Source organism: Cervus canadensis, chromosome 6 (genome assembly GCF_019320065.1).
Source record: "Cervus canadensis isolate Bull #8, Minnesota chromosome 6, ASM1932006v1, whole genome shotgun sequence".
In the NCBI taxonomy this organism is placed as follows: Eukaryota; Metazoa; Chordata; class Mammalia; order Artiodactyla; family Cervidae; genus Cervus; species Cervus canadensis.
Genome location: NC_057391.1, coordinates 39,320,104 through 39,381,051, shown reverse-complemented (window position 1 = coordinate 39,381,051; position 60,948 = coordinate 39,320,104). Strand labels below are relative to the sequence as shown.

Sequence of the window (60,948 nt, the reverse complement as noted above, 5' to 3'; positions counted from 1 at the left end):
AGCCCGGCCGGAGTCACGGAAGGTGGAGGGCAGCGATGAGAGCGTAAAGTGGGTTCCATGAAGCACTTGAGATAGGGAAGCACGTTCCCAACCAAACAACGGGGCACTCGCTGGTCAGTATCCTAATAACAGAGCAGTGTAGGGTCGTTTACTCCTGCAACTTAGAGGGTGCAGGGAAGCAGCCTGCATGGCCCGCGGAAGCGCGGATCTTTCCACGCACCGAGAGGAGTAGCGGCCTCTGGCGCTATTTAAAAAAGCGTGTTATTATAAGAACTGGCGTGTCTGGGGCGGGGCCAGGACGGGGCACGCCCGGGAAGGGGCGGAGCCGGGGCCGTGGCGCCAAAACGCGAACATGGCGCCTGAGCGGTTAAGGAGCCGGGCGGTCTCCGCCTTCAAGCTTCGCGGATTGCTGCTCCGGGGGTGAGTGGGCCGGAAAGCTGGCGGGGTAGGAAGGGAGAGCCAGGGCCAGGCCGCCGTGCGGGGCCGCGGGATGAGCCGTATGCCGAGAGGGACCCAGGCCTCTGGCCTTAAAATCACAGAGACCCTGAAAGAGTTCTAAGAAGCGAAGAGGATCTGGCGGTGCCTTAGATTCCCCGACGCGGACTCGTCAAGTTTCTCCCGGAAGGGATGAGGCTCTCCTGCACTTGCCGAACAGCCGGAGAAGCGGCGATAGGTTCCGCAGCATCCGTATATTAGCACGGTGCTTGGGCGCTCTCTCCTCGCTTAGTCTTTTCCTCTGCGGCTTGGGAATCCCAGCATCGCTGCTCACGTGGTTACGGAGACAGCGAATGAGAGCCCTGGGAAAGCCCATTGCTTGCCAGTAGCTGTCAGATTAGTACAAATTGTGGGCCCTGCCAGCCCTCCCAATTTTAGGTCAGGTCCTATTCTTGAGAGAGAATTCCTGACGGGTTAAGAAGTGGGTAGGTTTGAAGCATGTCGTCTTTTTTATTTATTTTTTAAAGATTTCCTTTAGAACTTCTCTTGCCATATCCGTGTTTTCTACGATTTGTAGAATGATCCTATACAAGATTTTTCTCATTAAATCTGCCTTTTTTTAAAAAAAAAGAAAGAATACGGTATTTACGTATGTAAATACCTGCTGGACGGGATACACGTCTCTACCAGGTTTTGATTGGTCTTGTGTGTGTAGAGGTTTTTGGTTTGTTTTTGTGAAGATGAGTTTTATGGGACTTTTACCATGTTTTGGGGTTAGTGGTGACAGGGGCAAGAGTGGATATTCTGTAGGAGAAAATAATAAATTCTGATTATTTGATTATCTGTTGATCCCCGACATTTAAAAAATACAAGCAATAAATCAGTATTTTTCTTTTCACTTAGGATTTGACTTAACACCGAGATGTCATTCATTAATTAAGTCAGAAATACACTGAAATATATTAGCTGTAAAATACTTACGGAGCAAGGGAATAGGAGAGTACAACACTGAGGAGGTTGGAGGGCAGATAGTGTATTAATTGTTTATTGCTGCATAACTCATTACCCCCAATTTAGACGTTTAAAACAGCAGGCACTTAAATTCTCACATTTTCCATGGGTCAGGAATTCAGGTAGGCTTAGTTGGGTCCTTAGCTTCACCGTCTCTCAGCAGGCTGCAGTCAAGATGCAGTCATCTCAGGTCAGTTGGGCAGGGTTTGCTTCCGAGTTCATTCAGTGATTGGCAGGATTCAGTTCATCCTGGATTGTCCGACTGATGGCTTCAGTCCTTCCTGGCTATTGGGCGTCCCCAACATGGCAGCTTACTTTATCACAACTAGCAACAGAGTCTGCTAGTAAATGAAAGTCACCGTTTTTTGTAACTTAAGGCAAGAAAGTGACATCTTGTCACTTAAAAATGTTTGTTTTTAAAAGTACAATACATTCAAATATTTGATCACTTGTGCCATATTCTATAATTAGAAGCAAGTCATTAGGTCCAACCTACACTCAAGGGGAGGTGATTAAACAAGGATGTGATTACCAGGAGGGGTGGATTATTAGGGGTCATCTTAGAAGTCTGTCTAGCATGGATATTAAATAATGCACAATTATCTACTTTCAATTGTGAAAAGGATCCGAGGAAAGAAGTGCTATGATAGTGTATAACCAGGTATATAAACAGTTCTAGAGTCAAGAAAGTCTTCATTAAAGAATGATTTGGAAAAAAAAAAAGAATGATTTGGGGAAAAAAAAAAAAAGAATGGTTTGAACTGAGTATGAGCAGGACTTGAGTAGGTAAAGAGGAGGGGAGAAGTGACCATATAAAGATCTTGAAGCCGGAGAGCATCAGGAAGTCCAGAGACACTGGATAAGACCAGTGAGATTTGACAGGGACCAGATCCAGTATGACTTTGGTCTATCCTAGTAGCTTTCCCAAGATTCACCCAATATGTGTGTGATTTTAGGGAATCAATCATGTTCTATAATAAACTAAAGGGATGTGACACCCACACATGAAACAATAAGCAACCTAAGATATATGACTGTAACAATTAATATTGATATAAAGTGTAAAGTTGTGGTCCACAAATACAGAATGGCATGGAATTAGCTAATTGTTTAAGGAGACAGTATTCACTCTGAGAATTATTGTTATTTAAATCAAGAATTCATGTGATTTATTAAAAATCTGTTTTATTGATTATGGGGGGGATTCATGTGATTTTAGTGAATGTTATTCCCTCTACGACAATATTCAAATGTCAAAGTTTTTTCTAGCCCGTTTTTTTTTCTTATTTTACAATTGAAAACGATGATGAAATTATTGGAACTTAAGCAAATGCATTATCAAGTTAATAAATATTTATTTGTCTGTTATATTCAGAACATTGAAGCAGACTGAGTTTATTAATGTCAAGTAATACATAGTACAAAGCTACTTGATGTAGCAGATGTAAGGGACCTATAAGTGAGATTAACAATTTCAGAAGGAAAGGGAGATTGCAGCTGGTAGAGCTGGTTTAGGAAGTCTTCCTAGAAGAAGGATATGATTTGGGATTTTAAGAATGGTTCTGTTGGCAGTGGGTAGGAGAAAGAGCTTTGTTCAGAAAGCACAGGAAAGGGGAGTGTTGCTTGCCGGGAGGAGTGAGTGAGTAGGTCTTAATTTCAATGCTGGATTGATGAACGTTTGCCAGATTTTGGCATAAAACATGTAGTCTTAATTACCAGTCTTTCTTTTCAGTGAAGCTGTTAAGTGCCTCACAGAAGCTCTTCAGTCTATCAATGAAATAGAGCTTGAAGATGCACTGGAAAGGATCGTCGATGCAGTTGAAAAGCAACCCTGTAAGTAACATTCTCTGTAACTTATATTGTTCATATAGTTCTACATCCTCAGTTATCTTAAAAAGTTTCAGGAGCAGTTGAGGACTCAGTATTGAATGTCCTGGTGGCATGAGACATACCCCTGGTAGCACTTGCTGCTAAACGGGAACCTCTAATTCTGTTGGAACCTTGGGGCCTTCCCAGAGACTCGTCTACAGTTCTTCCCTTTTATGAATTTCCCTCTGATTCCTTTATGGTCACTGTCTTTTCTCTGTATGCCTATTTCTTTGTGTTACTTCAGTTCAGGTGAGTTGCTCAGTCGTGTCTGACTCTTCACGGTGTCATGGACCACAGCACTCCAGGCCTCCGTGTCCCTCCCTCTCATCTCCATTGAGTCGGCGATGCCATCCAACCATCTCATCCTCTGTTGTCCCCTTCTCCTGCCTTCAATCTTTCCCAGCATCAGGGTCTTTTCAAATGTGTAGTTCTTTGCGTTAGGTGGCCAAAATATTGGAATGTCAGCTTCAACATCAGTCTTTCCAATGAACACTCAGGACTGATCTTCTTTAGGATGGACTGGTTGGATCTCCTTGCAGTCCAAGGGACTCTCAAGAGCCTTCTCCAACACCACAGTTCAAAAGCATCAATTCTTCGGCACTCAGATTACTTTATAGTCCAACTCTCACATCCATACATGACTACTGGAAAAACCATAGCCTTGACTAGACAGACCTTTGTTGGCAAAGTCATGTCTCTGCTTTTTAATATGCTGTCTAGGTTGGTCATAACTTTCCTTCCATGGTGGCCTTCCTTCCATCCTAAAATGGCTTACGCCTCTTTTAATTTCATGGCTGCAATCACCATCCGCAGTGATTTTGGAGCCCAACAAATAAAGTCAGTCACTGTTTCTACTGTTTATCCATCTATTTGTGATGCAGTGATGGGACCAGATGCCATGATCTTAGTGTTCTGAATGTTGAGCTTTTTTTTTTTTGAATGTTGAGCTTTAAGCCAACTTTTTCACTCTCCTCTTTCACTTTCATCAAGAGGCTCTTTAGTTCTTCTTCACTTCCTGCCATTAGAGTGTTGTCATCGGCATATCTGAGGTTACTGATATTTCTCCTGGCAATCTTGATTCCAGCTTGTGCTTCATCCAGCCCAGCGTTTCTCATGATGTGCTCTGCATATAAGTTAAATAAGCCGGGTGACAGTATACAGCCTTGACGTACTCCTTTTCCTATTTGGAACCAGTCTGTTGTTCCATGTCCAGTTCTAACTGTTGCTTCCTGACCTGCATATAGATTTTCAAGTTAGTTATTTTTAAATGTTTGAGGGGAAAAAAGAGTGAGTGAGAATAACTTTCCCTTCCTGCCTCAGCCTTTCTTGAGGGATCTTTTTGTTAAATATTCAATCTTTTGCCATAAGCGTGGACCTACAAAAGAGAAATGTTCTTCTCCTAAAAAAAAATGTCCAGTTTCTAGAGCACTGAAGGAGGGAGGTGGGTGTGGCTTGCTCTCATAGGTTGTACAGATGCCGGTTTCTTCAGTTAAACGGGTGGAAACTTTCTATGATAGAGGAGAAATTGCTATTATATCTCATTTTTACTTCTAAGGGGGGAATTTTAAATATATCTTTTAAAATTTTCTTTATAGTTGAAAATTTAGAGATGGTTAATTTTAGAAAATTAATATACATTAATGGCACATGATGGCATTTTGCTTGAGAACATACCACAGTGGTTAAGGGCACCCAATCTGGAAACAGGTTCTGGTTTGTGTTGCTCTCTACTCCTTCCAGTTATGTTCATCAGCAGGTTATTTGACCTCTTGGAGTTGCGCTTTCCTCATCTGTAAGACATGGCTTGAACATCAGTCTTATAGGACATCTATCCAGTAATGCTTGTGAAGTACTGAGCATAGTGTACTTGTTTACTAAGGGTTTGATAAATGGTGGCAGTTATTGTTATTACTGTTACTCTCATGCCTGTTGAAACATAGCAGTTGTGGGGATTTCTCTGGTGGTCCAGTGATTAAGAATCTGCCTTCTAGTGCAGGGGATGTGGTTTCTGTCCCTGATAGGGGAACTAAGATCCTGCACGCCATGGGGCAACTGGAGAAGCCTGCACACCGCAATGAAGACCAATCACAGCCACAAAAAAAAAAAAAAAGGAAGAAACATAGCAGTCGTGATGAAAAGTTATACTACTGTAACCATATTAACCTAGGAGCTTACAGAAACATTTGTATACCTGACTGTATATTGCTAAACAATACTTAGAAAACTGAGGCATTTGACTGTGTGTCAAGTGTATTTGAGAGAAGAAAATTAAGATATTTGAGATAAGACTTTTGTTAGTTACTGTTCTAACCTAACATGTTTTTTCCTCCTAAAACCTATGTAAATGAGAATCCTGGGGTTACTGTTTACAGATTATTTTAAGGAAAAACAGCCATGTATGGAGAGAACTAAATTGTATGCCTGTTTTTAAAATTTGACTTTGAACTTCTCTTTTCAGTGTCATCAAACATGATTGAACGATCGGTAGTGGAAGCAGCAGTCCAGGAATGCAGTCAGTCAGTAGATGAAACTATGTATGTGGACAAATTTCAATTTTTCCCTGTACAGAAGTGTTATTGAGTGCTTATTTTAAATTATTTTCTTGGGAAAATAACCAGTGGTCACCATTTCTACAGTGGTTCTTTCCTTGAGTTTCTTTTTGGTGATAGCTTACATTATAAGCTATCTTTGGGCTTCCTTGGTGGCTCAGATGGTAAAGAATCCACCTGCAATGCGGGAGACCTGGATTTGATCCCTGGGTTGGGAAGATCGCCTGGAGAAGGGAATGGCTACCCACTCAAGTAGTCTGGCCTGGAGAATTCCATGGACAGAGGAGCCTAGCAGGCTATAGTCCATGGGGTCGTAGAGTCATATGACTGAGTAACTTTCACTTCACTACATTATAAACCTCAATATTACATGACTCATCTTTACTATTTTTATCTCAGGATTTGAGATTTTGATGTGTTTGTACCATGACAGACTTTTGCCACTTACCCAACTGATTTGATTTAATATTTTATATGCTACAGGTGAATTGAATTGATTATTCAGAGGTATAATTTACTTTTTATCTTAGGAAAGGGCTGAATCCTGAAGTTCAGGGACTTAACTTGGGTAACATGCTGAATGGCCCCGGAGGGTGGAACCTCAGCTTTATGACTTGTTACCCTGTCTCATGCTGTTAGAGCTTAACAATTTATATGGCAGTAATTTTTCTGGGTTTTATTCCCAAGTGAACCTCTTTCCTTTCCTCCTTTGAATGTAATACTTCTTTCCAAATTCACAGGGTTTAACTGAAATGAAAACATCTGGGAAAAATGAAGAGAAACAGTTTTAACATTTTTTTTTCCTATTGGGGCAATGGAGATAATTGAAAGGAGTCATTACTCCTTTTGGTCAATAGTTTTAATCTTTTTTTTTTTTTTTTGGCTATATGATAGGTTTTTGTTGGTTATCTATTTAAAATATAGCAGTGTGTACATGTCTATCCCCAAATAGTAATCTTTTTTCTATTAGAACTTATTAGAGCTGCAAAAAATAGAGAAGTTAAGGTATTTAAAATGTATCCTTGCCAACTCATTGCTTAAGATACTAGAGTACTTGCTCCTAAATCCTTCATTAGAAATTCAAAACAATTGTATCAAAGTATAAGGATTATAATCCTAAAATAGGCGTTAAAGTTACCCATTGTTTCTGTCAAGCGGTTCCTATGTGCTGTGCTCTGTCGCTCAGTTGTGTCTGACTCTTTGCAACTCCATGGACTGCGGCCCTTCAGGCTCCTCTGTCCATGGGGATTCTCCAAACAAGAATACTGGAGTGGGCTGCCATGCTACTGTCAGCCAATATAGAGGTCGAGTGGGGACTGAATTATAAATGATCTTTGCAACTCCAGTTGTCAGAAAGTCATTATATTATAGCAGAAGGGACAGGCTTTCATTATTATAGATGCATAAGGAGCGTTAAATAACTTGCTGAGACTGATCCACTAGAAAACCATGGAGCTGTACCTAGAATCAAGGCTTGCTTCAAGTTCACTGGTTTTCTGCTTCTCTATACTAGGTGCTACCAACAGGCGAGCATGAAGTTTTTTTGACCATTTTCATTTTGGGAAATAGATATAATTTTAGGGAGGTTGTTTTTTTTTTTTTTTTTTTTTTTTTAGATTGGAATATTTATGCAGCAGTGCTGAGAATAGTGCTATTTAACCTCATTCAAACATGGTTATATTAGAAGTGTCTGAAGGTAAATTATTTTGTAAATTGTCCTTCTCTAACACTGTAAGTGTCAATGATATAGTCAGAATTTGGGGGGCGGTTCATTTTTGTTTACATCTTTTCCTGGGTCACTTTTGCATGATATTTTGGATTAAAAAATAGTTGGAAATGAATTACACCCTTTAATAATATTGTAGCCTATAAAAGCAGTATATATTAGGAGAGATTGCTTTAAGATGTCACTATTTTATTATAAATGTTCTTTCCCAACAGATGACATTATTAATTAGAAGTTGATTAAATTTTTTGTTTGTTTGAGAGTATTGGCAGTGCTTTCTTTTCTCTGAGAGGAAAACATACAGGCTAAAAACCCCATATTATTTTTGACACTACAAGAAATTGTGTACATGATCTGTGGAAAGTAAATGTGTATGACATAAGATTATAATGCAAGTTTTCATGTTCACTTGGAATACTTATTTTTTAGTAAATCAGGTTTGTTCTTATGGGTTGTTTTTCAGAGATCATATCTTCAATATCATAGGAGCATTTGATATCCCACGCTTTGTGTACAGTTCAGAAAGAAAAAAATTTCTTCCGTAAGTATGCCATCCGTTGATGTGAAGCTAATTTCAAATGTATATTTTTTTTTCAGAAGGTATATAGCTTTCATTTCTGATCTGTCTTTGTGTGTTATGGTAGTCATAAATAGACATATTCTTTTTTTTTTAGTTTATTAATGACCAACCACCCTGCACCAAATTTATTTGGGACAGCAAGAGATAAAGCAGAGCTGTTTCGTGAACGATACACAATTTTGCACCAGGTAAGTTGGAGGGGGAGAAAGAGACTGTTTCAATGTAGGTTAGACTCTGGAATAATCAAAGGATGGACTTTTGTGCACTAAAGTTTGTCCTTCAGTAGACTGCTATTGGGCTCTCTCTGTTTGAGACCGTATAGAGGATACAGATATGAAAAAAACACTTTAACCATCATGATGGTGGTAAAAATAGTAGCTAACATTTTTCACATGCTTTTGATATGCCAGGCATTGTTTATTACTTTACAGACATTGCTTATCATTTGATCATCATAATATCAACATTCAGTATGTATAAATGCTATTATTCCCATTTTATGGATGGGGAAACTGAGACATAAAGAAGTTTAGTCACTAGCCCAGAGGTTATATCTAGTAAGTAGAATGAGGATTTGAATCTAGTCAGTCTGACTTGAGCCTAGCATTCGCCTCCTACACTATAGTCTATGAAGTTGAAGACATGTGCACAAATAAAGAGTAGAATTTTATACATGCTTTAGAAGAAATACAAAAAGAATGCATTCCATAGAAAAATCAGAGACGGCTTCAGGGAAACGATGGCATTTGACAGGGACCTTGATTGCTCTGATCTTGTGGAAATGGGGGAAAGGTGGCGAACAGTGTGAACAAAAGCAAAAGGTAAAGTGGACTCTGTGCAGGAAATGATGAGTTCTCAGTCCTTCGTGTGGAGGGGAAGGCTCGTGAAGAGGAGTAGCATGGGATAAGTCTGTAAAATCAAGTGGCAGCTAAATCACGGATGGGCCGTCTCAGATTCCTCCTGTGTCCCGAAGCCCTCCGCGATCTCCAGTTGAATGCAGTCTCTCTCTGCTTTCAGCCACTGACAACTCAATGTGTCTCCCGTGTCAATTACTGGAGTGGGTCCTGCTGGGCATTCGGGGTGCGTAGCCCTGGTGTCAGACTGCACACTCCTTGTTTATTTCCTCCGCCACATTTGGCATAGTGCTTTTCACAGAGAAGATGCTCAGTAAATACCACTTTCTTTTTTCTTTCTTTTTAAAAATTATGTGTTAAAGCCTACGATATTATTTGGGGGTGTCACTAAACCCTCCCGAGCCTCATTAAAAGGGTTGAATCTGGTGGTCCAGTGGCTAAGACTCCACACTCCCAATGCAGGGGGCAGGTTTGATCCCTGATCAGGGAACTAGATCCTACATGCCTCAACTAAGAGTTCGCATGCTGCAGCTGAAGATCCTGCATGCCTCAGTGAAGATCCAAGGTCCCCTGTGCAACAGCTAAGATGCAGCACAGCTAAATAAATAAATACATACATTTTTTAAAAGGGTTGAATTTTAGTCCATGCATATTTTTATTGCAGTTTCTTCCTGAACACAAATCTGCTTTTACCATTCTGCTTCAAAATTGTTGTTTTCAATTGTGTGTAAGACTAACTTCTTGGTTTGGCATGCAGAGTCTATATTGTTAGGGCTTTTTTATTAGAGGTAATGGAAACTCAAACTGGCAAAAACAGACAAAGGAATTTCTTGGCTTGTGGAGAAGGTCCAGCTGTGTCAAGCACGACTGGAGTCAGTGCTCACACAATGTCTTGAGGCATCTAGCTCTTCCCATCTCCCAGCAACTTTACAAAATTCATCTTACTTTCAAACATATTCTCCCTATGAAGTGACACAGGTAGCCAATAGTAGCCTTAGTAACTCTTAGAGAGTTCTTCTTTTTCAAAAGTTCTAGTAACTGTCACTTATTGGCGTGGCTTTAGGCACTTATTCAACCCTGAACCAATCAGTGGCCAAGGGGATGGAGTACTTTGATTTGCTAGGTCTTGGTGGTATGTCAGTGGAGGGGGAAGGGCACCTGCCCTACCTAAACTTTGGGTACCACAGTGTGGAGGGGGGCATAGTTTCCCAAATATAGACTCCCACCAACCTCTCGCATTTTCTGACTTGTGCACCTTGTGATCCAGCTGTACTAAACTTCACATCACTTCCCTAACACTTCTTGACTCAGAACTCCTTCTGTGACACATCCCTTCCTCTGCCTAAAATATCTTGTCTCAGTCTCCTTCTGTTTCCTACTAGCAGAGTCTTTTTTATCATTTAGAATCTCATTAAATGGCCCCTTCTTCTCAGGGTCCTTGGTTGTACTGTGACCTATTGACACTTCTTTCTCACTCCCCCTGCCTCTGAGGATGACAGCTTTAGTTTGTCATTTCATATCAGCCCAGGGCGCATTACTGCCAGGTACACAATAGACCTTTTTTAAAAAGCCTTAAAAGTTTTTTTTAAATTGCATTTCTAGATATTTGTACTTTAAAGTATGTGAGTTTTCAAATTTGTTGAGAATAAATAATAGTAATGTTAATTTAAGAACAATGGTTTGTCAGGGTGCTATTTTAATGAACAGCGCTCTGTTTTATTAAAGGTTTGCCTCAGTAATTCATGTGAATTTTTCTTTTTCCTAGAGAACCCACAGACATGAATTATTTACTCCTCCAGTGATAGGTTCTCACCCTGATGAAAGTGGAAGCAAATTCCAGGTTAGAACGTTATCCTTATTATTTAGGGGTGTAAGTGTACAAGCTTAGTATTTGTTGCTTAATTCTAATTTATTGAATTTTAAATGCAAATGAACCACTGATAACTGTTTCGCTAACTGACCTGCGTGTGCCCCCTCTTGGCAAAGTCCATGCCTTGTGTCCTGGGTGCTACAAATCTCTAACAGAATCATCTACTTCCTTCTTTGGGGCAGGCCCTGAGATGCTGGTAACCCCCAGATAGTCTCTCACCACCAGGACAGAACCCTAGTCCTCCTGGTCCATTTGCTGACTTTCTGACCAACCCTCACCATTACCCATCTTGCCCTCACTCCCACTCTGAAATCCTGCTCTTTGCCCAGTCCAGCCATCTAGTGACCACCACACACTTGTTCAGCCGAGACATGTTACATCAGTTGGAGTGAAAACTGTGCTGAAGGCGCTAAAGAAACCACATGTACAGAATGCATGAGAGGGCACAGACAGGCCACGGCGTCGTCTAGGGAGAGGGAGAACGTGTGTTCCTTCTGCTGTTCTATTTCAGGAAGCGGTTACCAGACAGCACCGTCACTTTTGTTGCAGCCACATACCTGGTTACTGTCAGTGCGTCGGTGGCTTTGTTCCCTGCTTCAGCACACGGAACCCTGTGGGGGACAGTCCTTAGCGCCTTCGGGCTAGGCCCCACCGTTTCTATGAGTTTCCACATAACTTCTGAAGAGCCCAGGCTCTGCTCAGGTTCATTCACTTCTCTACCATGTTAGATCAGAATTCATAATGATGGGCAGTCTGATAGATACTAAAATAATAATACTAGATGATGCTTAAATTAATGTTTGATGGTAGCACCATGAGGAGAAAACATTTATAGTGTTTGATAGTTCTGCTATCAGAAAAAAATAAGTTGTGGAAATTGACATTATTGATTATTTCTCTACCAATGATTATCTATGCATTTTCTCAAATATATTAGGTTTCCTATAGCAACTCAGATACCTACAGCCCAGAAGCATTATTTCACCTTTCCTCTTTGCCAAAGTAATGTTAAGACTTAGCTAAATAATTTATTGTTCTTGTTATCTTTCCAGGCTGTTTAACTTTGTATCCCTGTTGGCATGTTATTTAAATCCCCATTTATTGTCCCTGTATGGTATTCTACCTTTGCAAACTACAAATATTGTATCCTCACTTTGTTATAGCTTTGTACTCCTGTGTTGCTTTATTTACTGATTGTGAATTGAAATATTTTTCCCAGTCTGTAAGTTGTCTTTTTATTCTCTCAACAGTCTTTTTGAAATACTTGTTATTAATTATGTTGAAGTCTAGCTTATAAGTTTTTTTTTTCATGGCTCATATTTTTAGTATTGTTTCTAAGAAATCTTTACCTAATCAAGTTTTTAGGATACATGTCTTTTCTTCAGATTTATTCCCAAGTATTTCATTTTTTAAAAACTGTTTAAAATGAACATTGTATTCTTGTGTCACTTGAGGTTCATGGTTTTAAAGAGAACTTCAATATCATATGTTAATGTGATTATTATGGGATGTTGTGATTATGTCCTTTAAGTTGTTTGGTATATTGTTGTATATATACTATAGATATTTCTATCCATTAAGAAGAATTAAGTGTATCTAAATATAGTTAAATGCAACAATGTCTAAGATGTATTAAACTTAAAAAGTTAAGTTGAAGAATAATACAAATAATATTTCATCTTTGCAAATAAAACAAACTGTATGGGTATGTGTTTATAAATTATGTATGTGTGTATTAATATATTGTTAGGATTATATGTATAGAAAAGGATCAGAAAGGATTTCTTTAAAATAGTGCCCCAATTACTACTACGTTTAACTTTCTGGTAAAAATATAATGATCAAATTGAGACTATAAGTAATAATGACAGACTTTCAAAATACTAAATAAAGTAAGAGTAGAATATAACTTTTTAAATAGCCCACTAATTTACAGGTGCTGAAGAGACTGACAAAATTCATATTCTTCTATATTTAAAGATAAATATACTTATCATTATTCAAAATAATATGGTATGAAACTTCAGTCATTGGTAAGGGCCTGTGTTGACATGGTGTTTTTTTAGGCATAATTCTTCCAAGACATCATCAGTTGCTATTTTAGCTTTTTGTAGGATAAAATTATATTTTCTAAGTTTTGATTTTCTACTGTAAAATAGATGTAAATACTGCAATGTGCACTCAAAATTTACTTATTTTTATAAAAAAAAGATTAGTCTCTTAAAGGAACATATTTTCAGTCCTTAAGAGTTTATTTTGTTTATTTTAGCTGAAGACAATAGAAACCCTATTGGGCAGTACAAGCAAAATCGGAGATGTGATTGTTCTTGGGATGATAACCCAGTTAAAAGAGGTAAGTGAAACTTGATAAGTATCCATCCTTTATTTTCAGCCTTCAGACTGATGAAATGTCAGTTAAATTCAGCATTTTTACAGAGGGCACTGGAACCTATTCTTCTTTGAAAGCAGCTACTTCAGTTACTAAGTAACTTTTTCATTTGCATTTGGTTTCCTGAGTAGACATCAGAAAAGAGTGTCTTAGACAAGCCACCAGTTTGCATAGCCTGAAATTAGTTCCCCAGTAATCTCTGGTTGACTTCTCAGTTTCTAAGCATTCAAAGCTGCAGACCACATCCTGCTCCCTGGGAGATGCTGTTGGCTATCTTAGGTGAAGGCACCTGGTGAGGTCCCTCTTGTGGCAGCCAGCAAATGTCCCTGCTGCCATCTCTTGATCAGCAGTAGTCATTGTTTGATACCTCTGAGGACTCTGAGTCTCAATTAAGTGATGGAAAAGCCTAGACTTGGAATTACTGATTTTTTAAAAAATCCATGGTACTCTCTACTATATTCTGTTGTCAAAATTGTCAGTATCTTAATTATTTTACCATAGTATTCATTTTTACATAAATGTGGACATATTTCTTTTAATTTTTTTTAGGGAAAATTTTTTCTGGAAGACCCTACAGGAACAATACAACTGGATCTCAGTAAAGCTATATCCCTCACTTTTATTTTTTTAAAATCTGTGTTAAATGAATTGGGGAAATTGACTATGTATCATTTTCAAATTTACCTATTTGGATACTTAGTGTAACTTCCAAAATGTATATTGACTTTATCACTACCTCAACCATAGAAATAGAATTATTTTCCTTAACTACTGTATACCAGTTCCATAGTGGTTTATATACAGAATCATGCTTTGTCTTAGCAGAGGGTAAGTTAGTATTTTTTTTTCCCTGTCCTAATCATTCTACAGTAAAACCCTTTCTACATTGGTTAAAATACATTAACAGTGTAACTCAGGGGAATATTGATTATCAGAGCATACTTTTGACATTATGTAACTCTCAGACTTCTAGTGGGCACAGGGTTTCCTTCTGGGATGATGAAAATATTCTGAAATTAGTACTGATGGTTGTACAACTTGTGAATAGACTAAAAGCTACTGAGGTATGCACTTTTAATTTATTTTTATTGATTTACTTATTTTTGGCTGCGCTGGGTCTTTGTTGCTATGCGTGGGCTTTCTCTAGTTGTGGCAAGTGGGGGATACTCTTTAGTTGTGAGTCATGGGCTTCTCATTGCGGTGGCTTCTCCTGTTGCAGAGCATGGGCTCTAGGGTGTGCGGGCTTCAGTAGTTGTGGCTCCCCGCTCTAGAGAGCAGGCTCAAGTAGTTATGGCAAAGGAGCTTAGTTGCCCTGCAGCATGTGGGAATCTTGACAGACCAGGGATCAAACCTGTGTTCCCTGCATTTCAAGGCGGCTTCTTAACCACTGGGCCACCAGGGAAGTCCTGAGGTATACACTTTTAAAGGGTTGTATGACGTGTGAGTTATATTCTCAGTGAAGTTAAAAGAAAAAAAGATTGCACGTAGAGTCATAAAATGAGACATTTTTATGCAGATGTAGAGAATGGCCTTGTGGATACAGGGGGGAAAGGGGAGGGTGGGACCGCTTGGGAGAGCAGAATTGACATAGATACATTACCATGTGTAAAACAGATAGCTGTGAGAAGCTCCTATGTAGCACAGGGAGCTCAGCTTGAAGCTCTGTGATGTCCTAGAGGAGGGGGAGGGAGGCTTGAGAGAGAGTGGATATATGGATACATTTAGCTGATTTACTCTGTTGTACACTTTGTTATATAATTATACTCCAATAAAAAATAGATGTTAAAAAAAAAAGCATTTTTATCTGTGTACCTTATCTATCTGTACTCTAACATGTACTGTGAAATAAGAAAGGGAAAAATTTTACTTCTAAATCTATTACAGTTTCATGACTTTTTTTTTTTTTTAATAGATCTGGGACTATCAGGAATTCTCTGGTGGTCCAGTGGTTAGCACTCGGCATGTTCACTTCCATGGCCCCAGGTTCCATCCTTGGTCAGGGAACTAAGATCTTGCAAGTCACATGGTGTGGCCAAAAATAAAAAACAAAAAAAGAACTGAGACTGTCTCTGAACCTGAAACTGTTCTGTAGTTCAGTGGGACTGGTGAATTCTGTAGTTAGTTGACCGGGGATTAAACGATGGCCTAGCATTACTGCTTTACGTGCCACAGTTTTGTCCTTTCAAACAAGAAAATTGGACAAATAAAAGTGATGTGTTACTTATCTGTTTTTCAGGTTGGTTTGAAGATCAGGTGTTTCATGTCAATGCCTTTGGATTTCCACCCACTGAACCCTCTAGTACTACTAGGTATAAAAATGTTTCACTTAAACTCTATAAAAATTTTAGAATACTGGCAGTAATAAATGTAAGATAGTATATCACGTGTCAATTATTACAAGTCCTCAGACTTTGTGTTAGAAGGTGAAGAGCAGTGGAAAATGAGAGTTAAAAGACTGGACTTTATATGAAACTGAAAACTAGTGGGTTGACTCCAGACTGGTTGCAATAGCATCTTTGTATTTGGCTCTCACTGGGAAAGATTTCCAATCCATTGGTCTTATTTATCTATAGGACTGAGACAAGAGATAGGAAAACAGAAGAATATAATTCCCATGTTAATATAAAGTTCTTATTTTTGTATTTTACTGAGTAAAAGCTATAAGAGGCAGATTATATAGTTATTTAATATGTGCAAAATCATTATAATATTAGAGGGGTTCCAAAAGGACCTTCTCTGAGAGGAGTGAATTCCCTGTCACTCAAGGAATTTGACAGAGGCTGAATAATGGTGTGAAAGTTGTAGCCGGTGGCCTGTGGGTTGAATGTAGTCTATAGACATTTCTTGTTTCCCCTTGGAGGTATTTAAGCATATTTTGAATTAGTGTTCAATATTTGACAATTAGGAGATTTCTGAGTTATCTTGAACAGTCAGCTCTGGCAGTGCTTTGCACCTGAATTCTCGCCTGGAACATCTTCAGTGATGGCTCACTGTGGGCGGGATAAATGTATGCACCCTCATTCACACCTAGTCAGCTTCAGCTGGCTGCTGCTTTGATATTTAATATTAGCTTCCTGGAGCCTCTAGGCATCTGGGGTAATTAAAGTAGTTGCATTCTAATCCTGAGATTCCATGATGATGGTGATGATTTCAAGAAGTCTGATGATTAAGATTTTAGGTCCAGTCTGCTGTTATAAATCAGGTGCCAAGGCCACGTTTGCTGGCGGGGAGTCACTGGCAGGCAGCTTTTGCTGTGCGTCTTCTTCTTGGTGAAGTAAATCCAGGGTAAAGTGCTGGTCATGCCACAGAGAATACAAGCCCGCATCAAGCCAGTTTACTTTTGAGTGAGTGCTTTTAGTGCTAATTTGTGGCTAGGCTTACATCATGGTAGGGTTTCTTGGGGCTATATTGAAAGCATAATTGCTGTTGTCTTGGTGTTATAGTTTCATACAGGCCTCAAAATTACTCTTCTGAATGAGAGGTATAATCAAGGAAGCTGGCCTTGAGTGTTACCATTCGTTTCAGTTTAGCCAAGCATTCATCTTTGTAATGTCTCAAATAATCTTCTATTTAAATTGTCCCACTTTCTCTAAATTAAAGTACAGATTTGCTGAGATTCCATTGCCATGTTGCTCTCTTTCACTGGTACAAGACATGTGACTTATGTTTTCTGAGCCTGATGCATTGTTAAAGTTCCTAGAATTCCTAGATCATTTCTTGGGAAAACAGCCTTCCTCTTGCTCCTGTCTTTGTACCTTACATTCCATGAACCAAGGATGGAGGATGTTACTGAGGCTTTTTTAAGCTTTAATTTCTCAAGAATCAGCCTAATAGGCATTTCTGTTTGTAATGTTCTGGTTTATGTTTGGATATATAACTGAAATCATCTGTATCATCTTATTTCATTCCTCTGATAGCTGCAAGATTAAAACCTAACACTGTCACCTGTTATTGGGATGGCCTCAGGCACGTCACTTAACGCTTCTAAATCTGAACCTTGCTTTCTTTTTGTAAGATAAAGAAAAATAGATCGCTTCTCGGCCTTTTGGCTAAGATCAAGTGTAGAAAAATAGAATCTACCAAGATGAGGTTTTTTTTTTTTAATGATTTAATATTACAATCTGTCTGATACCAGTTACCATTCGTTTCAGTTTAGCCAAGAGAAAGTTCAGTTTCCTTAAGAGAAAGGTTCAGTATTCCCTAAGGCAGTGTTTGCAGTGACTTTATAGGATATAATTACAGTGACTTAATAAGAATATACAGGTTCTATATCTATTCACTTTTTTTGGATGCTGAAAATGAATACATACTGTACAATGCTTTGTAACCTGCTTCATCATTTAATAATATTCAGTCAACATTTTCCATTACCATGAAATTTATTACATGGTTTGTGACATTCAGCAATGTACTTTAAGCACATACTATATTGCCAGACTCTGTGCTAGGTGTTGGATTAGGGAGATAGACATTACACATCACCCAAGTAATTTGCTGATTACAAATTTGATGAGTTCTGTGAAAGAGAAGTGCAGGGTCCTCCAAGTGTGTGTAGTGGGGAAGTCTGACCTCTGTTGGGATCCTCAAGGGGCAGTTCTCTGGGACAGTATTCAACATTTAAACTGAGGACTGTAGAACGGCAGCCGGTGAAGGGTAGGTGGCAAGAGCAGTGGAGGCTGGGAGTGCAGAAGATCACTCCAATTTCCGTTTGGCGCAAGCTTTAGTGTTCCTTCCAGATTTTCACAATTCTGGGATATAGATAAGTCTTTGTAGACATCCTTAAATTCTTAGAACAGATATCTAGAAGTGAAATTGCCTGGTCAAATGGCTAGCACTTTTTTTTGAGACCTGTATTAGTTATTATTCAAATTGAGTACCTATGTCTCCTACTTTCAACTATATAAGGAAATTATGATTTATTTTAATATTTGCTTTAGAAAGTTTTAAAAGGTCCAGATATAGTTTACTTATCTTACTTTGTTTACTGCCTCAGTGTTGCTTCCTTTCTCATTTTAGAATGTTTAAATAAACTTGTTTGCTTTTTAAGTGATACAGATAATACATTTTCATGGTACAATTTACATTGATGGGGAAATAACCTCATTAGATAGACAGAAGCTTAATTTGTAGAATTAGCAGAAAAATATCTTCAATAGAATATAGGATAGAAGGTAATAATTGTGTTATAATTACCTAGGGCATACTATGGAAATATTAATTTTTTCGGAGGGCCTTCTAATACATCTGTGAAGACTTCTGCAAAACTAAAACAACTAGAGGATGAGAATAAAGATGCCATGTTTGTGTTTATATCTGATGTTTGGTTGGACCAAGTAGAAGTATTGGAAAAACTTCACATCATGTTTTCTGGTAGGTGTCATTTTTTTCTATTCTTTTTTATGAGAGCTCATGTCTTAAAACGAAATTCTTTTTAAAAAAATGTATCTTTTTGAGTAGTCTGTTTTTGTTAAAAAAAGTTGATTCAGCCCTGAAATATTTTAAATGAGTTCATCTTAAAGAGTTACATTTTTACATTTGAAAAATAACTGTATGTGTGTGTTCATGATAAATATGAATTAGTCCTAAAACAGTACAAGAGTGGATAACAGCTTAGGCTTTGGAGTTTGACAGAACTGGGTTTAAACTGCAGCCTAATACTTTGGGCAGGTTACTTAATCTCTTTCTCAGTTTAGAGAGATGTTGTGAGGACTAATCAAGCCTTTGCAGGGCCTGGCACAAAATAAGTGCTCAATAAATGGGCACTATTATTACTATTTTTTATAATAAGTTGTTACTAAAATAAGGTATTGCTTTTAGACAGTAAGGTTTTATTATTAAAAACTCATGGCTAAAAAAAAAAGCTCATGGCTAAAAGATTTTAATATGCTTTCTAGACCAGAAAAGTGATGTTCATTTATTCTTTTTAGGTTACTCACCAGCACCTCCAACCTGCTTTATTCTGTGTGGTAATTTTTCATCTGCACCATATGGAAAAAATCAAGTTCAAGCTTTGAAAGGTATTGAGGATCTATTTAATAAGTGTTCCTACATTTATATAAACTAAGTTGATAAGAAATAATCTATATTAATTTAAATTTATTCATAATATGTAGAGTTCTATCTGATCAAATAAAATTTGATTTATGTATATCATATGCCAATTAAATTCAATATCCCTTTAAAATTTTAGATTCCCTAAAAACTTTGGCAGATATAATATGTGAATATCCAAATATTCATCAAAGGTAATGATTTCTGTTGCTATATTTTTTCATTTAAAGGGTTATTTGAGAAACAAAAATAAATCCTAATTTAAGAAGTGAGTGGAAGAAAAAGTTGAGAAAATTAGTATAGCTGGGAGATAAAATTATCCTTCTGTCACAATACTATATTGGAAAGTATTAAATGGAAGAGTAATAATTTCAACCATAATCCAAATTTCTTGGTGACATTATTACTCTAAGGGTCTAGAACTATACTCTTCAATATGATAGTCGCTGGCAGCATGGATCTCTTTAAATTTAAAGCTATATCATTTAAAGGAATTCCCTGGTGGTCCAATGGTTCGGACTCTGTGCTTTCACTGAGGAGGGGTCCAGGTTCGATCCCTGGTCAGGGAACTAAAAGAACCCTATAAACCTGGCAGTGCAGCCTAAAATTAAAAAACTAAAAAAAAAAATTCAGTCACACTAGCCACAGTTCAGGTACTCAGTAATTAGGCAGTACAGATATAGAACATGTCCATCATTGCAAAAAAGATCTATTGAATGATATTGGTCTAGAGAATTTTATTAGTTCATTTATTAAAATGTATGAAATTTAATTTAAAAATTTTATAATTTAATTAAAGGTGATAACTTGGTTTTAGACTATTGGGTAGTGGTATGATAATATTTTTAGAATGATTTATGTTGAATTTTGCTACAGTAGTCGTTTTGTGTTTGTACCTGGCCCAGAGGATCCTGGATTTGGTTCCATCTTACCAAGGTAAGTTTTATTCAGATATTTGCAACAGAAAGAAAACTCTGTAAACTAAAAAATATATACTGTATCACCTTAATTGTATTTATAGGCCACCATTTGCTGAAAGCATCACTAATGAATTCAGGCAAAGAGTACCATTTTCAGTTTTTACTACTAATCCTTGCAGGTAAATATTAATATTTTATATCATGTTTTTTCTTACCTTTCATTTAAAAATTAACCTATTTCTTAAAATTTGTCTAGATTTTGATTGTCATGGAGTAAAAAGAGAATTTCTCTTTATTTTAGGTTTCTCAAAACTTTAACAATACTTTAATATATTGTTTATATTGTATATATTATATATATACACTATATATATATTGTGTATGTTGTATATATTATATTAATATATTGTATATATTAATATAATACTTTCAATATATTTAAATAATTCACTAACATTGAATTTAGAAACTTAATGGATGGAGATTTTAAAATAGATATTCCGATTATACATCCTTTAAGAAAAGTTACAATGGAAGGATGGAAGGATTACGCATTTACTGTATGTGCCACGGTGACCATAGGTTCTTATGGAGGGAATGCTTTCAGTCTTTGTTTCCCTCTCTTTTCTACCTACATTCACTCCTTCAGTGACTTTATCCAGTCCATGAGCTTTAAATATCCTCTATGTATTGACAAGTCCCACGTTGATATCTCCACCTCAAACTTTCTCCCTGACTCCAGACGCACAATTCAGTTGCCTACACATCATCTCCCCATGGATGTCTAATAAACAACTTCAAACCGAACTGCTAATCTTCTTCCCCCATCAGCCCCACCCTGTCCTGTAGCTTTCCTCATTGTAGTTCATGACACCTTTATCCTTCCATTCATTCAGGCTAACCTTTGGGGTTTCTCCTCACATGCAGGCTTTTAGAAAGTCCTTCAAAAATCTGAAGGAGGACTTTAAACATTTATATCCAGAATCTGGCCATCTCTCTATACCTCCCCCTCTATGACCCTCTACCATCTTCTCTAGCCTTGGCTACTGTAATAGCCTCCTCACTGGTCTCTAGCTTCTACTCCTGCTCCTCCGTAGTCGGCCCTCAACCATGTCAGCGTGATCCTTTAAACCAGAAGGTGGATCTGCCCTTACAGATTCAGAAAGATGGACCCATCGTTTATTTGGTAACAGCCCATATCCTATGCAATGGTGGTCATGGCCCTGCGAGACCTGGCCCCGTTTCCTCTGTGATTTCTTCTCCTCCTCTTTCAGTCCAGCCACTCCAGCCCCCTTTTGTTCTTCAGATGTGCCAGGCATGGTTCATCCTAGGGCCTCTGCCTGCCTGTTCCCTCCGCCTGCCTGTTCCCTCCGCCTGCCTCTGCATGTCTGCATGACTCTCACTTCCTTCAACTCTGTGCTCAGATCAAACTTCATTATGAGTCCCACCTGTTCCGGTCCTCCTATTAAATACTCCAGCCTTTGACCTTCCCTTCCTGCACATGATCCCTGTTAGTCTTTTTCTTTTTGCCATACACTTAATCATCTCTCAACATACTATTAGTTTTCATATCTGTTGTTTATCGTCTCTGAACGCCCACCCCCAGTAGAATGAACTGCATTGGGGTTGGGGTCTTTTTGTACTGTCCACTCATCCCTAGAGTACTGCTAGACACATATTGAGAGCTCAGTAAATTACTGTCAAATGCATGGATGAATAGATTATGGTTGAATTTGAAGTGGGAATGTATTATAAAATATCTTGCCTTTAAAATTACATTATATTTTTTTCGGAGGAAGTCACATTCAACTACCATTTTCATTTCAGAATTCAGTATTGTACACAAGAAATTATTGTCTTTCGTGAAGACTTAGTGAATAAAATGTGCAGAAACTGCGTCCGTTTTCCCAGTAGCAATTTGGATATTCCTAATCATGTAAGTTAAACATCTTCTTTATTAAGATATCTTACATGTGACTTTATATAAAATTTTAAGTCACTTAATCAGTTGCCCTTTTGTTTTTTGTTTATAGTTCAAAATAATTTCAACACACTTTTGTCAGTAAGGTAATTTTGGTTCCCTAAATCAGTGTTTCTCAGTTTTCTTATTGAGGTATCCCCTAATAGACAGAAGAAAGCCCAGAACAAGCAGGAAATTTCTTTGGAGCTTCCCATTTTGCCTTTAGAACTCACAAATCTTACATTGTACTTTTACATATATTTAAAGAAAATGTGTTTTTAATCATGTTTATTAAATATTTCCTATGATATGCCCACATTAGGAAGATGTGGTGTTTATCGAGATTCCCTGACATACAGCTTTCAATCACTGGTTACATGTATCCTCATTTGGAAGTATGGAAAGAGATCATACACAGCATTTTCAGTATGTATTTTATAACCTTTAATGTGTATGTAGGTCAAGTATATATTCTTGGCATTACCCAAGCTGTGGAATTATTTTTAAATGAACAAAATTAGGAAATGAGTTTATTGTACAGCTAAAAATATAACTGCTCCAAAATGACTCTTTGGGGAAGTAGCTTTTATAGTATTAAATGAAAACTCATTAATTTCTCCTAAAATACAGGATAATTTCATATCAGTGTTCCCAAAGCTCTGGGATTCAGTTTTCCCAAATGTTTCTCAAATTTTCTGTCTCTTTGGTAATCGGTATTTAATTTGAAATCCTCTGTTGCTCTTTTAGCTTTTACAAATGCATTGAAGTTTGTTTTGTGTTGTTCTTTTGTAGTTTGTAAAGACTGTCTTATCCCAAGGACACCTGACTCCTCTCCCTCTTTATGTCTGCCCAGTGTATTGGGCGTATGACTATGCTCTGAGGGTGTACCCTGTGCCTGACCTGCTTGTCATCGCAGACAAATATGATCCTTTTACTTTGACCAATACCGAATGCCTCTGCATAAACCCTGTAAGAATGTAGTTAACATTATGTATCATAATTTGTCAAGATTACAGTGTTACTTCTTTATGTTTAGTCAGTTACTGTTGGAGTAAAAACATACGATCAATGAAATAACGGAATTAATTTGGTATAAAGAGAAAGTTCTTAAATTTTCAAAAGAACATGTGACTATAAAGTAATGTGACTTAGTCTTAAAAAAAAAAAAAGGCACCATTATAAATCCAAATAAGTATTTTCCCCTTCAAAGTAACTTGCCTTGGGATTCCTTTCTGGAAATTACTTTCAGAGCATGTATCCTGCTCTCTGTACACATATTAATGGTACTTGTTCATTGAGGGTGATTTTTTTTTTTTTTTTTTAGAAATTGTCCAGGTCTCCAAAATCTAAGCCTGATGAATGTTGAGATTCTTACTGGGACACACTTTAATATTTCATTTTTATGCAGAACCTTGAAATGCTTCAGAATCCTGAAGTTGCTTCTGAATTTCTGTAAAAATATAATTGACTTTTCTAACTTGGGGCTTAAATGCTGCATAAATGTTGCTATTTATATCAAGTATCTTCACTGGTGATTTTTAATATGTATGTTTCCTTGATTCTTACAAATTTTAGACTTTAATTTTTTGGTTCTTTTTTTTTAAATCTAGGTCACTTTTAGAAACATCATCCTTACTGCTTTTCTTACACATTTATTGTGTCCAGCTTCCTCAACCACAGAACTATCGACATTTTGAACCAAATAATTCTGTTTTGGGGCACTGTCCTGTTCATTTCAGGGTGTTTAGTAGCATCCCTGACTTCTACCCATTAGATGCCAGTAGCAGCCCCCAGGTTTAACAGTCGACAGTGTCCTCAGGTATTTGCCAAATGTCTCTAGGGGACAGAACTGACCCTGGTTGGGAACTACTGCTATAAGGATGCACACAATTGACTTGGTTTCATTGTTTTTGTAATGTGTGGCCTAATTTTTACAGAATCTTTATTCATGTTTCAATATTCTTGTCATAATGAGGCTATTTCCTTATTTAAACTGAACTCTTTGGGTGTTCACATAGTTAATGCTGTATTTGAAAACACTTTTATTTCTGAGTTTTTTTCTTCTTTTTCATCTTGTAAATGAGTAAACCACCATTTCCTACACCATCATTTTATCTTTTTTTTACCTTATTTATACCTTTGTGGACAAGTTCAAAACTTTTTTTCTTTAACTTTCTTTAAATAATTTTGTTTATTTTTGGCTGCACTGGTTCTTTGGTGCTGCATGGGGGCTGTCTCTAGTTTGGTGAGTGGGGGCTATGCTGTAGTTGCAGTGCATGGACTTCTCATTGCAGGGGCTCCTCTTGCTGCCGAGCGCGGGCTCCAGGGTGAGCGGGCTTCAGCAGCTGCGGCGACTAGGCTCTCGAGCACAGGCTCAGTAGTTGTGGTGCATGGGCTTAGTCCCCTGCAGCATGTGGGATCTTTCAGGAGCAAGGACCGAACCCACGTCTCCTGCATTAGCAGGCGGATTCTTAACCACTGGACCACAGAGAAGTCCCCAAAACATGGTTTTGACATTGTTCCATCCTTTCTTGATACTTACTCACATTAATGAAGATCTGCAATAGGCCACGCATTGAGCTAGTGCCAGGGACATAAAGACTGAAAAGATAAGAGTCTGCTTTATTTAGTTTAGTAATGGACAGTTGTATATGTGACCCTGCTCTGTTGCTTTGAGGGGACCATGGCGGGGCATCAATCCCAGATTTTCACTGGGGAGAGGGGCAGGAAAGATTTCTTGAACATGATGTTTGAGTGTCTTATATGCTTACTAAGCATCATTCAGTACTGCTTATTTCTTATACTAAGTAGACCCACTCCTAAGCATTTCTGGCCACATTTTTTAGCATGACTGTTCTGGTCAACTTTACTTTTTCCTTCTAGTGGAGATACTTTATAGTAATATTTTTGCTCTATAAAGAGCATGCAGAAATTTGTCTCATTACTTTATAGTCACATCTTGTACCTTCATCTTTAAGCCACGAGCAAGGAATTTGATTTTAAAAATAGGGGTTCTTTTTTTTCAAAAGTTGAGTATTCACTGATGGGCATTTTTCTCTCCAAAGGGCTCTTTTCCAAGAAGTGGATTTTCATTCAAAGTTTTTTATCCTTCCAATAAGATAGTAGAAGATAGGTAAGTGTGCCTTCATAAACAGCTGTCTCTTGGCATAATACTGCTAAAAATCAGATGTTCTGAAGGTGTGCTGAGGTTTTTAAAAATGACTATAGTAGCTCATTGGCAATGTTCTAGGCTGAACTTACTGTGTTCACGCTGTGTGACACAGAATTGTATGTACTTGATGGCACATTTGTATGAAACAGACCAAGAACTGTTTTCTGCGGGAAATCTCAGATTGGCTGTGGGGCTGGGCTAGTTCTTTTACAGGCTGATTTGTGATGAGGTTATTATTCTGAAAGGGCAGGCTTGCCTTCCACATGTGAAAGTCCCTCAATCATGTCTGACTCTTTGAGACCCCATGGACTATACAGTCCATGGAATTCTCCAGGCCAGAATACTGGGCGGGGGGGGGGCGGGGGGGGGGGCGCGGGGCGAGGTGGGTAGCCTTTCCCTTCTTCAGGGGATCTTCCAAACCCAGGGGTCAATCCCAGGTCTCCCGTATTGCAGGCGGATTCTTTACCAGCTGAGCCACTCAAATCCCAGGTAATCTGCCTTAAATTGGCAGGAAAGAATTGTTGGTGTCGGGAGATCCTGAGGAAAAAAGAATAATTACCCAGTGGGTAGTAGTTTTCAGGGGGTGTCCTATAGACCACATGCATGAGAATCCTCTGAGGTCCATGTTAAAAGTGTTACATTACAAGATCCCACCTCAGCGTTATTAAATGTCTCTCCAGTTGTAGTACCCAGAAATGTGCATCTTTAACAGTTTCCCTTAGATGCAGGCATCCTAACATGTGATTTCTCCATTAATTGTATTTTGTTTCCCACCAGTTAAGAACAGTAACCAAGTACCTCCAGGTTCTCCTTAGAGAATATAATCTTGACACTCAACCTTTTTTTACTTTTTGTAATTAACAAATTTATTTAAATAAAAGCACAAATACATGATAAAAATTTCAAACAATGCTTAAAAGTATAAAATAGAGAAAGAAAACATACCTCTACTTCGTAATCCTGAAATCATGATTAATAGTTTCTTATATATATTTCTTGAAAAAAATTGTTTGCATTATTTTTGCTGCTCAGTATTCATGGAGGTTAAAGTCTGTTCATTTTGGGACATACTAAATTTTATTATTGGATTCACTTATTTGACATGTATTTTATTCTTACTGTATTCCAGCACTGCTTAGTTTTCAGAGTATAACCAGGCAGATACTCATAAAAGTAACTGATATTCTAGCCTCTGTTCCATAAACTGAACATGTGTTTGACTTTAGTTAACAATGAATCCTTAAGGAAATTTTTTTTTAATCTGGAATGCCTTTAGGTAAGGGCAAACACTCTTACCCTGTCTTAACCACTTCCTGTTATTGACAGTGATTTTGTGACCCCAGGATTAAGCTACCTCTGAAGCATATTTTGTCTATCTTTCAAAACAATCTTTGGCTGCACCGTGCCAGATTTCAGGATCTTAGTTCCCAAACCAGAGATCAAACCCATGACCTCGTCAGTGAACGTGCAGAGTCCTAACCACTGGACCACCAGGGAATTCCGTTTTGTCCACCTTTAGATTGACTTTTACTGAACTGAGTTTTGTTGTAAATTAACAGACATATGAAACTTATTCTGCTATGAAAACCAATAGTGAGCACTTTCAACAGGTCTCAGAACAAAAGAAATCTGTGCCTGTCCCAAGCAACTGTTCATTTTCATCTTGGGAAAACTGTAAATCTGATAGACTCCCTTTGCTTTAGCTGCCAGGAGCACAGACAAATGTGCAGCCCACCTCTACAGCAGTGGGAATTACTAGCATAAATGTTGGCTGTGGCTCTGGCCTCATCTTTTTTGATCTGTATTTTTCTCTTACCTGAGTTTCCTTCTTTCCTTAACTTTTATCCTTTTATTATATCTATCTTAGCAAACCATTTAATATTCTAGAGATAGAAAAACCACAATAGGATTTAACTGATCTATTAATTATGATGGCACAGGACACTTCAGTTAAATTTCTTATAATGTTTCCTGAATGACATGCAGAATTGTTTAGTGTTTTAAGTACAGACTTCTATGACAGTTCTTAACATGCTGAATGAGAAGTCACTTATGTGCCTGTTCCTCTTAAAGTTTCTAACACAGGCCTTGACTTGCAATTGATACTGACTATTGTTGACATAGTTGGTCCATTTATCATCTGTGGAGTCAGATACTAAAACCCTTGACCTAATTTCCAAACTATAATTTAGTAGTGATAATTTGAGGAGTTTTTTCAGTGCTAGATCAAACAAGTTGATGTATGCTTTTTCCTTTTTTTTGAGAGAAAAAATTTTTATGATACAGTGAAATAATTTTGTGAAATAACTAATTTAGTGAAATAACTTATATTTATACATAATACTTAGTTTCTCCTAAAAATAATTTTTTCTTAGAATATTTGTGAAATCATATTTTAGAGTTAACAGAAATGTAGCCAAAGTGGACTGAGGTTAACCCTGTTTCAACATGCGCTTTCAAATGTAGTAGTTTTATTTAAAAACATAATGTTAGTGATGTACAAGAGAAACACCCACTCTCACACAATAGTTGGTCAGAATAAAAATGGAAAAAAAAAACAAACCAAAAACCTCTACAGAGGGCAACTGAACAAGATTTCTTAAGACCTCAACTGCATATACCATCTATTTCATTTCTAGGAATTTATCCTACAGGTATACTTGGGTTTATGCATAAAACTGGGTACAGCTGTTTTTACTGTAGTTTTTATAACAGCTAAGCAAGTAGTTTTTTCTTTTTTTTCCTTAATTCTTAATTCTGAGCTCAGATCAAGTGTAGAAACCTTCATAGTTATATAAAGTTCTGCAGTAAAAACTTTTCATCATTGCTCAGAACTGATCAGCCTTTCATACATGTACACCCACAACCAACTCTCACTTACCCACCAGTAAGCCCCTTAATTATCCAGTCACCTTTACACACACACCCCCAAACACACACACACACACACACACCCCTTATTTTAAATTATTTTGCTTCTCAGAACTACAGAGATCATGCATCAGGTACACCGGGTGGTCTTCTGATGCTCAGATTTGGCTACTTTCATCACTGATCCACTTTAGTAAGAGCAGATCTCAGAGAAAGCAAGTAGTTTAAATATATACCTATGTAAAAGTTATATTCTGACTTTTCTAATTTACATTAATTTCAAAGCCATAAAGGATTAGTTAAAATTATAAATATATTGTGTATTTATTACTAGTTGAAAAAAAGGCATAGAATAGTGTTCATGTATTCTACCACTTGTGTTTGTGTTTTGTTTTTTTTTTCCATGAAATAACACAACTTTTAATAAAAGTGTCAGGTTTCAGTTCCAGTAAACCAAAAGACAGGGCCTCAAGCCTATTCATAGTCACATCATTCCAGAACGAGGAGCTGTGGCCAGAAACTTTTTATGGGGCAGGAAAAAGAATAAAAGTTGGTCAGTGCTGATAAATACAGGTTAAATAATACACTGCTCTTTACAGATGGCTACAGAGTCTGTAAACTATTATCCAGGAATATACAACCGTCCAACACAAACCACTTAGCCAGATCTAAGATAAACTGGCTTCTTGTAACTACCCTGTAAACACTGCAGCCCTTCTTCCATCCAAAAATGACCCTAATCTCACATGAAAACAGTCATTATAAGGGAGTCAGAAACTCAGCTTTGTGGCCAAAAATAAAAACCAAAGGAAAAATAGCAATTCAGTGGTTAGTTGGTGAAAGCGGGAAAGCTGGTGCCCTTCACTGTGCTGCTTTGCTCTTCTTACTCTTGCTCTTTTTGTCCCTCTTCTTCAGCCCATCCATGTTAGCTCGCAATAGGTTTGAATAAGCCATCTGAAACTTATTCACTTCTTTGGAGCTCACCACAGTGCTGATCTTCTTTTTCCCATCAGTAGCTCTTAACAGACATTTGTTGTCTGAGGGCTCAAAGCCCTCCACAGAACCCTTCCTTGAAATGGGCTTAGTTCGGCCATCATACTTCTTCAGGGTGATGAACACGCTGCCCGACAACCGGCACTTCTGGAAGGGCCTAGTCAGCTCCGTCAGGAACTGTTCACTCTCCAGCAGCACCATCCTGGCGCTGCTGGCTCCGCTCGGTCAGCCGTGTTTGTGTTTTTAAAGCATTTATCCCTACGCATGCTTACATGCGATTAGACAGTCCTTTATATATGATTAGACAGTCTTTGTAAGGATATAACTGTTGCTTCTAGAGAACAGAAATAGAGTGAGACAGGCTTATTTTCCACTGTGTCCCCTTTGGAATTTGGAGCAATGTGCATGTATTGACCTATTTTTAAAATTAAAACTAGATATTAAGAAATGTATAACTTAGCATTCCAAGATGTTTAATTTTATAAATATTTTCTATTTTCAGCAAACTTCAAGGGTTTTGAGAGTCTTAGACCATCTGAAGAAACAGAAATCATCAATCATCTGCTTATTTTATATAATTTTGTTATTAAATTATAATAAAATTATGGTAAACTTTAGAATGTCTTGTTTAAATTTCTATTTATAAAATTTTTTTATAAACATAATGGTATACTTTACAGAGTTTCATAGGAAAAATATTTTCTGTATAATCGTAAGGAAAATAGGAAAATGTGTAGAAATACATAATCTAAGTATATATTTGTATATAAAAATTTAAATTTCATTATTCCTATACTAGTTATATTCTTGGATATGAACTTGAGCAAACTCCAGGAGGTAGTGAAGGAGAGGGGAGCCTGGCATGGGAGCGACTGAACAATTCACATGCTAATTGTTCATCATAAGAGTCTTAATGGTGTATTTAATAATTTCAAATTGTTTAAATTTCAAGTCATAGAATTTATTCTAATGATAGTGAAAACCGCTGTTTCAGGATATTACTGAGATATTCATTACATTACCTTTTGGCACTGAAAATTTAAAAACATTGTCCCCACAGTTTTTACCTTTAAGAGGAGTAATATTCACTTTGAAGCAGCCCTGTTTTTCTATTTTGGGCATAACCACTCAACACCATCCCCTTATCTTTTAGTTTATGGCGGGAACTACAATGAAAGCCCAGAAATGAATCTGAGTGATAGGACATTGTTAAAGGTACAAAGAGTGTTTCAAATGTAGGAATAATCTTAATATTATAGACAACTTGGAATGGAATACTCTTCTTTCAAAGAAACTTAGCTTTTGGGGGAAGAGATGCTAATAAAAAAACTAAAATGACATTGAAGGAAATTCCTCAAGAAATTTAATCTGAATATTGTGATATTGCAAATTGTGGTTAAGGATAAAGTGGCAATTTGAGATATGGTTTGAGGATGTAAATTTTCAAAATATTAGAAAAGACCTGATGTTAAAAGAGCAAGATTGAGCTTTAATCTCAAGAATAGCCTGGAAATTTTGACTAAAAGTGAAATCAAGGCATAATTCCAAAAGCTACTAGATTACTTGGAAAAATTTACAATCTAGGCCTTGAAAGTGGTACTGAAATAGACACTGCCAGATTGTTGGTCTAGTTTCAAGAACCATAGAGCTAAACATGAAAGATTTCTTTAGGAACACATTTAATGCCTAGAAATACAGGGTGCATTTAGGGGTTAGCAAGGTGAAGAAAGATGAAGCAGAGCAGTTAATTATAATTATTAGAATTATAATTAGCAGAATTATAATTATTAGAATAAGACACGAATTAGAACCAGTTAATGGTAGACATTGTCTGGAAATTAAAAGGAAGCACAGATCTGAAAAATGGGGTAGCAGACGAACAGTACGGCAGGAGTACCCAGAGCTAATACTGTTGAGGAACAACAGAGGTGGTATGCTCCCCCACTTGGTGATTAATCAGCATGGCTGACCTCACCTCAGAAATCTGGGTCTAAAGCACTTTCATGTGACATTATGCCTTAAGAGGCCAGGTAGATCACACAAGAGGGGAGTGGGCTGAGATTTCTGTGCTATGGAAAAAGCCAACACTCGGTCTCTGTATGGGGAAACCACAGCAACTGTATCTGATGAGGCAGGAGGAAAACCTGGATGGTGTCTTGTCATTGAGGTAACGCCAACATTATGTTACATGTGGCAGAGGCTGTCAACAAAATGAGGACAGAAAAATGACCACTGAATTTAACAACTACCAATTAATAACTTGGAGAAGGAAATGGCAACCCACTCCAGTGTTCTTGCCTGGAGAATCCCAGGGACGGGGGAGCCTGGTGGGCTGCCGTCTATGGGGTCGCACAGAGTTGGACACGACTGAAGTGACTTAGCAGTAGCAGCAGCAATTAATAACTACATCAGCCAATAAATATCCTTCTATAATATCAATTTGAATGGCTTCTTAGAATCCCATTGTATGGCTCTACCCAAATCTGCTCAACCAGTCCCGCTGTTGAATTCTTAGATTCTTCCCAAACCTTTAGAATCATAATAGTGCCTTGAGCATGATCTCAGAATCGGAATTTCTGCGTTAAAAAAAGTATGCACATTCTAAAGGCTTTTGACATAGGTACCAAACTACTTCCTAGAAAAATTTTAATATAAATTCTACCACCCCAAGGAAATAGAGTAATTGTTTTTGTAAAGAAAGCCTTTTCTATTTTTATAGGTGATATGTGGTATCTTATGTTTGCATTTTTATTATTAACAAAGTCATGTTTACTGATGATTGGTTATTTATGAATAACCTGTGCATAACTCTCATACCAAATGAGAGCTGTAAATAGGGTAAATTGGTGAACTATCTAGACGACTGAAATGTTGGTTTAGCGAAGTGAGTAAAGCAGAAAAACTTACTGTAGAGTCAGTTTGTGACTGCTGGGTGGTGCATCGACTGTGTGACTTTGGTGAGGTAACTTTTCAGGTCTCATCTTCTCATCTGTGAATTGAGGATCAGGTCTACCTTGAAGGGTTCTGAACAACGAATAACGTACATAATGCTGGAAATTACAGTTATTAAGGTGCTTATTCTGCAGAGGTAACTGTACCATGGCACAGGAATCTAAACAACGTAGGATGTTGGTCTGAAGAAACTAAGGCTATTTCTGTCATTTCCATCATCCCTGTTTCAGCCCCTCCTCCTGGGTGTTGGTGGTGTCACTATGGCAACGAGCACGCGCCGCCCAGGCTCAATTCTGAAGCGGTTACTGACCTCCGCTGCCTCACTCTCCGCAGACTAGTGATTTCACCGCGCGTCCCACCCACTAGGTCTCAGATACATCTCCCTTGGTCTCCGCGCAAGGAGCCGAAGGGCAGCATGGCCAAGGCGGCAGCCTCTTCGCCGCTAGAAGACTTGGATCTGAGTGGAGAGGAGGTCCAGCGGCTCACCTCCGCCTTCCAGGACCCGGAGTTCCGGCGAATGTTCTCCGAGTACGCCGAGGAGCTCACAGACCCTGAGAACCGGCGGCGCTACGAGGAGGAGATCACGGCGCTGGAGCGTGAGCGCGGAGTGGAGGTGCGGTTCGTGCACCCGGAGCCGGGCCACGTATTGCGCACCAGCCTGGACGGGACCCGGCGCTGCTTCGTGAACGTGTGCAGCAACGCGCTGGTGGGCGCGCCCAGCAGCCAGCCCGGCTCTGGGGGCGCGGTGTCTGGCAGCCAGTGGTCCCTGCCCTACAGCCTGGCCCCCGGCCGTGAGTACGCGGGGGGGCGCGGCACCCGCTACACCGTCTACGACGTGGTCTTCCACCCAGACGCGATCGCGCTGGCCCGGCGCCACGAGCGCTTCCGCCAGATGCTGGACGCCACGGCCCTGGAGGCCGTGGAGAAGCAGTTCGGCGTGAAGTTGGACCGGAGGAACGCCAAGACCCTGAAGATCAAGTACAAGGGGACTCCGGATGCCGCCGTGCTGCGCACGCCCCTGCCCGGAGGCGCGCCGGCCCGACCCGAGGGGGAGCCGGAGAGCCCTCTCCCCAATTTCCCCTACCCCTACCGATACCCGGCGGCCGGCGTGAGCGCTGCGGTCCCCCGGCCCCAGGCGCCCTCCCCTCCGGAGGCCGTGCGGCAGCCCGCCCCCACCGAGCCTCGCTACAGCGTGGTGCAGCGCCACCACGTGGACCTCCAGGATTACCGCTGCTCCCGGGACTCGGCGCCCGGCACCGTGCCCCAAGAGCTGGTGGTTACCATCGAGCTGCCGTTGCTGCGATCGGCCGAGCAGGCGGCGCTGGAGGTGACGGGGAAGCTGCTATGCCTTGACTCAAGGAAGCCCGACTACCGGCTGCGACTCTCGCTCCCGTACCCGGTGGATGACAGCCGCGGCAAGGCACAGTTCAACAAGGCGCGGCGGCAGCTGGTGGTCACGCTTCCGGTGGCGCCGACCGCCTCGCGCCCGGAGCCCGCCGCGTCCCCGGAAGGGGCAGCCGACCCGCCAGGAACTGACGGCGCGGCCTGCGCTTCCGCTTGCCCCGTGGAGGCGGGCCCGGCGGGGGTTTGTGCTGGGGACGCAAGCTCAGGTCCCAGCCGAACCCGGGCTGCAGACGCCGGGATCACCACTCCGGACGCCGCCGGGGAGGAGCGCGTCGCAGAATCCGAGGAGCGGGATTTCGGCGGGCAAGAGATACCAACCCCGGGGACCGGGGAGGAGCCGCCTCCCGGAGCCGGGAACTCACCTGGGGACCGTGGCGGAGGCGCTCTTAGTACTTCCTGCGGGGTCCTTGACGCGGGCCTTTCTGTAGGGAGCGCGAGCGTGCGCCCGACCCTCGGCGTGGAGGCGCGCGAGGCCCGGGAAGGCACCGGCAGGGAGCCGCCTGATCGAGCGATGGGTGGTCCCGAGACCGACCGCGGGGAAGCTTTGTGTCCGCCTTTGCAGTGTAGTCAGGATGAAGAATCCCTGACTCTGCTCATTCACGTGCCTTGGATCCTGCTTCAAAGTCTTCAAGGGGAAGTGAACCCCCTCTGGTACAAATTGTCCTTCTCTACCCAAGACTTAGTTTATTATTCCTTCTTTTTGCAATTTGCTCCAGAGAATAAATTGAGTACCAAAGAACCAGTGGTTAGCATTTCTTCCAACAATGCAGTGATAGACCTGGCCAAGTCTCCAGAATGCCATGGATACTGGAGAGAGTGGTATTACGGCTTAAACAACTATTGTTTGGAGGTAACAGTTCTTTCTAGAGTCTTAATGTTTAACATATTCTATTCCACTTATCACAGTCATCTTCACAGTTTATCCTGAACAAAGGATTTCCCAGTATAACTTCTCTCCTGACGACCTGAAGTTGATAACCCTTGATGAAAGACGTCAGTACACGTTAAACGCATAATTGGGGGGAAAAAAAAAACACGAAGAAAATTTAACGCATCCTCTCTGGTGGATGGGTTTCAAGTCTTCAAAGTTGCCCTCAATGCATGAATCGATTCTCAGGGATCCGTAGACCTCTAAAATTGTATACACAAAGTTGAGGGTTTTCTTCTGGGGAGAAGGACTATAACTTTAGTCATATTCTCAAAGGGGTTTGTGACACAAATAGGGAAGAGACATTCTATCATAGCGTTATTTTCGGTTTTAAATAGCTTTTCCCAACCTTAGAAAGTAAATAATAGTTTACTTCCAGAAAGCAAAAGTAACGGCCTGTGCCGGTTTTTTTGTGGGAAAACCAACTCAGACCCAGGGCTGAATCTAAATACTTTGCGTTCTCTGCCATACGGTGCAGCTTAATTTTACTCCTTGATGTTGGTGGGATTGATCTCTAGTGGTCTTTACATTACAGTGAAATTTCTTCTTTTGGCATCAGTTTTAATCTCTTCCCTACTAGTATTTGGCATAATGGCTGGCATTTAACAAAGTGTAATATAATCCTTTGTTAGCACCGACGTCAGCTCCATCTCTTTTTAGTCAAAAAACAGGCTGAATCTTAGGTTTACCTGGGATATAATTTTGTAGTTACTACTAGGATCTTGAGATTCAATTCAGTACTCCAGTACTATTGGCAAATACTGGAGGTGGGGGGACCTACTTAAAATTTGAAGAGTTCTATAGAAAGTTTACACTCATAAGTCAACAATTGGTAGTTTTGATTGAGGTTTGTGTCAATGTTACATGTAATTTTATTTTGCTCTTTTAAGATCTTCAAGGGTTAAATTCCCTAATTCAGAACCCTAGTTACATAGATTATATATAAAATTTAAGCTTTGGGCCTTGGGCTTTATTTAACCTGCCAGAAAGTTTTACTTCTTCCTGTGTTTTTCTAGAAATTTACTAGTAAGTTAAATTTTTATGTTTATGAGGTGCATCTTCTATGAGAAGTGGTTAATTGAAACCCTCCAAAAATGGTAAAATAAATAGGCAGGGATAGGTAAGATACTTTGTGAGAAAATAAAATACGAAATCGACTATCTGTTTATGTCATCAGAAGGGGGAAATTTAGGAAAGGGCAGTCGTTTTCCTGTAATTGTTTTAGTAAATGAGAAAATAACTCACAAGGTGGGAAGAAAGCTTTAATGGACACCATTTGAGAGAATACTAAAGAATATATTTTAATCTGACTTTCTAGTATCTGAATGTTTTTTTAACAAAGAAACTAGACCAAAATGGGATTAGGGCAACTGTGTTTTATATCTTTGAAGCCTGAAATAGATTTATAATTACTTCATTAATCATCACATTTGCTGAGGCTGATGGAACCATAATGTTCAATTTTTTTCCTTTAAATTTTATTGATCAGGCTGTAAGTATTAAAGTAACAAAAAATGTTTTTTTTAAATCACAACAGTATTTTGTGAGTAGACATATATGATTACATTATTATATGCATTATGTGAAAATATTATAAAGAGACTGATTTGTGACTGTCAAGGTCAGAATTTGTTACTTTACAGACAGGTATGAAATACATTTCTGTAAACCTTAAGTCTTCACTGGGAATTTTCCTAGAGCTTTAGGACCTCTGAATTTATTATATTTTATAGTAAAATTAGTCAGACCGAGAAGGCAAGTTTATGCAAGTCCTTTCTATTTTAATCATAACCATTTCCATTATAAATGTTACTCTTCCGAGGTAACTGAACTGTGTAGTGTAGTTTTTGCAGTTAATGTGTAAGTCTTTTGCAGAGACATGAACCTTAGAAATGCTTTGGGGGGAGGGTTGTTTGTACCCTACAGTATTATTTTGTTGCCTAGATCTTCAGATAATACAAGGCAAATTATTTCAAATGTAAAGTTTTTCTTTCACCAAAGTTCACTTTTGTTTGGTAGGTGTTCACAGGTTATGTTTAATAGAAGGGAATTCGAAACATCTGATTCCCCTCCCCACCACGCCCCCAATTTGGACCAAATAATGCATTGTGTGTATTTGTAATTAATTTGTTTATATTGTAGTACAGAGGAAAAATTTTTATTTGGGGCAATGGTGAACTGATTTGAAGAATTTAAAATATGGTTATTCCTTCAAAGACCTAACCATATACCTATATTCACTTTACATACTCGAATAGGAACAAATTGCTTTGTCTTTGGGATTCCCTGCAAAAGTGACTTTTGTATATCCTACAGTTTGGTAATCTACCTCCTTCCTTTTTTTATTTTTTTAATTTTTTTTTCTCCTTCCTTTTTTTAACTTTTAAAAATTTTATTTAAGTATAGTTGATTTACAATATTGTGTTTCCTCATTCTTTTTTTTTTTAAGATTAGTTGATTTATAGTGCTTCCTCATTCTTATATACAGTTATATGCTAGTGTTGCAACGGATTATCACAGTGCTTAAAAAAATAGAATATAATTCTCTTAAATAAAATATTATATTTGGCTCTTACTTAGCCAAGAACTAAAAGGCAAATTGGTCACACAAAATTTGAATGCATCCTGTCTTGTCTATCTTTAGCTGACTCATTAGGAAGTATTCTAAAATTGAATTACATTTTATAGTTTGGACTGCATTTAAAACTAGAGGTGATGTTATTCTTACAAAATACTGAGAGGGGGGAAAAAAAGGAAGATATGATTTGTAAGTAGGATTATCTGGAGGGAAAGCATACCTTAGATTTATACAGACCTAGAAAAGGAACTAAGACTTTTTATTTTAGGGTCTTCTCCTAGATAGGTGTGTAGTCTCGCTATTTTTTTGCTCTGTACAATACTGTTTTCTTTGGCCAAAACAGCATAGGAATAACATGAAATAAACATTTTAAAAGTGAAGACCTGAACTGTGTGAGAATTGTTATGAGATGATTTTAGATACAATTCTGTCTGTCAAGTATGACCAATAATGTAGAATATTTTTTGTCTTTTTATTTTAGGAAAGGTTATTTGTCAATGAAGACAACGTTAATGAGTTTCTTGAAGAGGTCCTGAGCCCTCCATTCAAACAGACATTACCCCTGACGCCACCATTAATTGAAGTTCTTCAGGTTACTGATAGTAAGATTGAAATACATGCAAAGGTAAGGATTTGGGTAGGCTTTATAAAGTAGTGATTTGGGGCAAGGTTGAAGCCTGACAAATCACTTAATTCTTGATTTTTTATATCATAACTTTAGATGCACATAATGGCTGGGAAGAGTGATGTTAAGAATACAGACCTTTTTTGATGTGTATTTTACTGTTAAACATCTGTGATTCATTTTCACTTATGTTATCTCATTTAATTCCAAAATAACTGTCCAGTGAGGAATAGAGAGAAACTGACATTTGGGAAATGTGAGTATTAGTCCAGGGACTAACAACTCTTTTTGACTCTCAAACCACAGGAACTATATACGTTATATATGGTTTGTTCATTCTTTCTAGTTTAAGTTTGATTATCTTTATAGTCTTTGATATTAGACTTAAATAATTTAGTAACTAGCACAGTTGACTTATATGTGAACTGGGTGAGAAAGAGGTTCTGAAGAATCACAGAAATACAGGAAAATTCAAGAATGCCCTTTTAAAAATTTTTTGGCTGCTTCCGGAGGCCTGAAGGATCTTAGTTTCCTAATCAGGGATTGATCCCAGGTCCTTGGAAGTGAGAGGGTGGAGTCCTAACCAGTGAACCAAGAATGCCCTTATAAGAATGACTGTTAATGGGCTTTATAGGCTATGTTAAAAGATTTGTAGGCCAGGATTGTTTTATCCTGAAGAAGATGAAGAGTCAGTGAAAGGATTTAATTAGAGCATCAATGCCAGGTTTGCATTGTTAAAAAATGACTGGCAGCATTTGGAAATTGACTTTGAGAGGGAAGCCAGGAAGTGGATTTGCAAGTCTACTGGGTTATTCCTTCACAACTTAAAGAAGTTTCCAGAGGGTACAATTTACTTTTCTGTTTGTTTCAATGAATTATTAATTTGCTGTTTCTCTTAACATAGTTGCAAGAATGCAGTAACTCTGAGCAGCTTCATGAAAAAGAAGAAAAAGTCCATGAAGGAAGTCCTCTAACAGAAAAAGAAAATACAGAAAATGCTTCCACTTCAACAACTGATTCTGATTCATCTGTAGCAGTCACGGTACTAGAAGCAGACAGTTGTGGTTCAGTCGCATGCTTGCAACAAGGGGCTCTTGATGTTTCTCAAAAGCTGTTTGCAAAGTCTCAGCAACCTAAGTCAGAAAAGGAAGGTGAATTTATAAAAGACAAAAGTGCTGTTTATGCAAATGAAGAAAAAGATAACTTAAAAGAACCAGTAATAACTGAAGAGAAAGAAGTGAATGGAAATCACCCATCTTCGTTACTGAACAAAACTGCAGTTCACAATACACCTGGTTTTGACCACATAAAGGAAACCAATATGCAGGACGGTAGTGTGCAGATCATTAAAGATCATGTGACTCACTGCTCATTCAGTTTTCAGAATTCTTTGCTTTATGACTTGGATTAATTCTGTATCATTTTTTAATTTAAAGGCTGAGTAAAAACTTTTGGACATAAAATAGATTGTTTACTATCTTAAAGCCAAAAGTATTCAAAAAAGTATAAAATTAAAATTTATATTTTTATTCTTATGGGGAAACTGAAGCTAATATTTTGTGTGTGTGTGTACAGTTTATGTCAATACAAAGCTTCCTTAATTATGGAAATAAATTTTGTGATTCCTCTGTTGTATATTTTTTCTAATGGAGAGTTAAATGTTTAGTGTCAATACAACCTGTTTATAGTCTTGTTTTTGGTTTCTTTTGTTTGCCATTACTTTAATAAAGTTTCCAAATATTGTGTCACAAAAAGTAATTCTCAAGAATGCAATGAACTAAAAGCACACACAATAGAGTGTGTGTGTTGGGGGAAGGAGAATCTCAAAACTATGTGTTTATAAATCTCACTTAATAGGATTTATTCAGTATTTATGCTTGTCATAGAGATTCTGAAAGAACTTTATTAACCAATATTAAATGATTCAAACAATACAAATAGACTGAAATTTAGTATTTCTGCTTCAACTCTGTATCTTACTCTTCTCATATGTAAGTCACCATATATTTGTGTGGGTGTATACATATATAAATAAAAGTTATTAATGACTTTGAAAGCTCAAAATTTAAAATAATTTTTTTGAAATTAGTAAAACATTCCTTGGTTTTATAAAATTAGTTTACAAGTTTTAGAACAAGAAAATTTAAGAAAATCTGAGAATTTATTCCAATAGGAAAATTGTCTTCCTATATTATTACATGAAGACAACAAAAGTTAGTGTTTCCTAATCAGTTTCGTTTATAATACCTAAAAGAGGGCAGCAGATGTTTCTAATAGTTGCCAAGTTATGAGTTGTGGAATATTTTATATAAGGCCAGGAGAAAATCCCAATAGTTTCTTTCTTCTCTCACAAAAAGTTTTAGGACAACACAAAAGACAATATAGAAAGGAAAGTATTTGTTGATCTAATTGCTGACCCCAAGACCATGAGCTGCTGATGCATTTCTGTTCCAAAGTCAGCTACTAACTCAAACGTCTGGCCTTATAGTCCAGGAAACTACCTAATTTCTTTAGTCTTTTTGAACTAGGGAGGTCAGGTCAGAGCACCAAAAGCTGGAACACCACCTGGCAGTTCATCCTGATATGCAGTATAAAGGAACTCATAAAACAGAACTATTTGCATCATTATAGATGACCATATACATTTTTCAACCATGACAGGAATCTCTTGATTCAGTAGTGATTTTGAGACTGTCCATTAGGTACACAATCTTTAGGTTGAAATGACTATTTGCAGTATCAACTCAGAAATTATGAGTATACTTTTGGTTGAATGCAATGATGTATGTTAAAGGAAACTTTTATGTTAAATATGGAATAAATTTTAAGCCTGTTTCTTATTTACTTTGTTGTTTTAAATTTAAAAGTACAATTTCTGATCAAATAAAGCTGGCTCTAGAACATGTTTCACTTCTGGCTGTATTTCACTTATGCAGCAGCTTTTTATTGCTTGTTATCTCTGTGAGGCTAACTTGAAAGCCAGTTTCCTCCAAAGGAAATGCACTGTCAAGAGCTGGGTTTTCTTTATTTCAAACTTATTTACACATGTACAAATAAGATGTAATGCTAATTTTAAACCTTCAAGAGTGTCTTTAGTGGACTTTGATGTAAAATTATTCTGAAAAATGATTAGGAACCTTTTAATGCAAAATCAAGTATTTTATTTTGGCAGCACTAAAAGAAAAAAAAAAATCACTGTATTTCTACATTGAGGTGAAAAGTGTTTAAACTTTCTTATCAGTCAAATACATTCCAAAAGAAAGTATGTTCTATGCAGGTTCCAGAGCACAGGCAATTCTTAACACAATAATACAGGAATCTTTAATACTGAAAATGACTCTGTTCTGACAGGGTGTTTAACAAACATAACTTTCTAATTATAAAACCACTGAAGCAACCTCTTCCTAGTTACTGTATCAAGAGTGAAGCTGGGCTTGTACATTAATACTCTTAATTTCACTGTAATACTTTTTACTGATATGACGATTTTAAATAAATTTTGCTGTACTTAAAATAAGTCTTGAAAGTGGAAAAGTGTACAAAGTTCCAGATAAAAAGATTAATAGATGCAATTTAAATAGTTTCCCCTCTTCTCTCTTATCAATTAACGATTTTACCTCTAGCAGATACATACTGAACTTTAAAACGCAATTCTCAAAATGAAAACTTGCGTTTTAAATCTTAATCAGACATAAACAGAAAAGATGACTATATTTGGACAACTTTTACAAGAATTTTGTTGTTGTATTAAAGCAGAAACCAGTTCCTAAACCTTTTTATTCAATTGTATATCCTATTTGAACAAATATCAAAAATAGAAGACTGTTACTACTTTTGCTTTTATAATTCTGATTTTGTTTTGTTTTTTTTCTTACTGCAGTCTTCTATAACTTTTACAGAGTTCATGGTCCCTAATATCTCCCCACCCTCCATTTTTCCTAGGTGGGGAAAGGGCTGTCATAAACTTCTCACTGATAGTTAGAGTTTCTGGAAACAGGTACTGTTTGTTATTATTTAAGAGTGACTCAAGTTGGGCACTCTGGGTGGCTGGTCTACAAGTTTTTTGGTGATGCATACCACAGTCTCCAGCATGAAAAATCCTAGGAACTTGAGGAACCAGCACTTTCCAGAATTTTGGAAGACAAGATACAGTCAAATATTGAAGGGTCCAGTCCCAGTTATAATCATCATAAGTACAGAAAGTGTCTGTGCACTCAATCAGCTTCTGATAGGCTTCCCGGGTCAGGGCCAGACCCATATTGTGCTCTGTGGATTTCCACGTTTTCACATCTACCTTGTCAGCCATGTCATAGAAATTTCGAACGGCAGTATAGGTCCCCAGGGAGAGAACATCACACTCGGGGCACTCTAGCTGCTTTAATTTCCACATCTTTTTGAAGACATGGTAAAAGTCTGGGGCTAAGTAGTGATCCTCCTCTAGGAAAAGTATGAGGCCAGCATAGTCTCGAAGGACTTTGACCCTCTCCCATACAAAATGCAGCTTCCACCACCAGTGGTGTTTGGTTTGGGAGAACTTGGCCTCTCTATAATGGCCGAAGGAGTCGGGATATTCAGCATTAATGCATCCCATCCGCAAAGCTGCATTCTTCTCCACGTCTCTGGGGCAATCTCTAGGGTCAGTGCCCGGGAACTCGTTAGGGTACAACTGAATGCTGAAAGGAAAGAACACCTGCAGAACTGGACAGAAATCCACCCCAGCAATCAGCTGATTGATTTCGGTCGACCAGAAGTCATGGCTAAAGATGACGAGGACGTCGTCGATTCCCTGGGCTTTTCGAAGTGAGTCCAGCAGCAGTTTGAGGTATTCGGGCCGGTTGTGCACCTGGACCACCAGCGCCAGCTCTCGGGGGCTCCAGGAGCCGGCCTTATCTACATTCCTCAGCGTCTGGTCAAAGTTCAGCTGGTACACTAGGGACCGGTACCGCAGCGTCAGATTGTCCACCTCGGGCTGCGGGGCCGCGGCGACCAGCGGAGCCGCTGACTCGTTGGAGCCCTGGCGGATGCCCACCGACACGGCGAGATGGTTCCCGGCCCGGGCGCCCGCACCCCGCGCGGGATCAGCGTCCAGCAGCGGCGGGGCGAGGGCCTCGTTCTTCCTTTGTCGCCCATTGCTGCTCCAGAGGACGAAGCCGCAGGCGGCCACCACGAGCGTCAAGATCAGCACCTTCCGCTTATAGATGCGGAACCTCATGGTCTCCGGGGCCGGGAGCGGGCGGGCGGGCGCGGAAAGGAGCTAGCGGCTCCAGCGGGGAAGGGGCGGGCGGGCGGCGACCGTGGCGGTGGCCTGCAGCAGTCGGAACTGGCCCCCGCGGCTGCCCTCGCTAACTCATCCCCGGCCCCGGGGGTCCGGGGACCCGCAGGTTTTCAGCTCCCCCGCGCCGCCCCGGCTCCACACATCTTCACCTGGCAACTGCAGCTCGGGCAGCGGCCCCGCCGCTAGGAGCCGCGGCACGGCGTCGCTTCGGTCCTCTCCATTCAGCACCGGCCCGGGAAGAAGCCCAACGCGGCCCCACTGTACTTCGGCTCCGTTACCTGCGCCTCCAGCGGCCCTGCGTCCTCCGCGCTCTCATCTCTACGCGGCCCCGGACATCCCGGAACGAGAGACACAGCCTCGCCTCGCCTCACTCCGGCGGCGACTGTCCTGACAACCAGCGACTGGCCCGCCGAGCGCCGCGGCCCCGGGACCCACACCCCTCAGGCCCGCCCCTGGCCGTCGGTTGGCGCTTCCCGGACACGTCCGGAGACGCCCGGCCGTCGCTGCCCGCCACCTATTGGTCCGCTGCACTGCCGCTCAGGCCCAGTTCCTACTTCCGCCACGTCCCTCCCTTTCCTGTGAGGCGCGAGCAGAGCGAGGCAGGAACGTGGACGGCGCGTCTCTCGGTAAGCCGGGTTTTGGGTGGTGGCGGTCACGGCGGAGCCTCCAGTGCTCAGGATTCGAGGCTGGGCCGGGCCGGGGCTGGTAAGCCCTGTTAGGAGAGGGAGGGCGAGGCCCGCCGCCTTGGTTAGTGGATTTCCAGAATTCACTTTTCCCTTCCGGAAAGGCCCCTCTCATGGCGGCTGCTCGGCCTCGAGGCACTCATTAAGGACACGTCAGCCTTCAGGGCTTTTACGGGTGACGGTGCTTTGAAGGCAAAAGTGAAACTAGGCAGATGCTGTCCTCGAAGGGACTGAGCGGGCCGTGGCGGTGGCTGTACACCGCGTCCGAGCCAGGCATGCCCGGGAGCTAGAACATGGAGGGAAAGGGTGCGCTGAGAGTCGAAAATAAACTCTAGCCTCGGCCCTCTCTCTGCCGGAGAAAATAAGGTATCACACCACTACGCTTTAGTTGTTGGGCAACCACGATAAATTAAGCCCCAAAGGATCCCACTTTGTACGCGGGACTGACCGTACTGGGCGTCCCTATGCTGCTGCTCTTGTTGTTTTTCAGTGAGTCTCATTATGTAAATCTAAGCATTCCAAAAAGTTGTGCACTTACTCATACGGAAAATGAGTACTTGGTGGATTTAACGTTGCTGTTTCAAGTGTTCTAACGTTTGCTGTCGGGTTTTACAACAGTTTGCACCGCGAAGACACCTCTACTGCAAAGATGGTCAATGTCCCTAAAACCCGAAGGACTTTCTGTAAGAAGTGTGGAAAGCATCAGCCGCACAAAGTGACCCAGTATAAGAAGGGCAAAGATTCCCTGTATGCCCAGGGAAAGAGGCGCTATGATCGGAAGCAGAGTGGCTATGGTGGGCAGACCAAGCCAATTTTCCGGAAGAAGGCGAAAACCACCAAGAAGATCGTGCTGAGACTTGAATGTGTTGAACCCAACTGCAGATCCAAGAGGATGCTGGCCATTAAGAGGTGCAAGCATTTTGAACTCGGAGGAGATAAGAAGAGAAAGGGCCAAGTGATCCAGTTCTAAGATTTGGGACTCTTTTGTTCTTATGTTTTGAGAGGAAAATGTTGAAGTTATAGAAAAATTTCCTGAATGAGAATAAATACAGTGATATCCTTACTAAAATCTTGTGTATGTTTTACATTAATTGCATGCCTAATATGGTTCTAAATTAAAATAATGGCAAATTATTTGTGGGTTAAAGTTCATCCTCTTCTCAAATTCATTATTTAAATTTCGTTCCACAAGAACTGGCATTTTGTATTTATATATAAAGAAGATAGGAGTCCCACCTCAAATTTTCTAACTAGGTTATGGAGATAAATCATAAAGGAGGGAAAAACTGATCCTTTACTTTTCCAGGTCAATTTAAAATATATATTTATGTTGGGTGAATTCATAATTATGATTGATGAGCTGCTGGGAAAGTTCTTAATCAGACTTTGAAAAAAAGTAAATGAGAGTGCTCAGCCATTGAATGAAATAACCCCATTTGCAACAACATGGATGGACCTGAAGATTATCATAATAGGTGAAGTAAGCCAGAGAAAGACATGACTTGGCTAAATATGATACAAATGAATTTAAAATTTTACAAAACAGATTGACAACAAACTTCGGGTGGGGGGGAAGGGATAGAGTGGGAATTGGGGATTGACGTACACACTGCTAAATATTTAAAACAGACAACCAACAAGGACCTACTGTATAGCGCAAGGAATTCTCAATATTCTGTAATGACCTAAACGAGAAAATAATTTGAAAAAGAGTAGATCCATGTATAACTGAATCACTGCTGTACACCTGAAACTAAATACTGTGTTATGCTCCAATGTGAAATTTTAAAAGTGAAGGGGATAAGCTACACCTGTGTACAGCAGACTGAGTCAAACAGAGGATCCAAGTTGAAAAAATTAAAAGCTGACTTTGGGAATTCCCTAGTGGTCCAGTGGTTCCAACTCGGTGCTGTCATTGCTAATGACAAGGGTTCAATCCCTGGTTGGGGAACTAATATCTCACAATGGCTGCCAAAAAAACCCCCTGATTTTTCTGCAAGTTTACACTCCAGCAGGGACTACTAGCCCCATATAGTTAATTGTATTAATGCAGTGCCTCATTTCATTACTACATTTATTGCTCACTAGCCACATGTGACCACCCTATTGGACAAGAGACAGAACAAACAATTCCACCAGTTTTTTGGACAGTACTTTATTAGACCTCAGTCTTGAATGTAAGGTAGGAGTTGATAATGGACTTCTAACTACAAAAAGTTCTGAAGCTTGTGAAAAAAGCATGAGTTATGACAACAAACTCTTTTTTGAACCCTTTTGAACACACTCCGGGGGCTACTCTAATGTTATAAATTGACTGTGGGGAGGGTTGAGGTAAACAACCATGACTGAATAAAATGGAAAGTTAAAATCAATGAAAGAAGTGAGTCTAGTAAACACATAAAGGCAAGAAAAAAAAGAAGTTTGAATATCAAGTGAAAGGAAAAATAAACTGGGAAAGGGTATGGGTTATGAGAACAAATTCTGCTTTCTGTACATGAATTTTAAATAGGCTAAGATGCTTACATGGAGATGGCTTGTAGATGAAGAATGCAAAGGGCTAGTGCGTTAGCATTTATTCCCAACATAGCCTATTATACCTGTGTTTATTGATGAAATAATTCTCTACAGGAACATGTAAAAATCAGGTAAGCACTGAATTACTTTTAAATATGTTCCCCCCAATCACTTTTTAAAGAACCATGTTTGTAAAGAAACTTACTAAAATTTTATAATATTTTTGGTCAATATCTCAGTAATTTATGAGTTTAGAAAGTCCTAAGATTCTTAGAAAATTCTTAGTTTTAAAGACCAAAAGTTGGTGTACAGCACAGGGAGCTCAACTTGGTGCTCTGTGATGACCTAGAGGGGTGGGAGGCTCAAGAGTGGGGATATATGTATACAGAGAGATGCAAAGAGTCAAACACGACTGACACACACAACACAACAGCTAATTCACTATGTTGTACGGCAGAAACTAACAACACTGAAGGGCAATTATACTCCAAGTTTAAAAAACCTGACCAACAGAAAAAGAACAACCCTCATATAATACAGAACTTAATCAGTAAAAAAGTAGAAATTTTCTCCTATCCAACACCAAAACCTTATTCCAACCCTAAAAATGGAAAAACTTAAAAATCACAACAAAGATTACGCGATTAATATTATAAAACTTTTAAAGGCTGAAGTCTATTTGTCCAAAACAACTTCTACTTTATGTTTGGTGAATATAAAATTCCGTATATAGAAAAATATACCAGAAAATACAAGTGTTTAAAAACATATGTAGTTTCATTTTGAACAAGTTTTCACTACAATTTAGACTGTATTAGTCCAAAGTGTATTTTCTGCAAACAAACTCAATTTAACTTAAATGCAAGACAAAAATTAAGAAAATTCTACAACCAGAGTGGTTAGGATCAATACGTGTTTAACATTAAAAGATAACCCCACCTATTACTTGAGCATATCACAAGAATTTACATAACAGGCTAGAGAACAGAAGTAAGAGATAATGGGTGCTTCAGTACCACCCATATTATCTACTAAGACCACAGTGTGAGCAACAGAGTGTAGATTCATGGTAGTAGTTCCTTGAATAAAACTGCTTATGCTGTATCTTCCACAAACACAGGTTTTTGCAGTATCCAAATCTTGACAAAGATGGAAAGGAATGATATGAGAGCCATATGGAATCCTATTGGAAAAAAACATTTTAAAGATATTTTTTAATCACTCAAAACTTCATGTATTAGGACATGAATTATTAGACACTGAATTATAACCATGGGAAAATAAAATTATTAATCCAGTATGTTGTTTTTATTTTCCAAACTGGTACAAATGGGAAAAATATACTAAATAACAGCATATGACATAAGCCTAAGAGGATCTATACTACTCCATAAAGTAGGTACCTTTTAGTATGGCCACTTAATAGTATAACCCACTGAATACAAGGAAAGAGTCATCTGTCCTTTATATAATTATACTGTATGGCCAGTGTAACATAATTTAAATGTATGGTGCTCTCATACAATTCCTATAAATGGTAATGAGAATTTCTCAGTTCTGTGAAGAAACATTTATTTAAATAAATACATATACACTCCTAGGCATCAGGTGTTCAAGAGAATCCTACACAGTGTGAAGCAAATTTAAAAAATGTTGTTTGTGATATTAGTTTTACTTTACTAAAGCAAGCAAGGCTCCTAACGGTGCTTAAATTAAGTCATTCACCCTCTTACTTAAAACTTCAGTGGCCCCCAATACAACTGCTCTCTCCCCGCATAACACTTCCCTGGTGGCTCAGGTGTAAAGCGTCTGTCTACAATGCGGGAGACCCGGGTTCGATCCCTGGGTGGGGAAGATCTCCTGGAGAAGGAAATGGCAACCCACTCCAGCATTCTTGCCCGGAAAATCCCATGGACGGAGGAGCCTGGTAGGCTACAGTCCACGGGGTCACCGGACACAACTGAGAGACCTCACTTTCACTGCATAACACTGAGACAATCTCGAGCACCCTCAACACAGTCGTACCCCAAGCACTTTTGTGTCTCCCACACCCTTTTCTTTATTCTTTCTCTAGTACATAGGCTGGCACATTAACAGGTGTTCAGATCTTTAGCAACAAGCAAAACCTACTGTTACAATTTAAACTGGTGCTGTTTGTTTCGCCACACAGTATGTGGCATCTTAGTGCCCTGACCTGTGCCCCCTGCACTGGAACTACAGTATTAACCACTGGACCTCCAGGAAGTCCCTTAACTGGCGTTTAAAACCCTAGTAGAAAAGTGCACATCAAATCAAAAATAGTGGCTTACTTACTTAAAGAATGGGATTGACTTTGTTTAAATTTTTCATTTTTTCACATGTACTAATCTGTTAACTTGTGTAAGTGATTTTTTTTTTTTTAAAAAACCACTTGCTTATATTCCAGGCTCTTGGTTATAGACTAAGAAAAACAGGAAACAGTTAAAAACTGTATTTTCTACCCAATCTAAGTCCCCGCATATTTTTCTAATAGACTATAAATTTATGTTTGTAACCAGTAGTTAGGACAATCTGCTGCTGCTAAGTCAGTTCAGTTGTGTCCAACTCTGTGCAACCCCATAGACGGCAGCCCACCAGGCTCCCCATCCCTGGGATTCTCCAGGCAAGAACACTGGAGTGGGTTGCCATTTCCTTCTCCAATGCATGAAAGTGAAAAGTGAAAGTGAAGTCGCTTAGTCGTGTCCAACTCCTAGCAACCCCGTGGACTGCAGCCTACAAGGCTCCTCCATCCATGGGATTTTCCAGGCAAGAGTACTGAAGTGGGTTGCCACTGCCTTCTCCGTAGGACAATCTATCAACAGCTAAATAGCAGAGATTGTTCTCATGGCTTTGGATCTATATTCTTAAACCAAGGCAGTTGGAAATTTGCAAAATTATACTTCAGTAAAGATCAGAGTCATCCTAGCCAATTTATGATCCTTTCAAATCATCAGTGACAATTTACAGCATTTTTCACTTGGATATAATTTTCAAATTTGAATAAATACATTATTTTTTTTCATATATAAGTCTCAGAGAATGCAAAGAACAAGAGAGCTGGGAGTAGTTTATTGCCAAAAGACACCATTTAGAGTTCTCTCAAATCAGCGGTTTTAACCTGAATCATGAATATCACTTCTGGAGACTTTAACAAATATATGACACACAGTAGGGGCCCATCTCTGGAGATTCTGAACTAGTTGATCTGAGGTAGAATCTAGGACCCATATGACCAGATCTAGGTATGTATTTCACATCTATATTATTTAGAAGCTCCTCTACAACTAATGGTAACACTGATTTTTAATTTGCCAAATAAGCAAATCACATGTATTTATAAATCCAGTGAGTATTTATTGAGACCTATTATTAACCAGGCACTATTCTTGGCACTTACATGTACGGTCATTTAAGAGATAATTTTAAACTCCTAATTAAGAGTCAATACCTTAAACCAGCAGCCCTCCCAAGTGTGGTCCCCTGACCAGCATTGTCAGCATCTCCTTGGAACTTGTGAGAGATGCAGTTTCTTCATCCCCACTCCAAATTTACTGAATAAGAATCTCTGAGGGTTGGGACCAGCAATCTGCTTTAGTTAAGTACCATGTTACAATAAGCATGATTGGTGATGCACTCCTCAACTTTCTTTTTTTTTTTTTAAAAACATGGAACGCTTCACGAATCTGCGTGTCATCCTTGCGCAGGGGCCATGCTAATCTTCTCTGTATCGTTCCAATTTTAGTATATGTGCTGCCGAAGCGAGCACACTCCTCAACTTTCAAGGATCACTGCCTTAAAACAATAATGAGCCCTTTGAGGTACTTTTGGTGGTGGTGGTGATGTTGTCGCTAAGTTGTGTCTGACTCTTGCAACCCCATGAATGGTAGCCTGCCAGGCTCCTCCATCCATGGGATTCTCCAGGTAAGAATATTGGAGTGGGTTGCCATTTCCTTCTCCAGGGAATCTTCCTAACCCAGCAGTCAAACCCAGGTCTCCTGCACTGCAGGCAGATGTTTTACCGACTAAGCTACAAGGGAAGCCCAAGTTACTTTTAGAGTCTTAGTATTCAAAGTGTAACTCATGAACTAGCAGCCTCACCTTGAATGCAGTTTAAAAAGCAGATCTCTACCTCAGACCTCTAAAACAAAATCTGCTAAACAAGACTCCCAGGGATGTGATGAATAATAAAATTTAGAAGTAAGCCAAGACTCTTAATCCTAGCTAGCTGTACAGTAGAAACACCTGGATATTAAAAAAAAAAGAAAAAAAAAAACCTCAGTCCTACTCCCAAACATTCTGATTTAGTAAGTCTGGGGTGGGGACTAACCATCAGAATTTTTTAAAGCTCCTTAGGTAATTCTAATGTGAAGTAAAATCTGAGAACCACTGCTTTAGGATAAGAGTACTTAAGCTGGGATGGTGAAGAGGGAAGACTGGCTTGGGATGTCTATGAGCATTATAAAGTTTATCTGTGTTTATTCATATGCCCATTCTTCTAGGCCCATAACTTTTCTCATTTCTTTTTAAAAGAATCCACTGGAGCAAAGGGTCAGATTGTGCACAGTATAAACAGCTATGTTAAAGATTTAACTCTGAGAATGGTGAAAATACCATGATGCTATCAAAGGCTTACCTGTTATATAATATGGTTCGTGCAGAAGATTCCAGTAAAGTTAATGGCATTTGCAGGTGTATAATTGGAAGGGCTTTTGGTTGTTCAAAAGTATTTCCAAAAAGATCCAAGTACTCAAGGGATAAATTTTTAAATTCACTAGGCAAAAATGGAAGCTTATTTCGAGCTGCTGACAAAAAACGCAGGTTCCTCAGTTGTCCCATCTTGAAAGGAAGTCGAATCAATTCATTATCATCAAGTTTTAAATCTGTAAGTTCTCGGAGCTGGCAAAACTGCACGGGGAGTGCCTTAATTTTGTTCTTGCTGATATCCAAACTCCGAAGTGACTTCTGGAGTGTAGACTGACACAAGGCTACACTAAATGATTCCAAGTGGTTATCATTCAGGTTAAGTTCTTGAAGGTGGATGAGGTCTCCAATTGTAGCTGGAAGCTTTTTTATATGATTATGACTCAAGTCTAATTTTCTAAGGTTTTTTAAGCAAAGCATACGCATATCAACCCGGACGAGCCCACAATAAGAAGTCTGAAGATGTTCCAGAGAATAGGGGAAGTTCTTGCTTAGAGGATAGTCCTTTTTGGATGTGATAACCATTTTAGTTTTAAATTTTTCAAATTCTGAAGTCTTCACTGGTGTGAGGGTTGAAAGTGGTGCCTCAACATCACAGCCTCTATGAGCCAGTCGCACAGCTGAAAGGAAACCCTTTAGACTGCTGGAATTGGCCTGAAGATGTAAAAGTAGGTTGTACAATTATAAATTCCATTTTAGGTAATACATACATGCTAATTCATCCTAAAACGTGGTGAAGTTGTATATGTAAATCATGCAATTATTTATTGAAAATTACTAAATTTTTTTTCAGTATTCTATTTTCACTAAATTTCATTACGTATACAAAAATTTTTAAAGTTTTTGAAAAAATTATGTTGACATGCTCTAAATAAAACTGTTCACAGGGGGAACCATATGAATATAAAATAAAACAGGAAAACATGAAGATTCCACTGAAGACTTGGATTTAAGATGAACTGACCCATCAACTATAATCCAATAAAAAAATTTTTTTAAAGCCACTTAACCTTGGTAACCAAAAGAAAATGAAAAGATGAGCTGACTCAAATCTCTGGTGCCTTTGAGACAGACTGAGGTAGTGCTGTGAAGTGCAAAGTACCCAGGAGGGTTATTCTCAAAGACTAGGAACTGTGAAAAGCAATAGCCCAGTCAAAAGCAAGGCCAAGGACTTCCCTAGTGGTGCAGTGGATAAGAATCTGCCTGCCAATGCACAGGACATGGGTTCGATCCCTGGTCGGGGAAGATCTCACATGCTGCAGGGCAACTAAGTCCAAGAGGTACTACTGAGCCCACAGGTCACAACTACTGAAACCCACTCGCCTAGAGTCTGTGCTCCACAAGAGAAGTCACTGCAATGAGATGCCCATGCACTGCAACTCTCAATGCAGCCAAAAATAAAAGAAGTAAAAATTATATACATATACATATCAAGAAACTTTAAAAAATAAAGGTAGGTGTAACTTAGCACTTACTGCCAAAAGTTGTACAATACATCAAAAGCAAGAGACTGCTTTCAGCTGGACAGAGAAATCACTATTAAAGTGATATGTGAATACTATTAAAGTGATATGTGAATTAAGTCAGCAATAAAAATACTTGCTGGATACTTTAGAAGTTTCAAAAACTTTATATATGAAGGACTAGTGAAATTTCAGCAAGTCTGGGAAACTATTTGGTTGGAATGTGGGAGTTTTGCAGAAGAGTAAAAGAGTAGAAATACTGTATGGCTATAGAGTATAAATGAGTACCCTTGATGCCAGGGTAAGGAGGACAGAATGATCAAGCTGTGGGAAATCACTGAAGAATTTTGAGTTGAGAATGACGTAACAAGAGCTACATATTATTCTTGCAGCAATTTACACGGTGAAGTGGAGTGAGGAAAGTCTGGTGACCTGGGTTAAGTAGGTCCAGCAGAGGGACCTACTTGGGAGTTACACACATTAAAGGCTGAGCTGTGGTAACAGAAAGCATGTATGGCAGAGAGCAGGCAGAGAAGGGGAATAAATTCTTCACTCCCAGGATAGAAAAAAGGTTGCCAAGAAACAGGAAACAAAGGAGCAGCTAAGAAAACTGAAGATAAACCAGCACAGTGCCCTATCACAGGTGGCAAGAAAGAAAAGTTACTATGAAGGGAGTGGTCATCAGTGTCAAATTCTACAGAGCTCAAAAAGGATGAGTAATCATGGCAATGTGATTAGCATATAGGAAGAGATCACTGACATGTGACAGTGTTTTATGAATAAAACAGTGAAAGTAGAGGTCAAAAGAGATACTGAGAAAGTGGAACCAACAGTTTTAGCCTCAATGTTCTAGAAATTTGTCTCTTCTATTCTAATTGGTAGGACTCTCAGCTTGTTTGTAGGTAGGAGTCAGTGGCAGGACAGGCTGAATAGCAAGAGAAAATGAAAAACCAGAACAGGAGGAGGTAGGACAAAGCGCCTCCATTCAATAAAACAGCTTAAACAGTTATTAAACTTCAAATGTTTACAAAGCACTTGACTTGGGGTCAAGGATAAAGGAAAATGCAAGGTTGAACAAATCACAGCTCCTACCCTCTGGGAAGGGAAAAAAGGAAAAAGCGAGACAAGGCAAAGAAGAAAACAGTTTTTTATCTTAATGGTTTCTGTATTTTAAAAAATGAGTATAGTAAGTAAAATGTCCCCTAAAGTGTTTCTAATTGTATTTTATCCTTTTTTTTTTTTAACACCAAATTTAGATTTGTCACCTGTGATTCAGCTGGCAAGATGCAGACCTGTGCCACCTGCTTATAGAGTTCTAAGAACACCCCGAGGCTCCATCTTGGGCATAGAAGCAAAATCAGCTTTCCTTCTCATCCTGGGCAGCTTTTCTAAGACTGACTCTGCTCTTTTCAAGGCCACACAAGCAAGCCGGGAAGCTGCCATCACTTCCTCAAACATGCCTGCAAGTGCCTGCCTTGTTCAGCTCTGTGGGAGAGAGATCAGGCTCCTGACACAGCCTCCATTCTCTTTACAGTAAACCAACCTACGCATTAATACCATACCTTACTGAGACAGATGTCCACGGGAGGCTCCTTTAACCGAACAGTGGCTTTCCCCTCATCCACAAATTTGGTGAAGAACTGCTCAATGTTCTCCTTTAGCTGCTTAAAACCAATGGGGGAAGAAAATGACAAAACCAGGTACTGTTATTCAGTATTTATTACAGCTGCAATATGCCACTTAGTCAGGATTCAGTTTGGCTTTTAGTCCTTACGTCTGGGTGCTTTGTGGTTTTAAGATGTAAAGGTTTTTGCTTAATTGGTTTTTGGGGTATTTATACTCCTCATCCAGCTTTGGGTAAGATACAATTGTTCTACCTGTCCAGTAACTCTTCCTTCCTCAGAATCCCCTTTGTTTGAGGAGAATGCTTCTCCTCTCCCATTCTAACTCTGGCTGTAGTAAGAGTTGCCAATAGTAGTTACCTGCTTTCTTAACTTCAGTCTATCAGCCTGCGGTGGGCATGCCTCCCACAATATATAAACTTGATGAAAGCAGGAATCTTGTCTCCTTTGTTCAGTATTATTTTCCCAGAGCCAGAAGAGTGACTAACATAAAATAGCTGCTCAGTAATCTTTAATAACTGATGTTGCTTCTGCTGCAGACTTTAACAACTATTTATTGAGAAGCCACTATGTACCAGGCACTATGACAGGGGGCTTGGGACAAGAATAAGGTAAATAAGACCAGCATGGTAATTACACTTATCAAGTTGCCAACTTCATGAGAGAAAGTTTATTAAACAAGTAATTACAAGCATAACAAATATTAAGACAAGAAAGTACAGGCCGCTATAAGACCTTATATAGGAAAGGACTCTTACCTGGTCTGGGAGTATGAAAGAGAACTGAAATGAGTAAGAAATGAAGGATTAAGAGATGTTAGGCAAGTGAAGATACTGAGGGGAGGGGAGGAGAGGGAGGTAGTATATAAATAAGATGGAACAGTGTGCAAAGCCTTGAAGGTAAGAGAGTTCGGCAACTGTGAGGAGGTTGAAAGACGTTCGGTATGCCTGGAAGATCAAGTGAAAAGAGGTGAGTGTAGAGAGGTAAACAGATTAGACGGTGGAGATTAGATGAACATTCAGTGGATATTACTGTTAGATCTGCATTTTGAAAAGTTCCCTTTAACTACAAAGTTTAATAATGAACTTTGGGAGAGGGGGGAACAGGATGGAGGAAAGACAATGGTAGAGGTAGGAGATCCTTTAAGAAACTAGCCAGGCAAGGGACAATGGTGGTTTAGGCGACACCTGGGATGGAAGGGGGTATGAAAATACAAAAGTTACCCAGGAAGCAGAATTGAAAGAATTCAACAAATTGGATATGGGGAAGGAAAGTCTTTAAGGTTCCTGGAGAGGGACAGAATACTCCTTAAAGAAGTTGCAGAACACCATCAGAAAAGCTGGGTCAGGGGTGGCAAGGAAAATTAATCTGGAGGTATTCTGAGTTTGAAATACTGTGACACAACCAAATGAAGATTTCCAGTAGGTAGCTGGTTAAAGTTGGAAGTTAAGGGAGAGGACTAGCAAAGATACAGATTTGGAAATCAGTCAGATGGATGACAGCTGAAGTCATGGGACAGAAAAGTAGAAGGTTGTGAGAAAGTGCCCCAAGGTGCTTCCACAGTCAGCACTAATTCCTACTCCTCAAGGCCAAGACCAAACCACCTTAACTTATCAAATAAATGTTTACTTGCCACCTACTATGTCCCAAGCCCTGTGGCACCACCTCTTCCACAAAACTTTCTCAAAGACTTGAATCAGAATTCATTTCATTTTTAATATTATACTATATAATACTACTCTGCTTCTACCTTTATTATAGCAATTATAGCCCACCTTTGTAAGTGGTGGCTTCTGTTTTTCCCTTTCTAGTCTTGGAAAAACAGTGACTAAATCAGGTTTATTTCCCATAGTATCTATCCAGCATTGCATCCTGCACACACTAAGTCTTCAATTAATGGTTTACAATAAAATTTTTGTTAGGATTTTCAGGTACTGACATTAGTACAGCGGAAGTTTTAAAGGAGAGATCATAACAGACTCTTAAAACAGACAGTACCTAAGGTAGGCATGAAGATAGGTTTTAGGGAGGTCAACAGGGAAAAAAGGGAGACCCACTTCTGGTTATGAGTTTGCTTCGCTCACCTAACAGTTTTCTAATCTTTAAAATTTGGTGACAGAAGTCCTTTCCATTTGAAAAATTACATGAGGTGATTCCACTGGAAGAGTGGAATTTAGACTTTCAACTACTTATACAAACATTTACATGACTCTGAATGAAACAGCAAACTCTTCCTCAACTAAGAGTCTTCACTGAGGATACAACACTGTAAGGGAAACAATCCTAGAAATTGTATAAAACCCAGTCAAGAGTTAGATGCAACAGAGGGTGATGAATCGCCCCTTAATTTTATTATAGTAGGCACAAGGGTATTCCAATCATTTTCACAAAAGAACGTGCCTGGGAATCAAGGTAAAAGGATTTTATAAAACTTGTGCTTTAAAAATTCTATTTCAGTTTCCAACTTCTTCTAGAGGGTTTACTCCTGTTATGTAGATACAAAAAAGCCCTGGACCTAACAAATCAAAACTTAGGAAATTAAACAGCTAAGAGAGAGAGATGCAGTAGCCAAGAATTTTAATAAAATTATCAAGATGCAACCCAAGCATCACTGCTTTACTGCTGTACTAGTCGGGAAGATCCCCTGGAATAGGAAATGGCAACCCACTCCAGTATTCTTGCCTGGAAAATCCCATCGACAGAGGAGCCTGGCGGGCTGCAGTCCCTGGGGTCGCAATGAGTCGGACAAGACAAACGACTTAGCACCGCACAATCTGGCCTAACGACCTTAGACGCATCCCACAAAGCCTTAAAAACAAACTTAGCGGAGGAACTGGGAGAAACAATCTACTGAACCAAAGTGTAGTCATAAAAAACAAAAACAAAGTGTAGTCATTTTACGGTTCTCCCAAACTGGACTGATGCTACACGCAGGCCGAAATTTCAAAGACTTTAAAGGGGCGGGGTTGCTATCTACTACTAAGTAGCAAGGCAGTCAATAAAGTCGCAGAAATGGGCAAGAAAAATAAAAAGTGATTCTCAAAATCTTTCCGCCTTCGGGTCCGTAGGGAGACGCCAGGGTCCGGATGATAGTGGGGTTCAGGGACCGGGCGCTCGGGAACCCCCAAGGCGGAGTCCGGCTGGGGAAACAGTCGGGCGCTTAGGGCAAGAACGCCTGGCTGCCACCCCTGAGCCGCCGGCTCCACGCACCTCATAGCGGGTCCCGCGCTTGTCCTTGAGGGTGGAAATGAACAGGCAGGCGGGGTGCCGGCCGCCCCGCTCGCCTCCAGCTCGGGGACCCGGCGGAGTCCTGGGCGCCTGCTGACAGAGGCTCAACACCGCCCGGACGCCCTTGCCCCGGTTCCTCAGCCCCAAGGCCGGCAAGTGCCGGCTGACCACCTCCACCTCGCAGTGCAGCCTCATCCCGCCGGGACACCAGCCACCGGCTCCCACCACTCGGCTTTGAAACTTCCCCCTTCCCGCGCCGCCGCGCCGCCGCCGGGGCCCTCGAGCACGGGCTGTCCGGGGATCTGCCTGCCGGCTCTCGGTGCCGACGCCCCCGTTTCTTCGGGCAGCGGCCCCACGAGTCCTGCAGGGGCGGACGCGGTCCCCTCTCCCTTGCAGGACCAATACTGCACGGTGGCTGCGAACCGCGGGCACCGACCGCCGGAGGATCCGGCTCGCGCCTCCCGAGCCCGGCGATTGGCGGGGGCGCCACGGCCTTTCCCGGGAGCGCGCGCTGACCGCCCCAGCTGTACTTTGGGGCAGAGTCCGAGTTTCCGCTGCTGACAGTTTACACGCTGCCCGCACACGTGGGGTCTTTGAGTTTCCCAAGAAAGGCCGTAGTTCCTGTGTTTTGGGGGAAGTCTTTCTGTCTACCTAGCTTTGCGAGTTGCCCACTGCCAGCTGGGGCGCTGATAGGCTGGTGTTTTGTTTTGGTGCTCTGGAGGAGACAATAGTCACATCAGAAGGGAACTTGAGATGACAATATTTGTCTTGGTAAATGATGGAGAGGGAACTGGCAACCCACTCCAATATTTTTTGCCTGAAAAATCCCATGGACAGAGAAGCCTGGCTACAGTTCATGGGATCGCAAGAGTCCGACAAGACTTAGAGACTAAACAACAATCCCTATTATACAGATTCCCTGTTTACAACCGCTAGTGGATTGGATGGAGTGACTGACTTGACTGCATCTGAGACTTGGAAAGACCTTCTGGACCGTTTGGACTCCTTGTCCGACTCTTTGGGACCCCGTGAACCGCAGCACGCTAGGCCTCTCTGTCCATCACTAACTGCTGGAGTTTACCCAAACTCATGTCCATTGAGTAGATGATGCCATCCAACCATCTCATCCTCTGCCGTCCCCTTCTCCTCCTGCCCTCAATCTTTCCCAGCATCAGGGTCTTTTCAAATGAATCAGCTCTTTGTATCAGGTGGCCAAAGTATTGGAGTTTCAGCTTCAACATCAGTCCTTCCAATGAACACCCAGGACTGATCTCCTTTAGGATGGACTGGTTGGATCTCCTTGCAGTCCAAGGGACTCTCAAGAGTCTTCTCCAACACCACAGTTCAAAAGCATCAATTCTTCGGCGCTCAGCTTTCTTTATAGTCCAACTTTCACATCCATACATGACTACTGGAAAAACCATAGCCTTGACCAGATGGATCTTTGTTGACAAAGTAATGTCTCTGCTTTTTAATATGCTGCTAGGTTGGTCATAACTTTACCTCCAAGGAGCAAGCGTCTTTTAATGTCATGGCTGCAATCACCATCTGCAGTGATTTTGGAGCCCAAAAAATAGTCAGCCACGATTTCCGCTGTTTCCCCATCTATTTGCCATGCAGTGATGGGACCGAATGCCATGATCTTAGTTTTCTGAATGTTGAGCTTTAAGCCAACTTTTTCACTCTCCTCTTTCACTTTCATCAAGAGGCTCTTTAGTTCTTTTTCCCTTTCTACCATAAGGGTGGTGTCATCTGCACATCTGAGGTTATTGATATTTCTCCCAGCCATCTTGATTTCAGCTTGTGCTTCTTCCAGCCCAGCGTTTCTCATGATGTACTCTGCATATAAGTTAAACAAGCAGGGTGACGATATACAGCCTTGACGTACTCCTTTTCCTATTTGGAACAAGTCTGTTGTTGCATGTCCAGTTCTAACTTTTGCTTCCTGACCTGCATACAGGTTACTCAAGAGGCAGGTCAGGTGATCTGGTATTCCCATCTCTTTGAGAATTTTCCACAGTTTATTGTGATCCACACGGTCAAAGGCTTTGGTGTAGTCAATAAAGCAGAAATAGATGTTTTTCTGGAACTCTCTTGCTTTTTCAATGATCCAGTGCATATTGGCAATTTGATCTCTGGTTCCTCTGCCTTTTCTAAAACCAGCTTGAACATCTGGAAGTTCACGGTTCATGTATTGCTGAAGCCTGGCTTGGAGAATTTTGAGCATTACTTTACTAGTGTGTGAGATGAGTGCAATTGTGCAGTAGTTTGAGCATTCTTTGGCATTTCCTTTCTTTGGGATTGGAATGAAAACTGACCTTTTCCAGTCCTGTGGCCACTGCTGAGTTTTCCAAATTTGCTGACATGTTGAGTGCAGCACTTTCACAGCATCATCTTTTAGGATTTGAAATAGCTCGACTGGAATTCCATCACCTCCACTAGCTTTGTTCTAGAGATGCTTCCTAAGGCCCACTTGACTTCACATTCCAGGATGTGATCACACCATCGTGATTATCTGAGTCATGAAGATCTTTTTTGTACAGTTCTTCTGTGTATTCTTGCCACCTCTTCTTAATAAATATCTTCTGTTTCTGTTAGGTCCATACCATTTCTGTCCTTTATTGAGCCCATCTTTGCATGAACTGTTCCCTTGGTATCTTAAATTTTCTTGAAGAGATCTCTATTCTTTCCCATTCTATTGTTTTCCTCTATTTCTTTGCATTGATTGCTGAGGAAGGCTTTCTTATCTCTCCTGGATATTCTTTGAAACTCTGCCTTCAAATGGGTATATCTTTCCTTTTCTCCTTTGCTTTTCGCTTCTCTTCTTTTCACAGCTATTTGTAAGGCCTCCTAAGACAGCCATTTTCATTTTTGCATTTCTTTTTCTTGGGGATGGTCTTGATCCCTGTCTCCTGTACAATGTCATGAACCTCCATCCATAGTTCATCATGCACTCTGTCTATCATGTCTAGTCCCTTAAATCTACTTCTCACTTCCACTGTATAATCATAAGGGATTTGATTTAGGTCATACCTGAATGGTCTTGTGGTTTTCCCCACTTTCTTCAATTTATGTCTGAATATGGCAATGAGGTGTTCATGATCTGAGCCACAGTCAGCTCCCAGCCTTGTTTTTGCTGACTGTATAGAGCTTCTCCATCTTTGGCTGCAAAGAGTATAATCAATCTGATTTCGGTGTTGGCCATCAAGTGTAGAGTCTTCTCTTGTGTTGTTGGAAGAGGGTGTTTGCTTGACCAGTGGGTTCTCTTGGCAAAACTCTATTAACTTTTGCCCTGCTTCATTCTGTACTCCAAGGCCAAATTTGCTTGTTACTCCAGGTGTTTCTTGACTTCCTACTTTGCATTCCAGTCCCCTATAATGAAAAGGACATCTTTTTTGGGTGTTAATTCTATAACGTCTTGTAGATCTTCATAGAACCGTTCAACTTCAGCTTCTTTAGCGTTACTGGTCGGGGCATAGACTTGGATTACCGTGATATTGAATGGTTTGCCTTGGAAAGGAACAGAGATCATTCTGTCATTTTTGAGATTGCATCCAAGTACTGCATTTCAGACTCTTTTGTTGACTATGATGGCTACTCCATTTCTTCTAAGGGATTCCTGCCCACAGTAGTAGATATAACGGTCATCTGAGTTAAATTTACCCATTCCAGTGATTTTAGTTCACTGTGACAATTCAAGTATACCC

At 39.8% G+C, this 60,948-nt stretch overlaps 6 protein-coding genes, 1 long non-coding RNA gene, 3 other non-coding genes and 1 pseudogene across 13 annotated transcripts; 4 read left to right on the top strand and 7 right to left on the bottom strand.

The window, feature by feature from the left end:
* Positions 1-291: 291 nt before the first annotated feature.
* POLE2 (DNA polymerase epsilon 2, accessory subunit) lies at positions 292-29,867 on the top strand. Of its 2 annotated transcripts, XM_043471608.1 has the most exons (19): positions 292-420; positions 3,179-3,279; positions 5,774-5,849; positions 8,054-8,131; positions 8,265-8,358; positions 10,790-10,864; positions 13,164-13,247; positions 13,833-13,889; positions 14,063-14,111; positions 15,520-15,592; positions 18,481-18,653; positions 19,211-19,300; positions 19,474-19,528; positions 20,211-20,270; positions 20,356-20,433; positions 22,082-22,190; positions 23,007-23,183; positions 25,280-25,347; positions 29,753-29,867. In XM_043471608.1, exons 1-19 carry the CDS (start codon positions 353-355, stop codon positions 29,769-29,771), a joined length of 1,584 nt encoding a protein of 527 aa, XP_043327543.1. In that variant the 5' UTR covers positions 292-352; the 3' UTR covers positions 29,772-29,867. The 2 variants fall into 2 exon arrangements, with proteins under 2 accessions (XP_043327543.1, XP_043327544.1); XM_043471609.1 differs by lacking the exon at positions 10,790-10,864 and having other exon boundaries at positions 319-420.
* On the top strand, positions 17,313-17,444 carry LOC122444490 (annotated as a pseudogene).
* On the bottom strand, positions 25,867-33,599 carry LOC122443456. The gene is made up of 3 exons (XR_006270016.1): positions 33,484-33,599; positions 32,158-32,239; positions 25,867-25,923 (listed from the first exon to the last, which is right to left on the bottom strand). It is a non-coding gene; the product is annotated as an uncharacterized LOC122443456 (long non-coding RNA).
* On the bottom strand, positions 28,145-28,216 carry LOC122444460. The gene has a single exon (XR_006270291.1). It is a non-coding gene; the product is annotated as a small nucleolar RNA U2-30 (small nucleolar RNA).
* LOC122444461 lies at positions 28,364-28,443 on the bottom strand. Its single transcript, XR_006270292.1, has one exon. It is a non-coding gene; the product is annotated as a small nucleolar RNA U2-19 (small nucleolar RNA).
* LOC122443454 (signal recognition particle 14 kDa protein-like) lies at positions 28,649-29,711 on the bottom strand. Its single transcript, XM_043471611.1, has one exon. It carries the CDS (start codon positions 29,449-29,451, stop codon positions 29,119-29,121), a length of 333 nt encoding a protein of 110 aa, XP_043327546.1. The 5' UTR covers positions 29,452-29,711; the 3' UTR covers positions 28,649-29,118.
* Positions 32,393-40,642, top strand: DNAAF2 (dynein axonemal assembly factor 2). The gene is made up of 3 exons (XM_043471607.1): positions 32,393-34,456; positions 37,594-37,737; positions 38,642-40,642. Exons 1-3 carry the CDS (start codon positions 32,618-32,620, stop codon positions 39,146-39,148), a joined length of 2,490 nt encoding a protein of 829 aa, XP_043327542.1. The 5' UTR covers positions 32,393-32,617; the 3' UTR covers positions 39,149-40,642.
* A 238-nt stretch (positions 40,643-40,880) lies between these two features.
* MGAT2 (alpha-1,6-mannosyl-glycoprotein 2-beta-N-acetylglucosaminyltransferase) lies at positions 40,881-43,027 on the bottom strand. The gene has a single exon (XM_043471610.1). It carries the CDS (start codon positions 42,947-42,949, stop codon positions 41,609-41,611), a length of 1,341 nt encoding a protein of 446 aa, XP_043327545.1. The 5' UTR covers positions 42,950-43,027; the 3' UTR covers positions 40,881-41,608.
* A 490-nt stretch (positions 43,028-43,517) lies between these two features.
* RPL36AL (ribosomal protein L36a like) lies at positions 43,518-44,764 on the top strand. Its single transcript, XM_043471612.1, has 2 exons — positions 43,518-43,638; positions 44,314-44,764. The coding sequence occupies exon 2, from the start codon at positions 44,345-44,347 to the stop codon at positions 44,663-44,665; it is 321 nt and encodes a 106-aa protein (XP_043327547.1). The 5' UTR covers positions 43,518-43,638; positions 44,314-44,344; the 3' UTR covers positions 44,666-44,764.
* A 1,067-nt stretch (positions 44,765-45,831) lies between these two features.
* Positions 45,832-57,523, bottom strand: LRR1 (leucine rich repeat protein 1). Of its 3 annotated transcripts, none has more exons than XM_043471603.1 (4): positions 57,224-57,519; positions 53,954-54,055; positions 50,861-51,582; positions 45,832-47,392 (listed from the first exon to the last, which is right to left on the bottom strand). In XM_043471603.1, exons 1-4 carry the CDS (start codon positions 57,434-57,436, stop codon positions 47,152-47,154), a joined length of 1,278 nt encoding a protein of 425 aa, XP_043327538.1. In that variant the 5' UTR covers positions 57,437-57,519; the 3' UTR covers positions 45,832-47,151. The 3 variants fall into 3 exon arrangements, with proteins under 3 accessions (XP_043327538.1, XP_043327540.1, XP_043327541.1); XM_043471605.1 differs by having other exon boundaries at positions 53,954-54,052; positions 57,224-57,518; XM_043471606.1 differs by lacking the exon at positions 50,861-51,582 and having other exon boundaries at positions 47,234-47,392; positions 53,954-54,052; positions 57,224-57,523.
* Positions 49,887-49,993, bottom strand: LOC122444506. Its single transcript, XR_006270324.1, has one exon. It is a non-coding gene; the product is annotated as a U6 spliceosomal RNA (small nuclear RNA).
* Positions 57,524-60,948: the final 3,425 nt, after the last annotated feature.

Bases quoted from the DNA above. Each gene is read 5' to 3' on its own strand.
- POLE2 (XM_043471608.1), top strand. From the start codon at position 353: ATGGCGCCTGAGCGGTTAAGGAGCCGGGCGGTCTCCGCCTTCAAGCTT. The intron at 10,865-13,163 runs GTTAGAACGTTA...TGTTTATTTTAG, and splicing joins AAAGTGGAAGCAAATTCCAG to CTGAAGACAATAGAAACCCT. The intron at 19,529-20,210 runs GTAATGATTTCT...ATTTTGCTACAG, and splicing joins TATCCAAATATTCATCAAAG to TAGTCGTTTTGTGTTTGTAC.
- LOC122443454 (XM_043471611.1), bottom strand. From the start codon at position 29,451: ATGGTGCTGCTGGAGAGTGAACAGTTCCTGACGGAGCTGACTAGGCCC.
- DNAAF2 (XM_043471607.1), top strand. From the start codon at position 32,618: ATGGCCAAGGCGGCAGCCTCTTCGCCGCTAGAAGACTTGGATCTGAGT. The intron at 34,457-37,593 runs GTAACAGTTCTT...TTTTTATTTTAG, and splicing joins TAAACAACTATTGTTTGGAG to GAAAGGTTATTTGTCAATGA. The intron at 37,738-38,641 runs GTAAGGATTTGG...CTCTTAACATAG, and splicing joins AGATTGAAATACATGCAAAG to TTGCAAGAATGCAGTAACTC.
- MGAT2 (XM_043471610.1), bottom strand. From the start codon at position 42,949: ATGAGGTTCCGCATCTATAAGCGGAAGGTGCTGATCTTGACGCTCGTG.
- RPL36AL (XM_043471612.1), top strand. From the start codon at position 44,345: ATGGTCAATGTCCCTAAAACCCGAAGGACTTTCTGTAAGAAGTGTGGA.
- LRR1 (XM_043471603.1), bottom strand. From the start codon at position 57,436: ATGAGGCTGCACTGCGAGGTGGAGGTGGTCAGCCGGCACTTGCCGGCC. The intron at 51,583-53,953 runs GTATGGTATTAA...TTACATCTTCAG, and splicing joins TGGACATCTGTCTCAGTAAG to GCCAATTCCAGCAGTCTAAA. The intron at 47,393-50,860 runs GTAAGCCTTTGA...TTTTTCCAATAG, and splicing joins CGAACCATATTATATAACAG to GATTCCATATGGCTCTCATA.